Genomic DNA, 72,089 nt, shown 5'->3' with positions numbered 1-72,089 from the left:
TATGGAAGGCTCTGGCCTTCACTCAGGTTTCTTTTACTAATATTAATGGGTGTATATTATGCAGATGAGTGACTTTATTGTTGATACCTAAGTCCAGATTGATCCATTATAGTCCATTACAAAACCTTAGTCAGGCGGAATAATGGTTAAATATTTCATTAGATGTTTTGTCCTTAACTCTAAAAGCCAATTTCATCAGTTGATACCTACTAAATATTTCCTTAAAAAATTAATATTAATCCAAACAAGTTACTCTTCCATAGTCCTAGGAGAAGCTGAAAGTTTTATGGTTCTAATGCTCTTCAATGAGATAAAATGGCATTTTAAAGAAAAAGGATGCAAGTATTCATAGTAAAGTGTCTTTAGCACACAGTTGGATAATATTAATATTAACAATGTGCCCTTTGCATATTCACCAATTAACATTTTCCAAGCAATTGATCAGCTTGAAGAATAGGGTTTTTTATTTATTATTTATTTTAAAATAAATTTTATTGTGTATATTTGAGTCTTACAACATGATGTAAGATATATATGGATAGTAAAATGAATACTATAGTAAAGCAGATTAATATCTATCTTCTCACATAGCTATTTTTGTGATAAGAGCAGCTAAAACCTCCTTAATTAACAAAAATCTCTAATACAACTTTAATTTTAATCCTCATATTGTACATTAGATCTGTAAACTTGTTCATCCTATATATCTGTGACTTTGTATTCTTTAATCTACATCTCCCCATTTCCTCTCTTCCCCCCACCTGCCCATGGTATGTACAGTTTCATTCTCTCTCTATGTGTATTTGTTCTCTTTTTAAAATACATATTCCACAGATAAATGAGATTGTGCAATATTTTTCTTCCTGTACATAGCTTATTTCACTTAGCATAATGTCCTCCTGCTTTATCCATATTGTGAAAAATGACAAGGTCTCCTTTTAAGGCAGAATGCTATTCCAAGTTATATGTATATTACATTTGCTTTTTGTGTTCATTTATCAACAGATATTTTAGGATGTTTCCATATCTTGGCTATTGTGAATAATGCTCCAATGAAATTGGGAATGTAGATATGTTTATAAGGTGGTTATTTCATCCCCTTTGAGTATATACCCAGAATAGGAATTGCTGAGTCATATGGTGATTCTATTTTTAATTTCCCTTAAAAATCTTCATACAGGTTTTCATAATGGCTGTACTAATGTACCTTCCCACCAACAATGTCCTTGGGTTCCCTTTTTTCCAGACCCTCACCAACGTTTATCATTTGTTGTCTTTGGATCATAGCCAACCTTATAGGTGTAAAGTGATGTCTCACACTCATTTTCATTTCAGTTCTGGTGCCTCAGTCTTCACAGTTGTGACTTCTCCGGGTCTGCCATAAACTACCTGAACTCAAATCTTCGTTTTAGAATCTGTTTATTGAAAAGCCCAAATTCCGACATACATCCGGCTGTTTTGGGCATTATAAATTAAATTCCCACTTCAAAAGAAAATACCTATCATTGAAATTTTCAGTCAATTAATTTTATATTAGAATTAAAAATCTGTAATTTGTTTTATTCTCTGAATAACTGCAACTTTACAAAAGTATTTATCACTAATGAGCTAATTGCTTTTAAAGATTACTTCAAGTAAGTTTCAAAAATTCTGAATTCAATAATCATTAGATATTATATGACAGTTTCTTTAAAAAAAAGTATTCTTTCTTTGTAAAATGAGTTAAATAATATCTAATGAGAGATTTGTGAAAATGAAAAAAAAATTTCTGTTGCATCCTGAACTTCTTACTTTATTTTTATGCTCATTCTACAAGTATGCAAAAAGAGCTACAATGTTCTGTAAAAACAAATGTACTCAGGCATAACTCTGGAAAAGGTATTGGTTGCTATTGAAATGGAAAAGACTGTATAAAAATTGCAATTTCTCTAGTATTTCAGGAAACATAATGTTTCTTTCACATGATTTAGCCTTTGGAAATAATTTGCTACAAACTCTGCATTTTATAGATGAATAAAATGAAGCCTAGTTTAAACAATTTTGTGACAGAAAAAGTATAAACATCTGTCTATGAATTCGTAAAAAAAAATCAGTTCCAACTTTGGCCTTATGATATTTTTTTATCATCTTTAAATAGGAAAGTTTAATAGTTTAAGTAACATAAAAGGCAGTGTCAAAAATATATAAGAAGTTCCTATAAATCAATAAAAACCTCCAAAAAAAGGAAAACACAAAATGAATGTGAACAGAAGAATCCAAATATCCAATAAATAAATCAAAATATTTTAATCCCTCTTGATAATGGGAAACCATGAATTAAAACAATTATGAGACATTGTAAAATCAGCATATATTAAAATTAAATTATATTTAGTTGACTTTGAACAAAAAACAATGTATTTTGTTACTAAAGAGGATCAGACCATGCCACCCTAAATTATGCTACTTTTTAATTGTTCTGAGAATCAACAGACACAGAAAGAAGCCTTCTTAGACCTTCCCTTATCTAACTAAACACAGAAATTTCTGAGAAAAGAGGACTGCCATAAATCCCCTCTCTTGGGGAGCTTTATGGCCACAAAGAAGACAGAAAGCGTAGATGAGTCTGCACAAACCTACCTTGTTAAAGTAATCCTTATCTTCCATTAGTTTTCCCATATATTGACTTTCCCACAATTTCTCACTCCCAAAGTCCAATTCTCCTTTCATTTGTTTGGTCAATTATCCACAATTACTCATCTTTCATTAAAATGGTATATAAGTTTCTGAGTCGAACCACTTCTGTGGGTTTTCACTTGTTTCTGTGAAGCCCTCATGTATATAAAATATATTAATAAAATATATATGACTTTTCTTCTGTTAATATTATATTAGTTTAACTCACAGGCTCCAGACACTCAGAGTGTAGTGGAAAAGTTTTTCCTTCCCCTATAATTCTATTATGTCTGGCATGGTTCTGGGGGCTTTATCCTCATCATTTTTTTCTCAATCCTTACAGCAAACTCAGGAATGAGTGTTATCATCTTCATCATACAGAGGAATAATAGGAAACTCAGAACATTTTAAAAATGTGCCAAGGAAAACACAGGTAAAAATTATAACCAGGATTCAAATATTATATTTAACTCCAAAGTCAATAATTTTTTCATTAAGACATATGTACAGCTGACCCTTGATCAACACAGGTTGGAATTGCACAAGTCCACTTATACACAGATTTTTTTCAATAAGTATAATGGAATATTTTTTAGAGATTTGCAACAATTTGAAAAAACTCACAAATGAGTCACACAGGCTAGAAATATTGAAAAAATTAAGAAAAAGCTAGATATGTGATGAACACATAAAATATATATAGATATTAGTCTATTTTATTATTTACTACCACAAAATGTATGTAAATCTATTATAAAAAGTTAAAATTATCAAAAATTACACATACAAACAAGGACTCTCCATGGTACCATTAAATGTAGATAAACATAAAGATGCAGCACTGGATAGTAGCTTTGTAAAATTAACTATAGTTGCCAGTCCTTTGGTTTTATAGTAAGAAGGCTTGGATAACATGAGCATTTTTCTGCATTTGTTCCATTGTCTATGAAGTCAGGAAGTACTCTGCCAGTAAGGGACTCCCTTTTAAGGTGTTTTTAATGTTGGACAATGACCGTGGCCATTCAGAACACCATGAATTTAACACTGAAGCTGTCAAAGTGTCTACTTGCCCCAAAACAATGCCTCTAATTCAGCCTTTAGACCAGGGCATCATAAGAACCTTTAAAGTTCATCACACAAAGTACTCTATGGAAAGGATTGCCAAAGCTATGGAAGAGAACCACAATAAAGAGAACATCATGAAAGTCTGGAAGGATTACACCATTAAAGGGTGCTTATGCAGTAGTAATATTCTTTGGGGGTAGGAGGTTTGGGGGTGGGTAAATTCCCAACTAATGGAGGCAGCGAGTGTTGTCAGGGGGGTGGGGGGAAAGGGCACATCTCAAATCATGGCTGGGATGTGGCAAAGTCATAACACGTAACCAAAATGTTTGTACCCCCATAATTTCCTGAAATTAAAATAAATAAATAAATAAATAAATAAATCATTTTTGTTATAGAAAAATATGCAAAAGCCGTCAAGCCCAAAACAATAAATTCCTGCTGGAGAAAACTGTCCAGATGTTGTGCATGACTTCACAGGATTTATGACAACCAATCAAGGAAATCAGGAAAGAGATTGTGAGATATGGCAAAAAAGGTAGGGGGTGAAGGGTTCCAAGATATGGATCCTGGAGAAATTTAAGCACTAATAGACAGCAAACCAGAGGAATTAAGAGGAGATGACTTGATGGAGATGAGTGCTTCTGAACCAGTGCCAGATTACGAAGAAAAAACGCACAAGCAGTGCCAGAAAACAAACTGGTATTAAATAATCTGCAAAATGGTCCTGGTTATTCAAGACCGCTTTTGACTTCTTGTATGATATGTATCCTCTTATGGGTTGGGCCCTGAAAGTATAACAAACAGTGGAAGAAATATCGGTATTGTAAAAAAATGTTTTTAGAGAAATGAAAAAGCAAAAATGTCAGGCAGAAATTATGACATTTTTCCATAAACTTACACAAAGTGTCTCCTACCTCCCCTTCCACTTCCTCCACCTCTTTCACCTCTGCCACCCCAGACACAAAAAGACCAACCCTTCTTCCTCCTCATCCTCCTCAGACTATTCAACATGAAGAAGACTAGGATCAAAACCTTTATGATGATCCGCTTCCATTTCATTTAATAGTAAATATATTTTCTCTTTTTTAAAATTTTAATAGCATTTTCCTTTCTCTAGCTTATTTTATTGTAAGAGTGCAGTATGTAATATGTATAACATACAGAATATGTGTTAACCAACTATTTAAGTTATTGGTAAGACTTCTGGTCAATAGTAGGTTATCAGTAGTTAAGTTTTTAAACAGTCAAAATTTACAGGTGGATTTTCAACTGTGCGGGTGATTGGCACCCCTAATCTCCATATTGTTTAAGAGTTAACTGTGTATATAGGTTTTGGCTGGATTGTATAGTACAACTTAGTGAAAAAAGAAAAATTTGAGCCCCTGTCTTGTTAACTCACAAGGATAGAGACTACGCTCTAATTATCTCTGTATCCCTAGCACCTACAAGAGAAAAAGCAAAACAGTTAAAAATGAAAGGACATCCCGCACTGAAAGACTGGTATCATGTTTTTATATTTAAAATTTTGAATATTTTGAGAACACATTATAAATTTTGGTAATAAAAGACCTGGTCATGATGAGTAGTTTAACCTGTAAAATGATTGGCTTACCGAACATATAGACAGAAACTAGTGTCCCACTCTCTGTGACAGTAGTGATAAAAACATGTTAAGACAACTATGTCAATGTAAATGGCATATTTCTTTACAATAAATTTTGACATGTCAATATTTTTATCCAAGATAGTTATGAAGCAAAACAAATCAATGTTCTATGGCAATTCTGATACAAAATAGAAACAGATCAGTGTTTCAGTCAAGTCTCCATCTTGGCCTTGGTGGAAATTGCTACCCAGAAAGCAGAAGTATAGAAAAGAGCTTTCGAATTATCAGACGCTGAATTAGCACAATACCCAAGAAGCACTGCAGGTAAACACTCTTCATGCCAAAACCCACTTACAGACAATGAAGAAAACAAATGTCTGTAATATCTGTCCTAAAATTTGAAAGAAAAAAATAAATAAAATCTTAGCTTTCAAAGGAAATACTAAATAATGGGTTAATCTTTGAGGCAATACCTAGGTTAAAGTATCTAATTCATTTTCAAAGACACCAAAGATGCTTATGTAGAATAATAATTATAACAACAGTAAGGGCTAGTCCAATTTACTGTCACATTCTTATTTAGTAGAAGTGTCTACTCATTAATTTGTGAGCCTAGTCCTTGACGGTAATAATAAGTTTATTATTATAATAAGTTGATTTAGTCAAGGTTCCTAAGCAAATGGATGTCACACTCAAAGTGATTAGGTTAAGGAGATTTTAGTAAAAGGAAATTATTTTAAAATGTGGGAAGAATTTAAGAAAACCAACAGGAAATAGTTCAGTACACCAGGGCTAACAAAATAGGAGAGTTGTCACCAAACATAGGTGGGAAGGGAAAAAAGAAAGGAGCTTTTGGAGAGGCTCATAGACAGCCCACAGCAACCTAGAAAGGATGAAGTGTGAGTTCCTGAAAATTACCTTGGGTAAAGAATCAAAACCTTATAAACCACTGCAGGTCTGGATATTACTACTTTCCCCACCGTGTGGTCACCCTGGTAAACAGCATCGGGTCACTTGGGGGAATTTTCACATGTATATCTGATGTCATGTCTCAAGATTTTTTCTCAGAAAAGACCCAGATTGCCTGAGGTCACGTCACTCTAAGTCTGTGAATTGGTTTATGCCTAAGAACAGAGTATGAGGCCAGGAATCCTGACTACAGTGAGTTGAGTTAGGTGTCTGCCCGCTTGTGGTAGATGTATTTTTGCTAATAAATGTCAAGCAGCATATTAGTAGCTGATGGTGTATTTTGTTTCTAGCAATACTGTGTTGAATTAGACAACACCACAGATACTTGTCTGCACAAACACAGGCTACCTCTTCCTGTATGTGGCTTATTGTGATAATTCCTCCCACCTGACCTCCGGTGGTTAAGTGCTGTCACTTGCCTCTGCTGTTTATTATCCCCTATTCCTACTGAGATCAGAAAACTCAGTTTCATTATAGCATCCCCACAGTACTCTCTGGCTCACAGAAGACAACCACAATTGAACATTTCAAGGGTGCTTATAAACCCTCTTACCAAAGCAGTTTTTAAAATCTTCCAGGTGGTGTCATCTGACTGCTTCTGTTGGAATGACAAGGGGATGCCTTAACACATTTCCTGTAACAAAATTCTGGCGTTTCCAACTCATCGACTGTAGTCCATTAAAGATTCCAGGCTTCATGTAGCAATTGAATAGAGTACTGATGCCACATCCAAGTTCACAAGATAATACATTAAATCTTGAATTTGAAGTCTGTGAAACCATGTCAATACATTTAACCCAATGCAGCATTATATTTTATTCTCCTTGACTCAATACCCTCAAATACACTCCTATACATGTTTCCCCAGCCTGGCTGATAGAAATTAGGAATCTTCTTCAATTTTTTTGGCCCATGGCCTCCAAGAACAAACCACTTAATTGTAATTGCATGCCACAGATTACCAGTGTTCCCTGGCAAGGAAGCTATGTGCATATTCTTCAAATATAAGAGCAATCCAACCCCAGAATTTCATATTAAAGCTCTGTTCCCTGGGGTCACTCCTAGGCACCAATTGTATCACTCGTTATCTTAGCAGGAAGCAGTTAGATTAGGTAATTGTGGATAATTGTGGATAAGTTTAATAAAGGAAATATTACAGACGCATAAGCAGAATTTATAAAAATCAAAAGAATACATACAGTACTCCAGAACTAATATGGTAGTTTTCATATTGAAAAGATAGTCATACTCAATTTCTGCAGTTCCACGTGTACCTGCTCCCCCTCCTGTTGAGATGCAGTGTGTTTTCTCGTCCCTTGATTCTGAGCCAGTTTACAACTTGCTTTTTTTTTTTTTGAGATGGAGTCCCGATTTGTCACACTGGCTACAGTGCCATGGCATCAGCCTAGCTCACAGCAACCTCAAACTCCTGGGCTCAAGCAATCCTCCTGCCTCAGCCTCCCAAGTAGCTGGGACTACAGGCATGCACCACCATGCCCGGCTAAGTTTTTCTATATATTTTTAGTTGTCCAGCTAATATCTTTCTATTTTTTAGTAGAGACAGGGTCTTGCTCTTGCTCAGGTTGGTCTCGAATTCCTGAGCTCAAACAATCCACCCGCCTCGGCCTCCCAGAGTGCTAGGATTAAAAGGCATGAGCCACTGCTCCCGGCCACGACTTGCTTTGATCAAGAGGAGAATGCTTGTCAGAGTGATGCTGAATCATTTTTCAGACCTATTCTGAAGGGTCTGACAGCTTCTACTTTCACTCTCTTGGAGCCTTCAGCCACCATATAAGAAGTCTGACTACACTCCTGTGGAGAGATTCATTCAGGTCTCATCCTTTCCTGCCACCTAAGCTAAAATCCCAGCTGGATTAGGCTGCATGTGGTACCCTAACACACACCACATGGAACAAAGATAATTTGGCCTCCAAAATCCCTGACACAGTTGAAGGATCATGAGCAAGTGAATGATTGTTTTTGTGTTAAATTATAAAGTTTGGGGGCTGTTTGTTATGCATCAATAGATAACTGAAATAGCTAGTAACAGCGAGGCACTATATCACCCTCAGATCTGAAGGGTATGCATCATGTATACCTTTCTAGGCTGAGCATAAATTCCAGTTTTCCTTGACATTCCATGCAGAAGTAATCTGTGAAATCTCTGGACCTCTAAATTATATATTGACACCACCTTTATATCTCATATAACCAATAGCTTACATTGTAACCTTTTAAATGACTTTTCTCCCCAATTATATTGTTAATTTATGGTATTGGATATCACTTTTATTTGACTCCTGATATTGCTTAGAAAATGTTTCCCTAAAATAGAGTAGGCATTAAGATAGAGAAGACTTTACACAGGAATACATGACAAGGATGTTTATCAATTGTGGCAAAATATTAAGTTAAACATGACTTTAAATTGCCTCAATAGAATAGTCATTAAACCAACTTAGTACATTTATATATTCAATAGTCATTAACAGATAGAGTAACTATGTATTCATAAAAAACAATTTTTAAAAATTTCTACTATTTAGCAATTGCAATCTTTCATCCCCAGAAAGTGATATGCCTGTTATTTACATCACTATGAAAATTCTAATACATTTATATAGAATGCATAGCTTTTACTGAATCACTATTAGCCATCAGTAATATGCATCAAATTGTAATGGAACACAGTATTCATAACTGTAAATTTGATCCTTAGCATGATAGCAGCTTTAATATAATGAATAAATATCAAGTTTGGCAGAATAAATATGTCAATAATTGCTAAAATCTGAATAGTACTTCCTACGCACCATGAACTTTTCTAAGAGCTTACCTACGTTAATTCATTTTATCATCATAGCAATCCTATGAGTAAAATTATTATTATCTCCATTTTTCTAGTAAGGACACTAAGGCACAAAGAGATTATGTAAAATTTCTACATATGTTAATTGGCTACAGAGCCAATAAAAAGGAAGAAGACATTGTTTTCTTATAAGGTTCCAACAGCTATGTAGACACACCTGCATGTATGAGGTTTATCTCTCCATTTTTTTAAATTATTACCTTGGAGTTACTCTAAAGGCAAGCTACCAAGGACACTTAGTGTTTTTTCTCCCCTTTTCTATCTTTTGTTTTTAATTTCTTCCATTCCACCCAAGAATATTCTATCTACTTTCACAGAGGGTAGAAAGACAGCATAGCTCAAGTCTCATAAAATTTTCTGTAAACAGTTTATCTAACTTTAATTTGATATACACAGACTTGTTTACAGCTCTGGCAAAAAGATTAAACCAGTTCATACTTCTTTGTTATTACTGAAATAGTACGTTAAATTAAAGAGAATCATGATCAGTAAATACAAATAATCTTCCAGGAGCAAAACAAACCAAGAAAGCTATCCAGTGTGTTTACCTGGGTGAAAAAAATTGTGCTGGGGAGCAATGTTCTCATTTAAAAGTCTATGGCTGCCCCTATTTCCAATAAGGAGCAATACATTTAGCCATTTAGGAATTAATTTTCTTGTTAATTAAAGCAAAATTCAGTGCAAAATATCACAGTGACATAAAATAATTTAAAATGTCCTATTTATCTTTCTAAAACAATTTGAGTCATGTAACAGTAGTTTTTACTTTTCTATTGCAAGAGTGTTCATAGAATCTTGGGGCAGGGATGGTTTTGTATTATCTGTAAATTCTGCTAAGTACCACTTGCTACTTTTAAAAAACAATTTTATTGAGGTAAAATATACATATATAATTTACCACCTGTACGATTTTGAAATGTACAGGTCAGTGGTAATGAATACATTTATATTCTGTTTTTTCCCCCTTTATCCCCTGTCCTCCCTCCCCTTCCTGGACACTGGTAACCACCTCATTTGTTACTTTCAGGCAAAGATAGAAAGAGAACACTCTGATTCCAGTGCATTAAAAATATGTTTTATATAAGTTAACTTTGTATATGTTAATGATTTAATGTTTTTACCAGGCAAGCAGGTGATGGCCCCCTAGTAAAGTTAGCGCACTCCATTTGAATGAATGGAGATGGTAAGTCTAACTGTGGTGCACTGAAATGATTTTTGTTTGGAGGCAAGGTTGTCAATGAAAAGTAGCAATTTTTTTTATTTTTGAAAAATATAAAAAAACTTTTAAAATTGTGTCCAAATTTGTTATATATGTTATATGTATATGGGAATGCTTAATGTGAGCTCTTGATTGGCTCTTGTTCCCAAGTCACTCTGACACTCCAGTATGGGCTCACTGAAGGGTGGCTATAGGTCTGATTCTAATGAGGAATTTCAGGCCAATGTTGGTTTTAGGCAGGTAGACAATCCAATCCAACACCAAATTGGTTGTTCTTCAAATTGTGTTCTATTGAACAAACCCCACTGCTACCTGGTCCCCCAATTTCCTTATGACTAAAATCCTCACTGTGTATTTTATTTCTCTGATATCAACAGACTTAATTCAACACCCATTAAATGGATTCCCACCCATGGCTAAGTCACATGCTGGGAAAAATATACTACTGATAGGATTACAAAAATCAATGTAAAAATACTATATTGATTCCTATGTAGTAGATCTTATCTTTCGCTCAAATAAACATAAATTTTTTTCTATACTCATGACAGCACATTGGCCAGAATGGAGCTAAACAGTGAAATTAGGCAAGAGAATCTACTGCTGAGAAACTGATTAGGACTTACATGTAGTAGACCTAAAATACATGAATAAAATAGAAAGAATCCACACACATTAATATAACAAGTGAAAATAGTGTAGAAATATAGCAAGGTGGATAAAGTATAAATCATAGATATCCTTCTTACTGGTTTATGTGCTCTTATACTAGTGAATTATATTCTCCAAAATTGGTTTTCTTCTTTCTAAAATGTGTAAAACAATGCTTAGGTGATTATTATATAATGATATACGTAATATCTGTCTTTAAATAAATCTATATTAGAGCCTATATAGGGTAAACATTCAATTAATTAGTATTATTATCATCATCACTATTTTAAAAGTAAATAATAATACTAATATTACCTAATTTGTTATTTCAGATACCTTTAGAAACATTTAATTTATAAAAATCTACCTATTAATTAATTTTATCAATACTTATTGCATATCTACAATATATAGGCATCATTTTAAGTCTTGAATTATATAGTAGAAATGGTCTCAATACCATGGAGCTTCATTCTAGTAAAGGTAACTATAAATAAATTGTAATAAAATGAATAAATAAAAAGTAAATACATATGAAAATATTGGAAACCAGTATGAGTGATGGTAGCTACTTAAGTTGGGTGGTTAGGAAAATTCTCCACAAAGAAGTGGCAATGTGAGCTAAAGCTTGCATGATGAAAAGACCAAGTTAAGCAAATATCTTGACACTGAGAATATATTAATAATTCATTATCATATTTCCCATTTTGTATAGATATATTTTTGCAAAATATATAATTAACTCAGAATTATTAATAGTAATATGTAATGAACTTACTTTCATTAATGATTCAAGATTTACCTATAATATGCATTCATTCCTTCATTCTGTAAATATATATGAAGCATTTATTGCACATTCAATTTATGTGTTGAATGTGTTAACTGTCATCAAGGGAAGCAATACAGTGGCTAGGAATTTCAGGATGAGAGCTGACTTCTTAGGCTTATTACATTCTCTTTCACAGAGTCCTGTGATTTTGATACATTATTTAAAATGTTTCTGTATATTCTCATCATTAAATAATAATAATGGTATATTCATGGTAGTCTTTTGAAGATTATATGAAACAAAGCCCATAATCTAATACAGCACCTGGCATATGACAATGGTTTAGTTTTAAATAATATGATTTAAGAAGATGAGAGAAACGAGTTATGTCATTAATTTTTGTCCGGAGTGAGAGATACTGTGATAAAGGCACATGTACATCGAGGAATGGAAACACATAGGACACTTACTTGTTGTTGAAAGGTCAAAGGAAAATTCTAGAGAAGATTTCAGATGTCAATGAATGAGAATGTTATTTACACCACCTACGTTTATGGTGTTCAGAAGTCTATCGCAAAGCTGATGCCACTCACCAAAGTGAACCATGAGGCTTGGTCAAGGCCCTTTTCTGCTCAGATGAATCATACCTAACCTGTTTAAAACTAGTGGCCATTAAAGTTGGGAAGAATTAATAAAACATGAACACAACATATGCGGTTTACTTTAATGTTTCCTTCTGCACAGGAAAATTTGGAAAAGCCATTATATTCTCTAACAAAGGAAGATAATAATATGGGACAACTCTAATCCATGCTATTATAGAGATCAAATTCTTATTTGTATCACTTCTAAATAAAGGTTAAAGCAATGTATTGAAAGACATGGTCTTCAAGAAGAGGTATTTTAAGGTATAATATATCTGTATTTAGTGTTTTGAATAAAAATATTCTCTTGTTCTTTGGGATAAATCATGGAATCAAAATCCATATGGAAGCCTACTGAGTATCTTCTTGAATCAAATGGGACATCCAGAAAATCAAGACAGTGTGTCCATCTTGCCAGGAAAAAAAAAAGATACGAGGTCTCATTTAAAGAAGATATCATAGATCCTCTTTAGATTTAATTAAAATAGCGTATGTCCATCATTCTACCTCTAGAACTGATGCATAATTAATGGAAACATGTCTAGTCTACTAAATGTGTTTCCTTATAGTTTTAAATTCTGAAATCAGTTCTCAACCTAAGCAAGGACACCCAATGCATTTATTAAGACAGTCTTGAAGTTCATCCCATATTGATTCTTCTGATTTTGATAACCTAGACTCCAGTTACATTGGATTCTTATTGTATAAACTCTCTCTTCTGTTGCATGAAAAACTTATCTGAGAGCTTGAATGTCCTGTGATTAAAGCTCTGCTATCAAACCAAATACTAGTAACAGTTGCTTCACAAATCACTTATTCTCTTTGTCTTCTTGAACAAAATTATGGATCTTATTCTTGGTTTGGACCACTGGCTAATTATATACTCAGTTTTATGGGACGAATGCCTACAATGTTCTACATACTATAATACCATGTCTTTCCTATCCTTTTCCTGTTTGGCATGACATTTCTTTCTTAAACCTACGTTGAGTCCCAAAACATTTATCTCATCATTAGAATAATCATCCCAGGGTTTACCTTTTAGAGAAGTCAGTAATCTCTTAGTTGGGGGAACATATGCAAACCATCTATAATCAAGTCTCATAATTCAAAGCATAGTATTTGATTTATACCACAATAATCATATTTTATCCCACATTTTTATATGAAGGGAATGTTTAAATCTGTTTCATATTTTCCAAGTGCTCCTCTGGTTCCTTTTAATCTCAGCCACTGAGTTGATAGGGCTCAAAGGAAAACAAAATAGATTTATCCGTCACTGAACATAATCAATTGTATATTGGCTTCTTTAGGAATGGAGTTAGATAGAATTAATTAATCATTATTTTCAAGGGTAAATTATAAATAATTAACCACTATGACTATGACTCCTATAAAAGAAAGTGAAATTAAGCACAGCCAAACTAATAACAATCAGATAAGAAAATTACTTATGAGGAATATTCTATTTTTATAACTAAAATTTTGCCCCATATATCAATACCTACTTGTTAAGGCTAATGCTTTTAATATGGAAATATATATAGTAAGACTAGAATTTAAGTTTAGATATATAGCTGTATAAATAACTAAATACTTTTAAAATACCTCTATGATTTAATATTACTTCCACTTTTCATTATTTCATATGTCAGCAAACTTAAAAATGAATGTGAAGCCCTATATTATATCAAATCCTTGAAACTGAAGTAGTCTTTATGTTCAGAATTACTTGTGGTAAGGCTTTGTCAAATATAACTATTCATTTGTTTTAGACATGTTCAAAACTTTAAGGATGTTTTATACAGTGAAACATTTAAACAAAACAAATAAACCATACAATTAAGAGTTTGCTAGGACTGCCATAACAAAATTCCACAGTCTAAGTGTCTTAAGCAACAGATATCTATTTTCTTACAGTTGTAGAGGCTGGAAGTCCAAGAACAAGCTGCCAGACTGTTGTTCTCTTCTGAGGCCTGTCTCCTGGGCTTGCTGAGGGCTGTCTTCTTGCTACCACTTTATGTAGTTGTTCCTATGTGCAGGCATGCCCCTAAAGTCTTTTTTCTTCTTATAAGGACATCAGTAACAGTACATTAGGGCCCCACCCTAATGGCCTCATGTTAACTTCATTACCTCTGTAAAGACCTTATCTCCAGATATGGTTATATTCTGAGGTACTAGGGATTGAGACTTCAACATATAAATTCTAGGGGGCATAATTCAGCCTACAGCACACAAAAGTTTCTCCTTAAATCCTTCAATTTTCACTTCAATTTCTTTAATCTCATTAGAAAACTACATTTCCCAGAATCCCTGGTCACTAGCTTTCTAAATATTACTTGCATGGTGCTACTCAGGTGAGATCTGGAAGGTAGAGTGTGGTGGTGGTGGTCCCTTTCCTGCAGGCTTTGATTGTTTTCCTTGCAAGAAAGTTCATATGTATGATGGGTCTTCTTGGGGCATTTCTTCTTCTAAAAAGAGAATATATTTATTATATGCTTCTGGTGTTAAGAGCCTTACCATCCATTCTCCAATCTCCTGACAGTTGCAGTGAGTGGCAGAGACTTATTGTTCTGGCCTAGCTCTAGAACTGGTTTCAAATGGAGAAGTACCCATAATCAATCAATTTGATAAGGTTCTGGAATTAATTCCAGGATACCAACCTAGAACATGTCCTTTCAACCCTTTCGATTATCTCAGAAACACTAAATTCCTGTATTAAAAATCTTCTTGCTTAAAATATCTAGAATGGTTCTTGTTTCCTGTACTGAGTTCTCATTGATGTAGATATAAAAATTCATTTCTCCATCTTTTTTCACAACTCTCTTCTGTGCCTTCTTTCTGAAACATTCTTCTTTCTACATTTAGTTTGGCCTATTTTTATTCTTTCTTCAATATTTATATCAGAGATTATTTCTTACATATAATTTTAATAACCCAACTGCAAAATTAACAGCTATAGCAGTATATCTGGGATAAATGATTCTGCTAGTGATTTTTCTGGCCTCCATTTCACCTGAAGTGCCAACACCTTATAGAATAGGATTTCAAGGTGAGTTTGAGATAAAACCTCTCCTTTAAAAGAAGAAAGTATAATGACAATGTAAGGAATTTTGGAATGAACAGAGAGAGCAGCTGCTGTGCTCTGAATCTCCAGCTGCCCTTTGGGGAAGGAAGAGGATTGTGCTACAGTCTAACTTCAAGCCTAGTGAAAGTGGCTTCCAGCAGAGTACCCCGTAAGTTTCGAAGGAGTTCCTACTGGACAGGAGACACAGAGAATGGAATATTACTTTCCTCTTTGTAAAATGGACTGTAGCTGAAGGTGTGATCCCCCCACCCCTGCCCTACTGAGACACAAAGGGCCCAACTGCATTAATGACTGTAAATAGAGAAGAGCAGGTGTTGGTGACAGACTACTTCCAGGAGCTGGAAGGTATCAGGAGATATCATTTTTTGCAGCTCCTTTCTGTCAAAGGACCATATCGATTGGGTGGACAACATTCAAACCCCAACCTCAAATTCTCACTATGTAGGCAGAATTCAGGCAGGGCATCTGGTAAAGACTGCAGTCCCTCTTCCCTGAGAAGTTCTGTGTAGTAGAAGATCTACAGTAGTAGGCTCGGCAGCTGAATGGCAGTTCATACCTCTCCTTACTTCTTTGGACAGAAAATCTATTCTAGTGGACTCAGTAGCCAGTGAACATGAGGGGATCCCATCACCTGGCTCAAAAAGTTCTGTAATAGGTATCTTATCTGTTTTCTCCTGCTATAACAGAAAAATCTAAGACTGAGTAATTTATAAAAGTAATAAATTTATTTCTCATAGTTCTGAAACTAGGAAGTCCAACAGCATAGTGCTGGCATCTGGTGAGGGTCATTCATGGCAGAAGGCGAGAGGTAGAAGCAGGCATGGAAAACAAGGTGTGAAATGGGACTGAATCCATCCTTTTATCAGGATCCCATTTAAATGATAACTAGCCAACTCCAGCAATGATAGCATCAGTCCATTCATGAGCACAGAGCCTTCATGACCTAACAGTTCTTAAAGATCCCACCTCTTAATACTGTTACAATGGCAATTAAAGTTCAACATAAGTTTTGGTGGAGGCATTCAAACCATAGCACCGGGTGTTGATAGCAGCCAGGAGTGGTGCCAGTTTTTAACCTACCTGTTCCCCTCCCTCCAAAGCATACACAGCTCCTGCTCCTAATGAGGCAGCAGATGAAGAGTTAATCATCTCCCCTACCTGTCCCCATCCCCATGGAGGGTCTGAACACATTGCAAAGACTGGTCTTTGCCCAAGGGCCTAGCTACAATCGATTAACGGAACAACTAATTTCCCAAGGAAACTAAAAAACAATAGAATAATACAGGCATCATTTGGAAATTAGTAGAAGCTATACTATCAAGAAGCTGAATGGGGAATTGAGGGAAAGTGATATGCAAACAGAGCCTGGGTAAATACAGTCATCCTAGAAGAACAGAAGACTGTGTATATATCCACGTCCTCTGAAAAATAGCAAAGGCTTTATATTGAGGGGGCAAATAGAGTTCACTGAACTAGTCCAGCCAATTCACTAAACAAACAAGCAAACAATAATAAGCTTCAGAGAAAGGAAGATCAGTGTCCACAGCTGCTGTATCATCTTTTGCAAAATGCCCAATTTTCAACAAAATTTGTGAAATAAGCAAAGAAAAAGGAAAGTATGACCCATACACAAAGGAAAAAAAAGCAGACAATTGAATTGTCTTTGAGATGGGTTGGATATTGAATATCTTTAACTAAGATGTCAAAGCAATTATTACATATATGTTAAAGATCTAAAGGAAACCATGTTTAGATAATTTAAAAAGATATAAGGACAATGTCTTATCTAATAGAGTATATCAATAAAGAAAAATTATAAAAATAGGACAAATGGAAATTCTGGAGTTAGAAAGTAAAATGCATAAAAAGAAAAATTCACTAGAGTAGCTCTACAAAAATTTTGAGTTGGCAGAAGAAATAATCAGTAACAGTGAAGATAAATTGATATTGTGCCATTTGAAAGAGAGAGAAAACAATGAAGAAAAATAGATACTGTCTATCAAAATTTCACTTGCCTTTTGGGAAGAAATTGACAAGCCATTCCTAAAATTCATCTGGAAATGCAGGGGAACCAGAATGGTCAAAGCAACATTGGAAAAAGAAATGTGTTTATGGGGACACACTTTGTGATTTCAAGACTTTAAAAAGCTACAATAATCAAGACAATATATCATTGACATGAGGCTATGTGTATGTATGAGTGTGTGTACATACATATACATATACATACATATATAAATATTACAATTCAGAAATAAACCCTTAATTTTATGGTCAGTTGATATTCACCAAGGGTGCCAAGACAATTGAATGGGAAAAAAATAGTCATTAAACAAATGATGCTGGGACAACTTGATATCTACATGCAAAAGAGTGAAGATGGACCTCTACAGCATAGCTCACACAAAATGAACTTAAGGTGGATCATAGGCCTCAATGTAAAAGCTAAAACTATAAAATCTTAGAAGAAAACTTAGGGTAAATCTATGACCTTGTGGTAGGCAGTGGTTTCTTAGAATACTGTGTTAGTCTATTCTGCATTGTTATAAAGAAATACCTTTATTTATTGCTGAGTAATTTATAAAGAAAAAAGGTTTCTTTGGCTCATAGTTCTGCAGACTGTACAAGCATAGTGCCAGCAACTCCTGGGCTTCAGGGATCTTCCCATCAAGGCAGAAGGCAAAAGGGGAGCAGGTGTGTCACATGGTGAGAGAAAGAGCAAGAGAGAGAGGAGGAGGGGCCACCTTCCTTTAAACAACCTGCTCTCATATGAATTAACAAACTGAGAATTCACTATCCTGGGGAGGGCACCAGGCCATTCATGAGAGATCCAGCCTTGTGGCTTAAACACCTTCCACCAGGCCCTATCTCCAACATGGAGGATCAAATTTCAACATGAGATTTGGAGGGGCCAAACATCCAAACCATATTAGATAGCAAAAGTGTAGTGACAGAAGAAAAACTAGATAAATTGGATTTTGTCAAAATTAAAAATGTTTGTATTTTGAAGGATACCACCAGGAAAGTGAAAAAAATCTATTAAATGGGATAACATATGTGAATTTATATATTCATAAAGGATTTGTATATAGAATACATAAAGAGTTCTTGAAACTCAATAATACAAGATAAATAACAAAATTTTAAAATAAACAAAGGATTTTGATAGACATTTTTCCAAAGAAGTTATGCAAATGACCCATAAGTACATAAAAAGATGTTCAACTTTGTCATTAAGAAAATGAAAATCAAAACCACAAGAAATAATACATCGTATTCATCAAGATGGTTATACTCAAAAACATAGACAACAAGCACTGACAAAGATGCAGCATTATTCATCACAGCCAAAACTTAGAAAACTCCAAGGTCAATAAAGATGTGAATGTATAAAATGTTTTATAGCCATACAATGAAATATTATTCAGCAATAAAAAGAAATGTAGTATATTACATATGCTATATCATGGAAACCTTGAAAAAATTATGCTAAGTGAAAGAATCCAGTCATAAAATATGGTATGAGTCCATTTGAACAAGTTTCCTAAGATAGAAAAGTCTATGGACAAAAATTAGACTAGTAGCCTAGTGGTTGTCTATGCCTGGGGGAAGGAGTGATTGAGGGGAATGGAGAGTGACTGCTAATAGGTACAGAGTTTCTTTTCGAGTATTGGAAATATTCTAAAATTAGATTATTTTGATTCTTTCACAACTCTATGAACATAATACGAAACATTGAACTGTACTCTTAAAATGAGTGTATGGTACTTTCTGTGAATGGTAACTCAATAAAGGTATTTTTTTTAATGAAAGTAAATATATAAGAAAGAAAAATTTTAATTGGTTACCAATACATTAAACCAAATTCAAAATCTTACCTCCTTCTACATCTATCTATTTAATAAGATCCTTTAGGATTTGTCCCTGCTTCCTTCTCCTTTCCATCTCTGGTTACCTATCACTCAATTTCTCTAGCTACAGTGGTCTCTGTTCATTTCTGAAAATCTGCCAAAATTTGTGTATTTTTCCCATAGTGATAGCATTGCACAGTTTATGTACTCTGTGCTCTAATATCTCAACTCTTTATACTACTGTTTCCTCAGCATTGTTAAGTCCCAGCATGAATTTATCAGCTCGGACAAGTTTTCCCTGACCATCCTTTCACAATCAGTACATCCTGACCTCCTCTATCACAACACTGTCTTCATTATACTTCAGAGGATTGTTTCATTTTTTAATGTGTTTATGGTCAGAATTCAGCCTTTATGAACATAATAATCATGTGATTTTCCTTCCCCTCTGTATATCCAGTGTCCAGTATAATACCTGATATGAAAGAGACTTCATTATTAATTGCTAAATTAATAAAAAGAAAACAGAAAACTCCATCTATTGCATTATCTACGCCTACTTAGACCCTAATATCTAATAGCAAAATAAAATGCTGGGCTGAATGTCAGAATGAATGGTATCTCCACAGTCAGCAGTGACTAGACGAGTAACATTGAAAAAGGTGGTTAAATTCCAAGACTCTCATTTTTCTCCATTCTGAACTGTTGACTCTGATATCTGGTTCACCAACAATAAAAGCTGGAAAAAAGTTTCAAATAAGATACAAAATATGACAGGCTTTTACAAATTATAAAATGATGCTCAAATAAGAATAATGTTGCAACGATATACTGAGACACTACAAAGCTGTGCTAATAATTCCTCCCTGCTATCATCAATGGATTTCTTTTCTCTCTCAGGAATTTCTTAGTCATAGATAACAATCTGGAGCTCTTCCCTATTACTCTACTTCAAAACTAAGGTTAGCATTTGCTTTGCCATTGATTTTCTTTTAAGAGCACGATTAACTTTTCAATAGATTATTATCTCTATCCGCCTATCTATTCACCATCAGAATTGAGTTAAGTCTTTTGGAAAATTCATGAGTATAGAACAATTTGATGTTAACAGTTATTTAGACCAGGCAGTTTTCTTTCACAATTTTTATGACATCTTTTTTCCTTTAAACCTATAATTTAAAATGACTGAATGGCAATGGCAATGCTATGCCTTTGTCACTATTTGTAGTTACACAAAGAATGATTTACAGAGCACTTTCACATATATTTTGATACATGATTAACAACTTTCATTCTCGCTTTACGGATGATGAAATTGAGGGTCAGGAGTTTTAATACCTTTGCCTGGGTTTACAAATAGAGTTAAGTAGCACGCACAGGATTTAAACTCCAAATTTATTAGATCACCAACTCCTATCAAAGAATTAAAAGAGTGCAATTTTCCTAGCTTTATCTCCTGCCTCCTTTCCTTCTTTTTTCTTTTCTCTCTCTTCTCTTTCCTGTTTTTTTTTCTCCTTCTTATCTCCTTCCTTGAAACTTAATGGACGTTAGACAGTTAATAGAAAATCTACAAGTCTTACAAAGATAGTTCTCAAAATAACTGCTCTAACAGCTCGCAAAATAAGATCATACCAAAGATCTCCAACAAGAGATGAAAAACAATCTCCCAACTATACCGACCACAAGTTTTGCAGCAGTTAAGGAAAATAGCACCCTGAGGAAGACCCCAGATCACATAATCCTCTCTTTGCTCACACTATAAAACTCGAATCCTGCTGAGTTCTGGGAGTTACCTGGATTTATAATGTTCCCTGCTGTGCATGAGCTGATTAAACCCTTCAGCCTCATTAGAATGATTTTTACTCTTTGTCTCTTTACCTTGACACTCCTTGAAGGCAGAAAATATACGTTATTTATTTTTGCATATTGCTCACACTCCCTCAGACCTATTCAAACTTCCTTGCTCATAGTAGGCTCTCAATAAGGCAGATATAATATTATGATGAAATTACATAACTTATGTAAAAGTCCCCGATAACCTGTGTAAAACTCTAGGTTATCATATAGATCACACAAAATGTGATTTGGAATCATTTTTTTAAAAAGCTTCATAAAATAAGGTTGGGAACTTGAGGTCAATAGATTATAAGAAAGGAATATGCAGAGGGAGAGGGAAAAGGACCTGAAACCAGTAGATATTTATACTTTTATCCAATCCTGGTTTTGTGTAGTAAAATTTAAGAATGTTTGTCAAGGCTGAAAACTGAACCCTGCAAACATTCTGGTACTTAAAATTTATGTTCTACTACAAAATGCAGTCATTTGAAGAATATAGTTGATATGGAAGAATTTTTATATTTAGGTATAAATATTTCTGAAGAATATAGAAAGGCTATATATTAGAAGGCTTAGCCTAATTAGTAATAAGAAATAATCCTCCAAAGAAACCAGATTCCAGATTGTCAAAGACATTATTTTCAAAATTATGATGAATGTTTGAAACTTAGACTGTGCTCATTAAAATTGAGCAAACTATTTTATACTAGAGACAAATCTTTCTATTCAGTTGAATTTAGGTAACATTCTTTTGTACTGTGAATATACAAAAAAGATTTATTTAAATGGAAAAGTTTATTTTCAATATAAAAATATTTTCTGAAGCAAAATCTTTTACAAACAAGTTATAAAAGTTTTTAAATCTTATTTAAAATACAAACACATTTTTAATATTTACACACATATATATTTATGAAATTTAAATAAATGACTAAAAAGTTTAAACATATAACTTATTATTTTCATAAGCATAGTTTATAGAGTAAACACTACTTAAAATACACCACTAGTTCTAGTGCCCACATAAAACAAAATCAGTATTAACAAGCTACAGTTTTGACATGATGGAAACAAATGTTATGCATTATGCTGCATCTGGTATCTCCGTGAGCCTCAGAAAGTCACTTTTGCTGTGGAATCTTCAGTTTCTTCATCTCTAAAAATAATACTTCTATTAATGATGATAAAAATAATTATTATTTTGTAAACATTTTCTAGGGCTCATTGCGCAGGGCTGTGTTCTATGTACTTTACAAATACTATTTCCCACAATCCTGGATAACTTAGTGACATGGGAATATTATTACTCCCATTTTTACAAATGAAAAAACAATCTACAGAATCTAAATAAACTATCAAGATCAAATAGATAATATGTAAAGCTTGGATATAAAAATAATATTATTACCTAACTCACAAGGAGGCTATGAAAATTAAATGAGAGAGTAGACACAAATTCACTTGATAAAATTAAATCAATACATACAAAAAGTGTAATAGTGGTAAAAGACTATAATTTTTCAAATAATTTTCAATGAGATGTAAGATATGTTCAAAATATATGCATTGCCACACACATTTCAGGCTGGTAGACATTTGAAGATATACGAGTCAACACTCAGATTTTTCCAAAGTAAACACAACTGAGAAAAAAAATGCTTGAAATTATATTTCTTCAATTAAAAAATTGGAACTTTATTTAATCTTGCTCTTTTATACTTAATTACCTGGCTTTTGTATTCACCTATTTTATATATACAGGTTGCATATATCCATATCAGTGATTTTTTACAAATTCATATAATTGTACAACCATCACTATAGTCCAATTTTTAAAATATTTTCATTACCTTAAAATACTCCTTTTGCCCCTTTGAATTCAATTCCTGGTTTCTTCCCAAATTCTTCTACTTCATGTCTTTAGATTTGCCATTTCTTGACATTTCATATAAATAGAATCATACATTACATACTCTTTTGGAAGCCCAACCATGTTGTAGAATGTATTGGTAATTTGTTTCTGTTTATTGCTGAATAAAATGTCAATGTATGGATACACCACATCTTGTTTATCTATTCATCAGGTAATGGACATTTGGATTATTTATAATTTTTAGCTAATTTTACTAATGCTGCTATGAAAATTTGTTTTTTGGTTTTGGTGTGAACATATGCCTCATGACTCTTAGGTAGATACGTAGGAATGGAATTGCTGGGTTCCATGGTAGATTTAACTTTAACTTTTTAAGAAACTGTCAAAGAGATTTCCAAAGTGATGTCAATCATTTTTTAAAACACATATTAGTCTTTTTTGGAAAATCTTTTCTCCATTTTTCACTGGTTTTTTTTTGTTTTCTGATTATAGAGTTGTAAGAGTTCTTATATGTTGTAGATATAGGAGTCTTTTTCCAGATGTAGGCATTTCAAATATTTTATCCAAGTTTACTGCTTCTCTTTTTTATTTTCTTAACAGGGTCTTTTGAAGAACAAACATTTTTAATTTTGATGAAGTCAAATTCATCCTTTTAATATTTTTGCAAATCATTCTTTTATGCCATATTTAAAACCTTTTTATTAACCCAAGTTCACAGAACTTTCTCCTATGCACATGACTTGGATTTGGAACTATTATACATCACAAGAGACGGTTTGAGTATGTATTTGCTACTGTGCTAGGCAACGCTCATGGAGTCCTTTGTGACCTTCAGCAGAGGTAGTTGCTTTCTGATCTGTCAGACAGCTGCTTGGCACAGTGGCTTACTGAAAGTGCCAGAGTGAGTGTGGTTCTGGAGCTGGCAGCCCATATGTCCTTTTCAGATTCCTCAGGTTACTTGAGATAATAACTTCCTTGATGGCCTCGTTCTGTCTCATGGTTCTGTTTGTTAAGCCTCCCAGTGATTATCAAATCACTTTTGGCTTAAATTAGCCAGAGTAAACTTTATTGACTGCTACTAAGGACCTTAGTAGTATATACACGTAAAGAAATTAATCACAAAGCTCTGGTATTTCAATTTGGGACAAAAGGAGACAGTAAAAAATATTTTATAAACAACACAAGGTACCTACTATATACTATATACTAGAACTCCTCCTAACACCGTTTAATGAGTCCAAATTTATGAACATCGATGATCTCTATGGTACTGGATATGTAGCCTTGAAAGCTACAGAGCATATACCTATAACTAAATTATATAAAATTTGAGACACGTATTTTCTTCTATTTTTCTCTTTGTATTTATTTTTACATAAAAATGGAGATCAAAGATATGCTTCTCTGATATTTCACATTATTTTGATATGTGAATGCTCATTAAAATTCATATAGGAAATATGGGATTTTCTGCAATGAGGATGCAGGATTCATTATTCCACAGGCAGTTAAAGGGTTCACTTTTAGCTTATAGTTTGACAGTCTGACTGACTAGAAATTTAGTTAAGTTGCACACAAAAAATCAGATTGCAGAGAAGGGAAATCTATACAATACAAAGAATAATGCTTTTACCCAAAGACTAAATTTTTCTTTAGAGAAAGAATAAAAATCAAGCATAGTTTTCTAAAAATAAGATATGAAAATAGTGTTTTTCTTAACACAAAGACAAAAGAATATGTATAAATTAAAATATATGTTTATATATGTATAGATATATTTATAACTTTGCATATATATATTAAGGATTTTTTTTTGTCTGGAAAGGCATGTGAAAAGAAAGAGCCTGTTATTATGACTATCCAGGAGAGAAGTATTTATGTTTCTTTTTAGGTTATTTGATGTATTCTTCTTGACAATTCTTGAGGTTTCAGCGAGGTTTATCCTTATTAAGTATGTGAGTCACAGTGAGAATGCTGGACCCTTCTCACAAAATTGAAAAGGATGCAGACGACAAATTCTCCAAAATTAATGATAAATCTAACCTACTTTCCTTGCTCTTCTGATCATGATTATTTCTATACAATCGGTAAATTACTGAATTACTCTAACATGCACTCCATTCATTTATTAAAAACTCACATTTAGTGAACTACTTTCAATATTATTTTTTTAGCTGGTGAAATGGTAGCTAAAAGAATAAAAGCAGCTGTATGCACTGTGTGATACAATCCACAACAATCCATAATCTGCTTTGCTTGTTTGTTTGTTTTTTTCTTTTATAGAGATGAAGTTTTCACTATGTTGCCCAGGCTGCCCTCAAACCCCTGGGCTCAAGTGATCCTCTGTGTCAGCCTCCTGAATAGCTGAGACTATAGGTGCACATCACCACACCTGGCCTCACGTCTTGTATTTTTTAATTACATAATTTGTTCATTAAAATTAGAAATTTTATAAAACTACCTGTCAAATTTGTCTTCTTTTTTTTTTTTTTTTTGATCAAATTTCTCTTTTTTCTACAAAAAGAGATATGTAGGACACTGGTAAATTCTTTAAACCTAAGATACCGAAGATCTGGTTTGCTCTGTCTTAGGAAAGTAACATCTTTTCTGGTTGTCAGTTTCCTTGTGTAGAAAATAAGGAGAGCAAGATCTCTAAGATGCATTTTTTATAATTTTCTATAACATTATGAATTCTAGTATTGTAATTTTAAACTTCAGAACCAACTTAATATTGACTTATATGTTAAATATCTAATGATAATGAGTTTTACATTTTAAAAACAATACGAGGAAGGAGCATAGGGGTCAAATTGATGCGTGATCAATGAAAGTTGTTACTATGCCTGTCTCTTTCCATTTTTCCCCATAACTTTTCAATTTTGGCCTTGAATTCGGATATTCCTAATGTTGTATACTTTTTTCCTAATATTCTTGCTCATATAATTTACCTTATACCCTTTCCAGTGCTGTATTTTTATCTTTGGCATTATGTCACCTGAGAAAATGTTAACTTCCAAAACGGAAACTAAAGATTTTACACGTTTTGGAATTTTTTTATTCACCACAACAAAAAGTCGAACATTAAATTTTTAAATGAATGTAACAATCAATATAACAACCAAAAACTATGAACACGTGTTATAGACCTGCAGTACCCAAGCTCCAGCCAGCAGACCACCAGTCACTGGCCTGTTAGGAACCTGGCCGCACAGCACGAGGTGAGCAGCAGGTGAGCTAGCCAAGCTTTATCTGTGTTCAGAGCTATTTACAGCCGCTCCTCATCTCTTGCATCACCGCCTGAGCTCTGCCCCTTGTCAGCTCAGCAGCGGCATTAGATTCTCATAGGAGCAGGACCCCTGCTGTAAAATGTGCATGCAAAGGATCTAGGTTTCGAGCTCCTTATGAGAATCTAATGGCTGATGATCTGAGGCGGAGCTGAGACGGTGATGCTAGTGCTGGGGAGTGGCTGCAGGTACAGATTATCATTAGCAGAGAGGTTTGATTGCACAGAGACCATAATAAATCAATTGCTTGCAGACTCATATCAAAACCCTATCAATATGTGGCAAGTGACAATGTAGTAATAATAGAAATAAAGTGCACAATAAACGTAGTGCACTTGAATCATTCTGAAACCAACCCTCCCTCCAGCCCCCGCCCTCCCACCTCCGTCCCTGGAAAAATTGTCTTCCATGAAACCAGTCCCTGGTGCCAAAAAGTTAGGGACCACTTCATAGACTACTTGAAGTATTTTTTCCTAATTTGCATTAATTACCGATTCAGATAAATTAACTAAATTGCCTAAAACCACAGTGCTAGTAAGTACCTGAATGAGGATTCCGGAACTGGGTTTTCACTTCCAGAGTCTGAGTGCTACTGTAAGGAAGAATTTTGGTTTCCATTTGAAAGGGAGAAAAAAAATAAATATGAGGTTTAAAAATTATATAAATATATATATATATTTAGTCTCAATTGTTTTAATGATTTGAGCACAGGGAGAGGGAGAGGGAGGAGGAGGGGGAGAGAAAGAGGAAGACAAGGGAGCAGACACTTGGGGCCTAGGGCTTCAACATGGGACTGAGGCGTGCAACTGAGTTCACAGCAAAGCTCATACTGACTTTTTCACCACCATATAATTTCTAAAATAATTCTGTCTGGGAGCCAGAGAAATTCCTTGAATACATATGTATTATCTCACAATAATAATTTTAGATCTTCCTTTCTTCTTACCAGAAAATGAAACAAGACAAAGTTTGTTATTTTTAGATAAAATTGACCTTTCTGTGCAAAATGAATTGGCACTCAATGGTCTCTTATGTAAAGCAACAGCTAATAAGAGGGAAAATGAAGTGATTAAGGAACACTTCAGAATTAGGACTTGGACCAAAATTATCCACAAGTTAAGACCAAAACTATGAATAACAAATATCATATAAGAGAGGTTAGAGATAATACTGGAGGGAAATGTTGTCTGAGTTAATTAACAGTACCAAGATAAAGACTTTTTGCTAAGAGAAAGATATGAATTTCATATTAACTGTATATATTTCCTTAATTTATTAAATAATAGCTTTCTTGGCCAGAATATAAATTTGGCATTGTTTCATGAATTGATTCTTGCCTGTAAGCTATGGCTTTTGATTCAAGATCATATGTCCCATTGACATTTGGCCTTTACCAGTGCTATTGAAATTTCTGCTTTCTTGTCATTCTCAAATAAACCTGTGAAGCTTCCCGCTTGAATTTATAACATGTGTGGCATTTATGTTCTCATGCATTCTCATGCCACTCTCAGTTTCCCTAAGTGAATAAAATAGTGATCAGTTCATTGATTTCTAGCATGTTTTATAAACTAGAAATTCTCACTGAAATGGAAGGTAGCATGAGCCACAAAACCTGGCTTCCTCTCCATTTTCTGTGCATACACAAAATAAGACCCTGAAAGAAATAACTTCTGAATGGTAAAATACATGTTCTCCATTATATGAGGTAAACTTCTTGGGACATAATTGTAGATATTCTCATTTAAATTATATCAGAACCACTCATCTAGTTTTAGAGTGAACTTTAAGCTTCATATTTTATGGTGAAACAATTTAAAAAGAGAAACGTGTCTATCATTTAATTTATGGAATTTCAATACCATTTGGAACATTGACAATAAATTAATTAAACCACACAAACGAAAAACTAGAACTGAGAAAATAAAGGATCACTTTTCTAAAATAGTTCCAATCTGGTTTAAATAAAATGCCATTAGATAGTTTATTTCCCAATAACAATTCAACCAGAACTGATGTAATATTATGCTTTCACATTAATAGACCATCAACTTTATTATTTTAAATTTTCATAAGTACTCAGGTTATCCCCACCAAATGAAATAGAAAAGTACATGCAAATAAAGTAAGTTTCTGTTTAATGCAAGTGGTAAAACAAACTTTATAGTCAATTATTTGAGTAAAACAGGTAAAAATGTGGTTGAGGCTATTTGGTAAGGTACTGCTATCATTTATCCCTTTAACTGTTAACAATAAACATAGGCTTAATATTGATGTTGAGTATAAAAATGGTATAATTTTTAGAAAAATCATTTATTTTCATACTGAAATATTTATTAGCAATTATACCTTACTGAAGTCAAGCTTTGAATTTTGAAATTCACCCACATTAAAATTTCTGTGGCCTATGGACTTAAATGAGAACATATACTTCCTCCAGTTTCCTAATTGGAAAGTTCTGAGTGGCACTAATTTATGGTTTTGGAAACTAATCACCTCCAGCCTAGAACAAGGAACGGAAAACACTTACTGTAATTTAAATTTTAAGAAAAAAAAAAAAACAAGCAATTTAAAATAAGACTGGGATAAATTTTTTTCTGTTGAAAACTCCTAGACTATGCTTTATAATCAATTTGTTGCAAATATTCATTCAAAGGTTAGTTTGGGGCACTAACTTTACTGCAGATATATGTAGAGTAATACCCAAGCTTTAGTAATAACTCAACTGTTATTTTTAGTAATAATCTATCATTTTTAAAAGATTCTCAGTGAAAAGATAATAAATAAAATATAGTAATTTATCTATTGTATTTTACGTATCATAAGCCTTAAACTATTTCTCTAAAGAAGTATTTCCTGGGAAAGCTATAGCCATTACATTGAAATATCTTCCAAAATTCAAGAACGTGCTATTGATACAGGAAAGTAGACCCCAAACTGGGATCTGTTTGAAGGCCAAGTGGGTTCTTGGCTTCACTCAGGAAAGAATTCAAGAGCAAATTTACAGAGCAAAGCAAAAGCAGGTTATTAAAGTAATAAAAGTAAAGAAAAAGGAGGCTGCCACATAGACAGGGCAGTGGCTATCTCTCAGTGCAACAGAAAGTAGCCCCTTGTGAGTTTCCAGGGTCTTATTTTCTACCTTGTATTTAATTTTATCTTAAGCAGAGGGAGGATTATTCCTAAAATTTCTGAGAAAGGGGTGGGGAGTTTCTGGAATTGAGGATTCCTCTTCTTTTAAACCATATAGGGTAACCTCCAGGAGTTGCCATGGCATGTATAAACTGTCAAGGCATTGGTGGGAGTTTCTTTTAGCATGCTCATACATTATAAGCAGTGCCTAATGAGCAGTGAGGGTAACCTGAGGTCATTTTCATGGCCATCTGTGTTCTAGCTGATTTGGGCCTATTTTTTTGCTGTCTCTTGTTTTATCAGAGCTCTTGGTTGGAGGCTTGTGACTCTATTGAATAGCACCTGCCAGTTCCCTATCTCACTATGAAATCCAGTATACAGATACATAAGAGAAAACTAGAAAGAAAGACCAAGAGAGACAGTTCTTCAATTATTCTACTACCTTACCTTTGCTTTGTACTTGAATTTCTAATTATAGCCCCTAACATCTCTGGTCCTGAATTAGCTGGAGTTTAGATAAGGTTCTATTTTCCAAAGGCAAATAATCAATTTAAAATATGCAATCTCTATACTAAACTTCATTTGTTTAGATAGTAATAATTATGTATTTTAATTGAAAGTAAAGGGTATTTGTAGGTTGAGCATTTCGGTATAGGAAACATCTAACACACATACATAAAGTGGAAAATTATAAATTAACAAAATCGGGTTTTCACAGTGCCTCTCGTCCAAAAGGCCATTTCAGATCATTTAGTCAAGTTAGAGATTTTTGTATTTCATTTCATTGTTTTTTTTTTCAGTAATTGAATTGAAAAGTTAGAATGCTTTAATTTCTGTATTACTGAAGAAATATATTAAATTACTATAAATATTTAGTCAAGTAAGATACATTTCTTACCAGGGTTCTTTTCTGTGTATCAAGCAATATCTTTGGCTTTTTAACTTAAACATAGTTTTGCTTACAGTAGCTTATACATTCATTAACTTATAATTTATTCAGTCTTATTTTTTTAAAAAGTGAAGGGAAGGTGGAGAATTGGAATTACCAGTGATACAAAAAAAAATGGAGTAATTCAACTCTACTGAGTTAGAACGTGTAAAGTTGGAAGGAGGTCTAAAATTTGTTTTAGTGGTCTTTTCAATCTATGAATTTATTTCCCATGAGAATATGGAAGCATCACTATAACTTTATATGTCAGTTTCCAGTATCTAATGAATAGCTCTGTGAAATAAAATTCAATATAACTGTACTATGTAAGAAAAGCTTATATTTTATACAGTCCACTAAAAACATGATTGAGAAATATTTTCAACAAACTTGAAACAACTGTTGTGCAGTATTATCTATTAACTGTGCACATAAAAATAAAATAGAAAATATTACCAGTATCAGAAAAAAACATTTAATGTAATTTTTCAATGACAACCCAGTCTAGAACCCAGAAAGGCTACAGATGTGGCATGTATCAGACTGGAAATTCCAAATTTAATTTGCATTCAAAAATTTGAAATACTATTTCATAGTAACATGTGATGACATATTTGCCAAAATGCCTCTCAATCTGTTTTAACAGATGTTGAAAAATAGCTGCTTCCAATTTTATAACCACCAAAATATGTGACAAAAAATTATTGAAATAATTTTATTACCATGGGGTGAAAAAAAGGAAAAATAGAACAGATACTGTACAGATGTGGCACCATATTATTCTCAGATATTCACTGAACTTATAAAAGGTGCCAGTGTTGTGATTAACACAGAAAAATAGATATTCTAAAAAATCAGCTATGTCTGGCTGTGAATGATATATTCATTGAGCATCTCTGTATTTTATGATGCCTCTAAGCAAACTATGTGATGATATTAGAAAAACTCCACTTTCCTGTATTTTAAAATAAGATATGTTTCTAAATATCTTTACTTATCCTTGGAACAGAAGACATTTATAAGGAAAGCATCAAAAAAATTGATATGCCAAACTGTATCTTTCAAGAAAGACTCTTAATGGCACTGTGATAATTAGTAATAATAATAATAAATGTTAGAAGACACAGTCAATGTTGGAAAATATTCCTGCCTAACCAGGAACATAGTCCTAAAAGTCAAGTCACTCAACTTGTGATAAGAAGAAAAATCCTTTGATGAACTATTTAATTGGGTTTAACAAGGCCATTTATAGCTAATCCTAAATGCACTAATAGGAAACTAAAGGCCTATATTCAGTGTTAGTCTTGCTCCCTTTAGATCTTGATTATAATTACAGTTTGCTCGTTAATTATTCTGCCTCTCATTTTCAATTTATGATTAAGACCAATAGCATGCCCTGGAGACCAAAAGTACTGAGGTGGACAAGAATATAACAGAGGACGCAATTCTTTTAGTCTATTGGCTCATGTGGCCAAAATGGATTCTTATTTTGTTCTGTTTTATTTTCAAGCTAATTGTTCCAGAGTACATACAAAGAGAATACTGTTCAAGAAAAACAGTGCCTATCTTCTCAAATGCAGGCCAGAACAATATTTCCATAGCCTTTTTAACACATTTCATCATGTCACTGGTAGTGACTAAACCCACGGATCCTGGGCCCATAATGAGGTCTATCTAATGCCAACTCTGCAATTTACTGGCTTCATGATCTTGGAAAATGCTCTTAAGCTGTTCGTGTTTCAAACACCACGTGTTTAAGGATGATAGAATAGTGCACCAATCACAAGAGTTGTTTTGTTGATTTTTCTCAATTAACATGTACAAATCATTTTGAACAATGTCTGGTACATCATAAGCCCTCGAATTTATGTAAGATAGTGTCATTAATATTGACCAAAATATTTTTTGGTGATAATTATGTTTTGCTAATTCTAAATTGAAAGTAGTTTGGTTGGCTTTAACATCTTCTTCTAAACAGATAGAATATAGAATTATGTCATCAAATATTTTCAGCTCAAAACTGAGAAGTTTATAGACAATATAAAATAAGGTTTATGACTTTTAACTATTTTGATTCTTATAACATATTATGTTAATTCAAAGGGCTACTTAAATTCATGGCACGCATTATGAGCTGCCTTCCCATTCTAAACTAGAAACATCTTTCTAAACTGCCTCAAACATCAGTTAATTATAACAAAAGAGAATAGGAAAAAGAATGAACAAAAGTATTAAAATGTAATTAGATGCTAAGAGTAGCACATATGTTTGACCCTTTAGTAATATGAATAATGGAATAGGTTTAAGAGATTAAGAGGACCAGTACAAAGTAGTGAGCATAAAGGCAGAATCCACTGAACAGATGATGTTTTTTAATATCAATCAGGGCAAATAAATAGCCAGGACATGACATAGGGACATTTATTGATTCATTTGTTCTATCATGTGGTCTATAGGAATAAAATGTTAGACGTTAGTTACTCCACATAAAAGAGTTTATTCTTGCAGACTTTTTGATGTCCTAAATTGTGTCCCTCATCAGATTTGTAAGCTTTTTCTTAAGTCCTTTAAATGTTCAGATCAATTTGATGTGTGAATTATGTATCTTTCTAATCCCTGATTAAATAATCTAGTCATTCTGTCTTTCCTGATGTCCTAATGCCTAGATGGAATTAATTGTTCCCTTATCTAAATTCTTATTATATCCATGAATCTTTCAATTCTTTTCATTACTGTACTCTGGAAATATATGTAAAAATGTTTATAACCAGAATGCCACTGGTCCTCATAACCTTTGTTAGGAATGAGACATGATGAACTAAGGTAACTCAGATTTATTAATAAATGACATGTTACCCCATCCTGAACACTGTTGGGCTTCAACTTTCCTTCAGACAACCCCAAAGAGCTTTTGCAGTTCTCAGCCTTGAGTCCCTGTGGTGCCAAAGTGACACAGCTGTTTATGACTTTCTTCTTTTTATCACAAATTGTAGAAAGGGCAGTCAATATCTAATCATATTTCCTAATGTATCAGAAAACTTAGTAACTTTTGTTGCTTAAAATTTTACTGATAGCCACCTCACTCTCACAGTCTCTGCTACTATTAACTGTTAATATTTATTGAGAACTTACTATTCCACTATGTGCCAAATACTGTTCTATGTTCTTTCCATCAGTTATTTTGTTTACTCCAAATCCAAATACTTGGAGGTAGGCACTACTGTTTTTGCTCCCTGCCCCCTTTTATAAATGGAGAAAGTGAGTCTCTGAAAGGTGAAGCAGTTTGCCTCAGGTCACATTCTTTTAAAGTGGCAATGCCAGGATTTGAACCCCGGTGGTCTGACTCCTCAGCCGGCAGTCCTTTCTACTGAAAGGAAAGAAGGAGGGGGCTGAACAGGGGCAGACTGGAGTGTCAGCCACTGCCCGACTCAGAATCGCTCTACTGACTGAGTGTTACTGGTTCTATCTTCAAGGTCAGTTTTCTTCTATTGGATACTATACTATGTTCTCAGAAACTCCAAATAAGGGTATCACTAATGATAGGCCATGTTTTGTTCAGGCCTCCAAAATGTATGATTCTTTCAGACTGTAAATCAGAGTGGGAAAAAATTACGTGAATAGTCATGTGGTAAATATTTTAGGATTTGCAGGCCATACAGTCTCTGTGAAAATGACTCATCTGTACAGTTATAGAGTAAATGTAACCAGACAGTATGCAAAAGCAGGGCTTGGGCTAGAGTGAGGTGTGAGTGCCTAGGGCACAAAACTTAAAGAGGCATTCGTTTTCAGGGTCATTCCAATGCAAGAGCCTGAGACTGAATACATTTTTCAATTTTGTGCCTTGCGGCCTTTCTTGCCTTATCCTAGTCCCTCCTCTGAGTAAACAAATGGGTGTAGCTCTATTTCAATAAAATGTCATTTACAAGAAGAAATGGCTAAGATCAGACATGGGTTTTGGATGGTGGTTTGTATACCACTGCATTACATGCCTATGATTTCTTATAGTCTTTGAGAGTCTGCTCGTTACTGAACATGTGATTCATATCTGAGTCACCTTTCTATACCTTAGACTACTTAGAAGAGCATCTTAAACGTTGTATGACATGAATCAGGGCAAATAAAAGAGTGTATCTTTACAAAGATATAACTCATTATAGCCTTTGAGTTTGAACAGCTCTTAATAACTCACTAAAATAGAAGTAACTGAGTTGGAGATCTAAGTTGAAGATATAAATTTTGAGTGAGAAATAGGCTGTGTGGCTTCCTTAAATCTTACAGAGTTGTGAGCCTATTTCTTGCTTGGAGAATATTGAAGAAGGATGAGAAACAATTTAGCATTTTGGCTTCAGAAGAAAAGTAGAAAGAATAGAGAACATGGATTTCAAAGAGAAGTCAATTGGCAGAGAATGCAGCAACAATTTTAGGCAAAACAAAGTCAGGAATTATAATCAGAACTCCAGGCAGCCAGAGTTGGAGATTTCTCACCATTATCACCACTTCACATTTAGCCAGTGCTTCAAACTTGAACCTGCACTTGTTTTACCCCGGGACTGAGACATTGCCCAATATGTTTGACAGATTTAGATGCAGTCTCACAAAGAATTCATGAAATATTTCCTTCTACTGCAGTGAGAACACACAATAAATAAAATACATTGAGGTAGTTCACATTTAAAGGTGATATACATTACTGCTGGTGCCCATAATGAGTAGTTAAAGGAGAGTGGAAATGAGGCATCTTCCACAAAGCTTCTCAAGTGATACTACATGAGGAGAGACAAAACAGGATCTGTAGGTACTGGTACATGATGTGAAGTATTGGACACAAAGTATATGTTATCACACATGAGGGAGACCCTCAGAGGTTCCCAGAATAAGTAGGGAGATGGATCAGCAGAGGACTTATATTTTCCATGAACATCTGAGAACAAGAATAGTTTTCATGATGATTACCAATATATCAGTCAAAACTCCTTATGTGTACCTACTATATGTCAAATGTTTAAAAAGAGTTAAAAACTCCTTCTTTGAAGCTTCATATAGTAAAATATAAAAAATGACAGACCAAAGTATGTTAAGTATTATTTTCAATACACTTTACTTCTTCCCCATCCTCCACTCAGAAGTGGCATCTGTGCATACTTGAGATTTGTGCATTCTTTTAGTGACTTGATTTTTAAGGACACGAGAGAAATACTCAGAAATAAGAGGGCTATAGAAAGTTTTGCAGTCTTATACACTGGGTCCTGCCTAACTTATGATACCTTAGGAAAGAGGGTAAAAAAGAAAGCAAAGTTAGCAAAAGAAATCCTCAGAAAGTCTTTATAGTTTGAACAAGCATACAAATGAAATTTCATTTGCTATTGTTAACAAATTAGTTTTAAAAACTATTCTACTAGGCACTGTCTATTTTAAATTCTCAATTGCACAGCAAATTCTAAGGGAAAATAATAAGAAGAAACATCTAGAGTATAACTGGGATGTATCTTATTATACTAATTAATTCTAATAAGGAAACATATGATTTTTCTTTTCAGTGCATCTGCTCAATTGATTCTTACAACCATGATAAATTCAGATATTGGAATCACTAGATTCTCTTTATTTTGAATTCTTAGAAGACAGTAAGATAGATTTTTTCAATGTCATTTGGCAATTAGAAAATATTTTAATACATTTGAAATAAATATGTGAGGCTTGAGAATAGTCTTACTCGTGTGTACGTTTGAATTTCTGCTAATCAACCCATGTTAGAGTCTCGTTTTCCTGGGGTTATCTTATCTAGAGCTTTAGTTAGACCCAGTTGGTAACTTTAATTGAACCATGTGAACAGTTCATTTGATTCCCATTAGCTGAGCCCAGCTGATATTATGCTGACTTTGGAAAACATCTTTCATTGTACTTTGTCAGAAATAGGACAAAAAGAGCAATCAAGAAGCCAAAAAATTAAAAATGCCACATAAACTAAGAGAAAGAAAAGTAAGGTGAATTTTGGTGTGTCCTAAAATTTAGTTTTCATTTTCTTTCTGCCTTAGAGCTTCTTCCTTCATCCTCAGAAAATACATCTCTTCATTCAAATTACAGTTTGCGTTATCTGTCATTTCAGCGGTTGATTAAGTTTCATGTCACTCCTGAACAGGCTAAGAGAAGGTTAGAAATTTGTTCATCACCTGCCCGACATACACTGTGCTTTCTTTCTTTTTTTAATTTAGAATTGTTTATATATTATAAGGAGACCCACGTGGCTTTATGCTGAAAAAAATGAACATTTATTAAATCAAAGAAAAATTTCTGTTCGCATAGTTAAGAGATTTTGGAAAGTTTATTGCAAGTTATACACCTGTGTTTTCTAATAGACTTAAAGTAATTGGTCCCATTTACAATTCTCCTTTTTGCCCTTACTTTACTCACTTAACTGAGAATAAGAGAATTGCTAAATGTGCCCTTCCTTGAGATGGGATGTTAGCACAATACAATACAATCTCTTTTTCCCTCTTCTTTTGTCACCTTATGTATTATAAATTGCAACAAAAAGTATGATACATATTATATTTACCTATGTATGTTTTTAAAATCTGTTAATACAGTTGAAACACAGTTATGTAACTTTTACAAGTGCAAAATTAAAACAAGTTCTAGAGGCTTCTGTAGAGAAGATAGAGTAGGAGGTACCAGAAATCTGTCTCCCCACCTAAACAACAATTGCCTTCACAGAAGCTGCTTGATGGGACTATTTTGAAACTCTGGAGTCTATTGAAGGCTAGCAACTTCCAAGATAAGGCATAGAGGTTAAATTGCAGTTAATTTCAGCCAATTTTAACTCATAGCACAGTAGCAGCTACACATCCTTCTCCTCAGCTCTGTGGCAGACAACTGGGCATACATTTCAGGAACATCTTGCACACAGTTGGATGGAACCAAGGTGGGCAAAAAGCACCCTGTCCTCCCAGTATCAAGAATCTGTGATCTTATTGCTGTTTATGATCACAGAGGTGTAAGCAAAAAGGCAGATGGCCATTGTTGTTGAACCTTGCCCCATTGTTGCAATCCCCTCTCCCTCTGGTTGACTGGTAGGATATTTAAAGGGCTGGCACTTTTCCCTTTACTCTTTTTCTTTTCTTCTTTGGGTAGATAGACATTAAAGACTAGGACATTCAATAGTACATGAATATATGGAGAAAACTAGAAAGTGGTTGTCCAAGCCCAGGGAAAGGCATAGGCTCAGAAAAGACTAAGACCTTAAGGTTACACTTCAGGCTGATCATTGGCAAAGAGACAGCCCACATGATGCTAATAATAATAACAACAACAACAACAACAACAATAGTAATAATAAAACACAAACAACAAACAAAAACACTAACAAAAAACAGTAAGCACTAGGGAAAAGGAAGAACGTGATTTATAGAGTTACCACATTATTAGACTGAAATGCTCAGTTTTCAACAAAAAAATCACAAGGCATTAAAAGAAAAATATGGCCCATTCAAAGGAAAAGGAAATCAACAGAAACTGTATCTGAAAAAGACAGATGACATGTCCTGTAGACAAATAGTTTAAAACAATTACCTTAAAGATGCTCAAAGAAATAAAAGTAGATGTGGAGAGTGTAAAAAAATTATAGGGGAACAAAATATAAATATCAATCAAGATAAAAAACTAAAAAGAAAACAAAAAGGAACTTTGGAGCTAAAACATACAATCACTAAAATGAAAAATTTACTAGAGGGATTTAAAGGCAGATTTGAGGTGTCTGAGAAAGAAGCAGTAAACTTGAAGACGGAACAATGAAAATTATTGAGTTTGGGTGGGGGGGGCAGAAAGAAAAAAAAGATTGAATAAAAGTGTACAGAGACCAAGAAAACTGCAGAACACCATCATGCAGACCAACATATGCATTGTGGGAGTCCTAGAAGAGGAAGACAAAAGAGAGGAAAAAATTAAAGGAATAATGGCTGAAAACTTCTCAAGTTTGATGAAAGACATGAATATGAACATTCAAGAAGTTCAAAGAACCCCCAATGAACTCAAAGAGACCCACACTGAGACACATTATAATCAAAGTTTCAAAAGCCAGAGACAAAGAGGGAATCATAAAAGTTGCAAGAGAAAAGCACTTTATCACGTATGAGGGATGTTCAATAAAATTATCAGAATATTTCTTATCAGAAACTTCGGAGGGCCGAATGCTGTGGGCCAATATATTTAAACTGTTAAAGAAAAAATAATTCTTCAAAATGAGGGATAAATTAAGACATTCTCAGATAAACAAAAGCAAGAAATTTGTTACCAATGGACCTGCCTGCAAAAAAATGCTCAAGAGAATCCTACAGGGTGAAAATAAAAGGACATTAGACAGTACCTTGAAGATTTATAAAGAAATTAAACAAAAAAATCTCAATGAAGTTTTAGTTAAAATTTGAAGAGAAAGACTGATTCCAGTTTCTTTGGACTTTGCCATTCTGAACTCCCAAATTATGCACAGTGGAGAAATGGCACACTGGTCTCAAACTAATGAATGGCAGAGAAAACCTTTCGCATCCTCATCTTTGCATATCCTGCACAGACTACTTCAACCAGATGTGAACTGATGCTAAGATACTAAGAGACAAGTGAAGATGGGAAGGCTTCTGCATCAGTCAGAAGAGTAAAGCAGGAGCTCTCCCTGATAGTACAATGTTTTATTGTGCCTTCACCTTAGAGACCAAGATGACAGGTCCCAGAAACTGGGCCTCTCTGTCCTTCCAAGTATCCAGAAAATTATCCTGGAAAGAAAGAGGTCAACGTAATGGGTGTGACAAAAGAAGTCATAATAGGCAGGCCTGATAAAGAGCAGATAGTTGAGGCTGAGTTCCTTCAAAATCAGACACTGAGACAAGGATTTGAGAATAGTTTAGATAGGAAATGATAAGGAAAGGAAGGGAGGCATTGCCGTGGGCCTTGCCCTCCCCTATCCGCTGGCCTGGTTGACAGGACCTTGAATCCTCACCCCAAGACTATTCTTGGATCCTGCTCCAAAAAAATATTACCCATCTACCTTTTAATATCACCTGCTGAATATCCCATCTGCTCATATTACCCCAACATAGTCCCACTTGCATAGGACCCAAAAGATACGGTACAACAGATGACTGGATTTAGTACAAGGATAATTAACAAGGATCCACAAAAGTTCCTACACTTGGGTCCCAAACCAAGTGCATAAAGGCAGGATGTGAGAACAATAAGAAATGGCTTAAGGCTTGGCAAAGACAGAGATGACAACATAGTAAGCAGAGTAAGGAAACTGGCAGACATAGCCCAGTGTTGATGACACATAACCAGGCTCTGTCCATTCATAGAAAGCCAGGGGGAACAAGAGCAGCCTGGCAGGTTGAGACTGTCCAAAGCCCTCCAGAAACCAGAACTGGGCCATGGGAATCTGCCCTCAACTAGCCATTGTAAGGGTGAGACTCCAAGTGGTCAAAGGTTTTGAGACTCTGGTGACAATACCAGGTGCACCTTCTTGGGCCATCTCAAAGGGGCTGGAAAAGGGAGGTCTGGCATGAGCATCTAAGCACCTTCACCCTTACCCTTCAGTCTTACTGATAAAGCCCCCAACTATATAAAGCCAACAGGTTCTGTTTCTGGTGCACCAGGTCCCATGAGCTCCTTCACAGCACTAGACTCTGCCTCTAGTCTCCCTTGAGTCACATCTGACAAGGTTGAACTCTGTACTTGGCACACTGACCACCTCTGCTCTGCCTCCCATGTAGTTCTTAGCCCTTAGCTTGCCTGGATTTGGGCTTCCCCAGGATTGGTCCTCTCCTTAGGGTTTATTGGCAACCAAATAGAAGCTCTTCCCAGGACCAGGGTGGCAGGGAGGTAGAGAGGCAAGGTTGGGAACCATTGGAGAATATTGCATCCATTTTAATGGTCCTTCTTCTACTCGAATTTTAGAGTAAATGTTTGATAATGGTAGTTTTTCTTTGAAAATGCCTTTACATTTGCTGGGATGTGAAAGTGGACTGAAATTAGTTGCAAAGCTGACTGTTAGGGAAATACGAAAAGTGACGTATTCTCTTAGGCGCACATTGCCAATGAGAAGTAGTGCCCATACCCACTGCATTCAGCAACTTTATTAAGGATCTGCTTGAAGGAACAGTGTGCTTCACTATCTTTTTTTAACTTTTAAAACTTTTCACAAATAATTTTATTATCATAAAAAAGGCAGATAGGTCAAAGAAAAACTAAGAATAATCACTCTTCATCCCACTAGTCTAAAATAACCACTCTTTTTTTGATGTTTTTTTGCAAACTTGCCACACCTAAATGCACATATATAAATGAATGTCCATCTGAGGACAATCATACAAAACAAAACCATGAATTCTAGCAATGATTTCATTAAATATCATTGCTTATAGGCATCAACTCTGATTAACTCAACTCAGTTGCCATTTCTGTTAGGAAGTCAGTTGACGGCTACACAACATCAGTGGTAGAACCACATACCTTGCCCTGGGGTCTGCAATTCTATCCAAACAGGCACCATTAATCTGGAAGGGATTTGTAGTATATTAAAAAGGAGGCAGTTAAATTGATTGCAGATCTGCAATTGACTCTGTATCTACCAGGATTTGAGGTATCAATAGGCTTATCATATTCCAGTTTGCTTTACCTTGAAATAAAAATTAACTTGAGGAGTCAGGGAGTCAAAATATTTTGTGGGAATTCAATGTGCAAGAGAATGTGTACAGGAATAAATAGAAGCATAACCACAAAGAAAAGAATGGTACTACTTTTTAAGTTGTTGACTTATGTCTGCTCATGTAAGTCAATGCATTTTAGCTTTTTCTCTATGGCAAATTGGATCCCAGGTCTACCTGGAGTTGATTCATTCATTCAGTGTGTATCTGTTGAGCACCTGTTTTCAAACAACTCAACATTCAGCTATGAACAAAAGCAACAGTTACTGCTCATGCTTTGGAACCTCATGTCCTTAAACAAATAAAATATTAACCAAACAAGCAAAGGAAATGAAATGTGGCAAGTGCTGTTAGGAATTTTTAAAATATACCCTGTGCTGTGAGATCATCTAATGACAGTTTCACCTAATTGAGGAATAAAGGAACACTTGGTAGTGAAGGTGACATTAGAATTGCAACCTAAAGGACAGATGTATTGGGTATGGAGGAATAAAACATCTGGGCAGAGGGAACAACATGTAGCAAGAAAGAGCAAGGTACATTCAAGAAAGTGAAGGAAGTCCTGGTGTAGATGTCAAATAAGGAATGGGCATGTGGTGCAAGATGAGAGTTGAAAGGCAGGTAGGAATCACACATCTAAGTACTTTGGCCCAAGTTTATATCTTCCTTTTTTCACCAAAAGTGATAAAAAGACAATGAGTGTGATGAGTGTTGTAAGTATGATGGGTATATGGCAGGAGGTGCTAGACGTGAAGATTATGTTTAGAAATTATCATTATGGCCACAAAAATAATGGTCTAATTTTGTGGAGGAGGGTGTTAGGAGATCATTACTGCAGTCCAGACAAAAGATATTTTTTGTCTGGACTAGCATGAAGGAAAGTGTGAGCTAGGCAATTGTATAGTTCTAAAAACTAGTCAGGATACAAAATAGATGGAACTTGATGATAGACTCAGGTAGTTGGAAAAGGGAAACATGGTTTCAAGTCTTCTGGTTTGAAAAAATGGTTTCATGTCAATGCTATTCTTTTAATCTAGGAAATTCTGGGATAGGACAGTATTGAGATGTGTGACTGTGTTAAGAGAAAAAGAAAAGGCGACAAGAAGACAAAAGGAGACTTTGGGAAACATGTGATGCTACAAAGCATTTTATAGCATTTCCCAAAATTCTTAAACATATATCCTACATGAAATGTTTTATTATCGCTGTCTTTTATTAAAAAATAAGACTAAGAAAAATTTACAGAGTCAAGTTTAGAAACTAGAAATTATGACCCTAGATTTAAGTTTTTTTTAATTTTATTTTTAATTGACAATAATAGAATACACTTATGGGGTTTAATGTTATTTTTTATGTATATTTAAAATGTGGGATGATTAAATCAGGCTAATTAACAAATCCATTACCTCAAATACTTTGTGATGAAAAAATTTAAAATCTACTCTTTTAGCAACTTAAAAATATACATTGCATTATTATTTATTATGGTCACCATTCTGTGCAATGGATGACTAAAGCTTATCCCTCTTTTCTGACTAAAAATTTGTATCCTTTGATCAACATCTCTCCTCTCCCCATGGCACAGGAAGACAAATACCACATGATCTCTTACATGTAGAAACTATATTTCAGCTTTTAATAATAGGTAGCTGCCTCTAGATTTTAAGGAGAGGATACTTAAAAAGTATGAATAATAGATTCAGGTCACACTGATGCTTTCTTATATATTTGTACAGAATGATCTGATCCCTAGATTCACTTAACATATATGCCTCCTGAGTAAGGAAACCTGAGAATGATTTCACTAGCTCTTCTGAGAATAAACCAATGGAATATCTCAGAACCATTAAGCCTTTAAGTACTCTATTTAATTATCCATTTTTGCTAGCATCCAAAGTCTAGGCATCATATCTCTCTTCCAGAATACTACACCTATTTCCTAACCAGTCTCTCCCATTCAATCATGCCTCTTTCCAACCCATTCTCCTCTGCACTGGAAGTTATCCTTTGAAAATCCGAATCTCTCACCTAATTAAAACTCTTCAGGGACCCCATTCCTCTTAAAATACTAATGCAAACCCTTCACTGGACAATTTTGCCCGTGGTTTTGATATAATTATTAATAGCTCTTCCTTTACCTCTTAAAAATGCAGCCATAAATATATATTTCCCACCTACCTTTAAGTTCTTGCAGGATTTGGCCTCTACCTACATTACCATCTTTGTATCTTATCCTTTTCACTTTTATTTCATCAACTCACTGGATTTTATGTTTCTCACGTGCTCTTTCCTTTTTCAGAATGCTTGAACATGCTTTGTCTTCTATGTGCCCTCTGTTGCCTTGTACCTGTCTCTGATGGCTCATGATTGTAGAATTAAACACTATACAGACTTTGAATATTAATTCAACCACAGATTTTTAAATAAATCAAAACAAAACAAACTTTCTTGACCAGTGGTGACATCCTTCCTATATATGATAAAAAAAAAATATGTCCCTAGAGTAAATTAGATGCACCTGCCATGAGTTCCCATAGTTTTTGATCTGAAACCTATATTTAAATAATGAATTACAAAACTAGTCCTTTAATGAGTTTTTCTCTGACAGAATATAAACCCTTTGAAATCAGAACTAAGTCTGCCTCCTTTAATCCTTATCTTCTCTATTATAATATAAACATCTTTAGGACAAAGGTGGTTATCTCTTCTTTACTACAGTTTCTTCAAAGCTCTGAGACTGTTCTTGGCAGATTGAAGTCTTTCAGTGAATATTTGCTAAAAGAAAGAATGAAAATAGATTTAAAGAGAGAATGAGACACTCTATACTATGTGTCTCAAATCGGGAAATGTGAGTTTCATTCTGAGTTGGGAAAAATTGTTGATCCCATTTTCCATTTAGGAAAAAGAATGGGATCGTTGGATAGGCAGCTTCCAGAGTATAACACATAATGTTTCAAAAAGGGACTAGTTTCTCTGATGTAACTTGCAAGAGAAAATTAAATACAGGCAGTGTTTACGTTCAACAAAATGGTGCTGAGCTACTACTGTTCAGGTAAACAACATTTGAAAAAAGGGATAACCATCAGATAAGGGAAACCAATACTATCAGCAGACATTATTTTCTGAAAGAAATTGATAAAGTAGCCTGGGAGCATGGGCTCAAACATGATATAGGCAAATTAAATATTTGTGGTTAGAAGAAATGAGCTTATAAAGCTATATACACACACACACACACACGCACACACATACATATACACACATCAGATAGATGAAATGGTCCTTTGTAGTGCCTTTAAATTATATTCTTTTTAAAAAATAATGATTCTAAAAGACAGAATATATTATTTTATTTCAAATGTAAGCATTCCCTGCTGCTTTGACAAAAGTCATATTTTTATGATAGATATATGATTATTGAAAGATATGAATATATTTAACCTTCCAGGGATGAAGTGAACAGTAAAAAATAAAATGTGAGCAAGACAAGAAGCATTATAATTCTTATCTTTGATAAAACTCAGATCTTTGAAAAAAACTTTTTTAAAATCATGAATGTTTATATTCACCAAGATTCAACCTTTGGCCAGTTTTTCCTTCTCTAAATAATTTTAAAAACTTGTCTATTTTATTGGCTTCAAATTTACTTCTGTATATGCATAATATTAAAATGTATTGTTCTACCCTGAAGTATTTTCTTGTCATTATCTCTAGATGCTGGCTAATGAGTCTCACTATGATGTCCTTACCGTCATCTCAAATGTAACATATCTTAATCATCATCATCCTCCCATTCTGAGTTTTCTATTCCTGTTGAAAATAATAGTCAATTAAGTCAAAATCCTACTTTTTTAAGTCCTCTCTTTCCCCATACCTAATATGTCTGCAACATTAGATGTTCTCTAGTTAAATACCCTTTGAAGCAAAGCAAGTTACAAATAAGTAAATAAGTAAACAAATTTATCAATAGATGAAAAAAAATCTAGTATTGTATCTTAGTAAACAAGTATATAAACTTTTTAGAATATATTCTCCTGATTAGTCTTTCATAGTGAATTGAATTCATCACTTTCATCCTGGCTATACTTGCTTCACTTAATTTAGAGCATCACACCTAAAACACTCAAGAAAAATTCTCATCTCCCTTCCAAACTACCACTGATATGTTCTTCTTACCACAACATGGATCTAAGAAATCAAAAAAACAAATAATCAAATAAACAAAAAAGAAAAAAAAACAATTAAACAAACAGAAAAAAATCCAACAGCAATGAAAACAGAAATTTTTATTATTTTGGCCCCTATAAAAGTGATCAGCAACTTAATATCTGCTGACTCAAACTCTAAATTCTAATTTTCATTTTTTTTTTTTTGGTCTTTATACAACAGTAGCACTTGCAGTTCTACATCTAACTGCACTCTTACTTACTTGCTTTTGGGTCTTCGTACCTACTGTTCATTCAGCCAGGAAGCACCCCTCTCTCCCTCTCTTAACTACAATTCTTACTAAATAATACTCATCCTTCAATTCTCAAGTTAGAGGTTTACTTCCTTCACATCTTTTTAAAATCAGTTACTGATTCAATTCAGTACCACTCCATATCTCATTATGGTTAGTTTGTCATTTTTTTCCTCTTATACATTCTATGTTAAACTAATTGAGAATGCTGATTAAGGTTTTTTTCTCACCATTGAATTATGCATAACAGTATTCTCCCTAATCCACAGTTTTGCTTTTAGTGGTTTCAGTTACTCATAGTTAACTGTGGTCTAAATATATTAAATAGAAAATTTCAGAAATAAACACATATGTAAATCAATAAACATGATTCACCACATAAATGGAAGCAGAAACAAAAACTATATAATCATCTCAATAGATGCAGAAAAGGGACAAAATTCATCATACTTTCATGATAAAAACCCTCAACACATCACATATAGAAGAAACATATATCAAAATTTAAAAGCCATATATGACAAACGCACAGCCAACATCATACTAAATGGAGAAAAGTTGAAAGCATTTCCATGAAGAACTGGAACAAGACAAGGATCCCTACTGTCACCAATTCTACTCAATATAGTACTTGAAGTCCTTGCCAGAATCATCAAGCAAAAGAAAGAACTAAGGGGTATCCAAATCAGGAAAGAGGAGGTCAAACCATCACTTTTTGCTGATGATATGATCTTATAACAAGAAAATCCCAAAGATTCCAACAAGAAACTCCCAGAATTGATATATAAATTCAGAACAGTTTTAGGTTACAAAATCAATGTATACAAATCAGTAGCATTCCTATAAACAAACAACAGTCGAGCTGAGAGTCAAATCAAAGACTCAATATCATTCACAATAGCTCCAAAGAAAATACAATACCTAGGAATATACTTAGTCAAGGAGGTGAAAGATCTCTATAAGGAGAACTGCAAAACACTGAGAAAAGAAATCAGTGATGACACAAACAAATGGAAAAGCATATCATGCTCATTGATCAGTTGAGTCAACGTTGTTAAAATGTTCATACTACCCAAAGTGATTTACAGATTCAATCAAATCCCCATCAAAATACCAATGTCATGATTCATAGACCTAGTAAAAATAATTCTATGGGTTTTTTGGAACCTGAAAAAAGCCTGAATGTCCACAGGGATCTTAACCAAAAAAAAAAAAAAATCTAGAGGCTTCACATTACCAGACTTCAAACTATACCACAAGGTTATAATAACCAAAACATCATGGTATTGGCACAAAAATAGAGACATAGACCAGTGGAACAGAACAGAGAACCCAAATATGAAACCATCCACTTATAGCCAACTGATTTTTAACAAAACAGACAAAAATATACACTGGGGAAAAGAATCCCTATTCATTAAATGGTGCTGGGAAAGTTGGATAGCCACATGCAGAAGAATGAAACAGGATCCATATCTCTCACCACTCACAAAAATCAACTAAAAATGGATAAAATAATTAAATATAAGGCATGAAACCATAAGAATTATACAGGAAAATGTAGGGAATACTCTTCTACACATCAGCCTAGGCAAAGAATTTATGAAGACCTCAATGGCAATCATGGCAACAAAAAAATTAATAAATGTGATTTGATTAAACTAAAAGTCTTCTTCACATCTAAGGAAATAATCAATAGAGCAAATTGACAACCTACAGAAGGGAAGAAAATATTTGTACCTATACATCATTAAGGTATATACATCTGTTAAAAGGCTAATCAGTACTTATCCATCAGTAAGCTATCCATCTATTAAAGGGCCAATAAAAAGAATCTACAAAGGACTCCAGCAAATCATCAGGGAAAAAAACAAACAACCTCATTTAAAATTTGGGTGAAAGACATGAACAGAAGCTTTTCAAAAGAAGGTAGCTTAATGGCCAATAAACATTAAAAAATGCTCAACATTAATAATCATCAGGGAAATATGAATTAAAAGCACAATGAGAAATCACCTTGCTCCAGTTAGAAAGGCATTTATTAAAAAGTCCCAAAACAATATATGCTGTTATGGATTCAGAGAGAAGGGAACACTTATACACAGTTGGTGGGACTGCAAATAAGTACAACCTCTATGGAAAATCATATGTACATTCTTCAGAGAACTAAAAGTAGATCTTCCATTCAATCCAGTAATTCCACTAGTGGGTATTTACTCAAAGGAAAAGAAGTAATTTTATCAAAAAGGCATCTGCACATTAATGTTTATTGTAGCACAATTCACAATTGCTAAGACATGGAATCAACCCAAGTGCCCATCAGTTTAAGAGTGAATTAACAAATGTGGTATATGCATACTAAAGAATACTAAGCAATCATGATGAAGGATGAATTAATGCCTTTCGCAACAATTTGTATGGAACTGGAGACCATTACCCTAAGTGAATTATCTAAAGAATGGAGAAACAAACACCACCTGTACTTGCTATTAAATTGGTACTAAGGAATGAGCATTCATGTGCACAGAGGGAGGTAAACTCAGTGGAAATCAAGCAGGGGGGAGGCAGGAGAAAGGGGGTGGATGAAAATCTACCTAATGAGTACAATGAACACTGCCTGGGTGATGGGCACACTTGTAACTTTGTCTTAAGCATAACAAAATCGATACATGTAACCAAAAACATTTATACTCCTGTAATATTTTAAATAAAAAAGGGAAAGTAAAAAAAAAAAGAAACTTTTAGTTTGCTAGGAGATATGATCACATAAAACATATATTTCCAGATTGAAATTAAATGTTAAATGTGTGTTTAGAAAAGCATGTGTGGTCACTTTGTAGCCAGATATCCTGGTGTCAATTCCCAGTTTAACCACCTGTTAGCCTTTGGAGAAGTGAAAGATTCCATTGAGCTTCTGTGTCTCATCTGTGTAACTGCGATGACAAAATTCATTACAAAATAAAATGTTGAAAGTTAATGTGGTTTGCACAGAGATTGGGATATAGAAAGCAAAAATCAGTACCTATTTTTGGAAGAAAGAATCACTGAAATGAATCTTGAAAGATGAGGACAATTTAGAAGGTAAAAAGAGTATTATAGGCAGAGGAAGTCCCAGGGGCAAAGGCCTGCAGGAGTGAGAGCTCAAGTTGCATTGAGAAATAGGACACATAAAATTATCAGAAAACTGTGATGAGAGCATTCATGCATCTAACATAGATGTATCATTCTGAAACAGTGCACGTATATAAAGTTTTCACCACCATGGTCTGCAACTCAGGCAAGTTATATGAGAACATAGAATAATTATCTCTTACAATATTAGCTTAATGTATTAACTCAAAATATCACTGGAATGGTTCATTTGAAAAACAAAATTTGTAAAGAAATATTATCCAAATCATGAGATGCTTTGATATTCTTCAAGAAATCTTGAACATATTCATGACATCATGTTTGACATGAATATTGTGTGTCTTGATATATGTTCATCACATAATTACCTTTCAGGATTAGGATGAGCTGTGTAATCTTCAGTGATGCATATTTGAAAAAAATGAATTTAATTTACCCATAAAATAAGTATTAATGTATTTACTACTCTAAGGTAAAAATTATTGTAATAATCACCATTTCATGTGATTTCTATGTAATTTCATTTAATGATATACAGTTATATATATTTATACATATGTGTGTTTGTCTGTATGTGTGTATGTGAATGACAGTCATAAGTCACAATGAAAATAACCTGGTATATATTTAACTTTCAATATCGACACTGGGTTTATGTTCTGCGACTTCAACTACTCTTTTAATTTTGTTCATGGATCTTTCTTTATTGCCCAAAACAGACCCCAGACTTTTGCAAGTGCCAAGAAATATATGCTGAATGAACAACTCAATTATGTAAAGAGAACTTACCCCTTAATTTACCATGAGTCTGATCCAGGATGACAATTCCCATGTCCCTAGCAATGCAGAATTAATTTGCAAATGGTACCCCATGTTCAGTTTAACTTCCTACTGCTGCATTTGGGAAATCAGCAGAAGATAAACTTTTCTGCAATAAATTCATATGCATCACATAAAGTATTATCAATTTTAGGTGCTAACCCAGAAATTATTTCTGGGCCCACAGGATTCACTTTTTTAAAAATATTTAAATACGATGCTATCCACTGGATTTGACACTTTCTCATGTAAGTAAAAGTAAATTTGAGAAAGAAGAAATAAATTGAATACTGCAGGTCAAAGGAGGCAATGTGACTAAATTAAAAAAAATAATTATGTGTAGAGCTCTGTGTTGTACAATACCCTAGTCCTATATAAGAAATGAACTGTTGATTTTTCTAACTAAAGTGGTATTCCTTTAGTGAATAACTAAGCTACACGTAATTTATTTTGCACTGATTTCTACTGACTCCTGCAGAATTTTTTATTATAATTATTACAACACAGAATTGCAAATTCAGTGAACTTATATTTCCAGCATAGGGCCTGAATGTTTTTCTTTTCTTCTTATGTTTATTATCAGACCAAAGTGCTGACAAAAGGAAATTCCCATGAGTTGGTTAGAGAGAACTATTCTGAAACAAATGGGAAAATGAAAAAAAAAAAAAGGGAAAATGTTCTTTCTTATTCTATTTTAGACATGTGCACACAAGAAACTCATGCAAAAATATGTTTTCAGATATTAAATAATTTCCCCATCTTGTTATATAATTCTAATTTCATACATCAGGAATAAAATAGGAGAAATTCACTTAACAACTAAAATAGCTTACTAATATTACAAACTATTCTTTCAGAGAAAAGAAGAACCTAGACTTTTCATTTGAACTGGGATTGCAGGAACCATGAGTGGCTGCTAAAATGTGCCAGGGTGGGGTTTGACTGTATCAAGGTGAGCAGCACCCCTAGCAAGTGCACAGTTAAGAACCAAGGGACAATACTCTAAAGAGTCAAATGTGATGATTTGTGAGTGGGGACAGTAAAAGGTACGGATTTATTCTAGACTGAAATCTCTCCAAATGAGAACACTAAAGAGTAGTAAACAGATTCAGAAGGGCAAGCAGGAGATAAAAATCAAGAAAGGCTTGCTTGAGGTGGTGGTATGCAGTAGGAAAACACATTTTTCACAGAGTACTGTGACTTTGCCCATGTTCTATCAAATGATACTGAAGTTACATGAAATCTTTCAGGAAAAAAATAAAATGTGTCAATAAATGAAAGAAAATATTATCTTCCCAAACTCAATGAGGTAAAAGAGGAATCATTTCATCTATGGGAAGAAGTGGAAATGAAAAATGCTTAATACGCAACACCACCTTTTCAATGGCACACTAAATGAAGTCGTTGTTTGACTTTCATTCAGACACCACAATCATTATATTCTGTGGTCTCTGTTAGGTTGGCTGTCTTGCATATTAACTCAGAAGGAGGCACTGGTTTGGCACGTGAAATTGAGATATTCTTTTGCTAATCATTAAGATGTCAGGTAGTGTGAACACAGAAATAGCTAAAGAGGACTATTTTAAATTTTTCAGGTAAGAATAGGATATTTCAAGATCTCATACTTAAGATAATAAATATCTACAGCTAAAACATCGATTGGTCATGTTATACGATATGCAATTGTCCCTTGGTATACATGGAGGATTGATTCCAGGACCCCCTGCTTATACCAAAATCTGTACATATTCAAGTTCCACCATCAGGTCTGCGGAAGCCTCCTATACCAAAACTGGCCTACTGTATACAGGGGTTTTGCATCCGACAGATACTGTAGTTTAGATCTGCATTTTGCTGCAAATGTAGAATCCACAAATACATTTATGGAAAAAACATCTGCCTATAAATGGACCCATGCAATTCAAATCCATGTTGTTTGGGGGTCAACTGTATTTTTTTTCATGGCACCCAGAATAACTAATAATAGGAAAACACCAACTTAATCAATCTCTTTCTGTTTTTGTTGAGGAAGCAAAACCAACCAGCCAAACAAACAAAATACCTTTGTCCTTTTGGGGGGAGGAACCAGTAGCTGTCATACAAACCTGAATGAATGCCACTCTGAACTTCAGTGGAGGAGGCTAAAGTATAGTAGAAGATTCTGAGTATCCATTTGTTTAACAGCCATTGTTTTGACTTCGTATATAAAAAACTATTAAGGAACATAAACTATAATATTGCTTTCAAATTCATTTATAAAATTCCTGCACCACTGAGTTCTGGAACTGATCACTGAGCTGTGAAAGACTCTAGGCCTCACAGAGCAATGATGTCGAATCCATAATTGACACTACCACTCTCTCATCTTATGTTTACCCTAATGTTTGAGGAAAGCTTGATCTACTTGTCTAGAACAATAGTAAGATTAAACCAGAAGTAAAGGAGATCTAAAATCTGTAATCCTTTATCAGACAATACAAATATGGGGATAAGCTAGAAAGTAAAATGTATGGTGTATGTGAGTACTATAAAAATATAATTCATAAACCTGTTTCAATGCTAGTTTAAGACAATGCATACCTTGTTTAATGTCTCTGCATTTTACTCCAGATATATTTAATTTTTGGCATTGGGTTTATACAATAATTCAGACTCTAAAGTAGAGACAACTTTTGCTTATTCACACTTAGTTCTCAGTTCATATTATTTACTATTACAGCTCTAAGTTTCCTTTGACTGCTGATGATTTTCCAAAGCTACATTCATAGCCTAGACTTCTCCACTTAAATTAAAATACATATATTTATTTCCATTTAATGAATAATAGTCTTAAAGTGGAAGTATTGATTTTACTCACCAAATCAGTTTTTCTCCAAGTGTTCTTCATCTCAATTGACGGTAACCTTATTCATTCTTTACTCAGCTAAAAGTTTTTGTGTTATTTTTCACTATGTGCTCTGTTATGCAATCTAAAATATTTTGTCACTCTTTTCACCACATTTATCCTGAACTAGACACTTTAAAGCACTTATTACTACTGGTGTAATTCTGTATTTATTACTCTATTTGTTTATTTTACTATATTCCCTAAAATATAAACTCTTACACAAAGGATATTTGTTTTCTTTTTGACTATTTCACAAATGCCTAAAATATTATAGAGGTTGAGTATTTTCTGAATTGATTGAATGAATTTACTCTAGAGGTATATGAAGTTTTTACTTTGCCATATACCAATGCACTTCATATTTTGAGAGACTCTACCATTAAAGGAATCTTGGTAGGAGGCAGAACCTGTAATGAAACCATGGAAACTTAAGTGTCTAGATTCTTCTTAACTCGTGGTTCAAGATGCCCAATCAGTTTTTATCCCAGAGATTTGAAATAAAAGGAAATTATGAACAATCAGAGGCTATTTGAGAAATCATTAACTCTACAGAGAAATTATTAATTGTGCACAATCATATTAGTGGCCTCTCAGGTCTGGCAGGGTCATCAGTGGTAAGTGGCACCAGCCATGGCCGCACACGGAGAGGATCCTGCTGCCTCACCACAATGGGCTGCGGTGCATTTTCTACAACTGGTTCTTATTACTCCCAAAGCCTGCTGCTTATTTAATTAAAGCTCATCTGTCACTTAGAATTGGGAACTCTGATTGTTATTCACGCTCTTTAGGAATATTGATATTGTGACTATTAAAAAGGCCTCAACTCATACTTATCAAGTCAGAATTACCATTCACTTTATATAATTCTTTTTATGATTTGATCAAATAATTTTCAAAATAAGTATCTGGTCTGTGATTCTGCTTTCATACGAATATATCATTATTGTTCCTATTTATTACAAGTTTAAGTGACTTGCTTAAAGTTGTGTAGACAGACAATGGAAGAAAGGCACTGATATTTATCCAGGACATAAATGTGCAAAAGTGCTTTGCTACCAACAACTTTGTGAAGAAGATATTATTATTTTCATGTTATCATAATTATAGAAGCTGAGGCTCAGAGAGATTTGAGGAAGTTGCCTTAGCTTACAGAGTAGGTTGTAGCACCTTCATTTGATCTAAGGTCTTTCTGACCTAAGCCCACACACTCAAGAGAACAAGGCTGATTACCTCTACCCACGCCCTTCCCAACAATCCCCAGCCCTGTACTAAACAACACAACCATCTAACGAAATATCTGACTTAAATCTTCAACTCCTGGCATATACGATATTTTAAAATATCACTGGATTTTTTTCCCTAATTTTAAAAATTGAAACAGACTTAGGCTTATACTTGTTGAGTGTGAATTCAACAGCTTATTATTTCTTTGCGGCTATGTTCTTCCTAAAATTCCTGTCATTGTGGGAACTGAGGATTCTCACAAAATGCTGACATTAGACAAAGGGAGCCAATTTCCAAGGAGAACTAGTTAAGTATTCTGGAGTTGCATTTTCCTATCAGTTAAAGTCTACAAGTTATTTTCAATTCATAGAGTTTAATTAGAAGGAAAGAAATGTTCAGTACTTAATACTAAGGGCAAAATCAAATGAAAACATAAAAATTATGAATAAGATAAATTAAACCTACTACATTTTCTTCTATTAACATCAAAATTATTATTTCTGCTTTTATTGTTTTTCTTTTCCTTTTAAACACTTTGTTTCTGTGGTTAAAGTGATATTACATTTAACATAGTTGACACAGTACCCAGCATATAGGAAATTATTAAAAAATATTAGTTATTATTATTGTATTAGCCCTCAATGAAGTATATATTATTTTTGCTGAAAGCCCACTTCCTTGAAGTTTTATGATTAATAGTATATTGGTATAATAATAGTGGTGCCAAAATAACTAACTAGAAAACATAACGGGATAAAATAAAACTTGAAATAAGCCAAAGATAGTCTGAAGCTGTTTATATGAACAACATTGTGTATCATTATGAACTAGAATCACTTTCATTTATGGGTCAGGCCTATTAAATATTAATATGCAATTAGTTTCCTGTAATTTGGTTCATTAATCCACAAACTGGCTATGGTATTTTTAGATTGACATTGTCTTAAAATAAATCCATAATGCTCTCTGGAAAGGGAGAAAGAAATGAAGGAAGGAAGGAAGTGAAGAATGGAGGGAGGAAGTTCCTCCCACCCCAAAATGCTTCATTGGGCACCCCGCATGCTTTCCTAGGCTGGTTTTGTCTGCAATAGTTTTGTCTTAATTTTGTATGTTTCTAGTCTTCTGAAGATTTGGATCAGTAGCTATAGACTTAAATTCTATATGTACTATTTGTCTACCTCAACTCACCCAGAATTCCTCCACAGAAATATCAATGAATGAAAATTTAAAATTGTTATAATATGGAATAATTTTGATGGTGTGCATCATAGTCTTGGATCCACCAAAGAAAGCCACATATTAAAGTGCTAATAGATATATTTCAAAAGTGATTAGAAGCAGTTAGGATAGCTATTTGAAGCCCAGCTAGTGCTATACCTTTTTAAATGAAAGGGTTTAGTTAAGGTTTGCTTCCATACTGCTTTAATTTCCCTTCATGATTTTAATTTTGAGGGGAATTTAGCTATAGTTAACCTGTGTCAACCTCCACAGTTTCAGGAAATTTGAAATGTAAACAAAGATCACTGATTACACAATAGAAATAATTTAAATTACAAGTAAAAGCAAATCCAGACAATATTTATTTATAGATACATAATGGCTACAAACATAAAAAATTGCAAAATATTGCTTGAATGTTTTACAAAAATGGATAAAGGAAAAAAATCTGTTAGTTGGAAATATGAACTATCGCTGTCTGTTCCTACTGCTTCCCTCCTCCCTAGTTAGTTAGCATGGCTTCAAATATGAATTTACCCTGTCCTTGAGGAATTTCTTCTACTTGTCTTGCTTACAAAAAGTCATTATGGAGCACTTTGGAATAATCCCAAGTTTTTAGACATAATGAGAGAGAACAGGTGCACAGAGAATGAGAAGAATTTATTATATACATTATTGGATTTTTTTGATAGGGTGAGTGTAATTCCTTAGATCCATCAAAATAAAGCCTAGCATCATGTTAAAGGACTTATTTCTACATATTTAAAAAGGTGAAAGAAAGAGTCTGGATGAGCAAGTGGAGCAGTGGTCTGGAAGTATAACATCTGTGAAAGTATTACCTTTGTATTTACTAACTGGTCTTGTAACTTTGGAATGTGATTTAATATTCCTGCCTCAATTTCTTTTGATGTGCTCAATAGAAAGAAAGGATATGTGATAGATTAAAATGAGTTAAAAAAGCCACACATTCAACATACTAATTTTAATTTAAAAAAAGATGATCAAATAAACAATGACAAAGTAGTTTTTCCCATGTGGAGGTATATTTCTCTAAATTGTGCATATATAGGTAAACTGAAGAATTTCGGTTTCTTTCATAATCCCAACTAGTACATTAAGTGGTGTGAATATGTATACCACAGAAAAACAAATTTTCAATGCAATATGTCAAAGACAAAAAGATATTTGAGCATTTGTAACTTAATTATGTATTTACCTTATTTAGTAATCTAAAACTATAAAACTATTTCATGTATAAAAAGAGAGATATGCAGAATTGCTCAAATTACTAAGAAAATATTCAGAATTCATTATTATCTCCCTTGAAGGTACACATATAAGTTTTATTAAAATTGCTTTTGATTTCCCAAAGATGATATTTTAAAGTAGAAAATTCCTTCCATTAAAAAATTAATATTAATGAGTTTATGTTGAAAATGCTTAAATATTTAAATAAGATATTAAGTACACTTTTAGATATAATTTTTAGAAAAAAGTTTGTGAAAAGCGATGTCCTTGAATGTATATATTTTTGCACATTGTTTTGATTATTAATTATTATTATAATTTTGTCCTCTCATGCATAAAGCCTAAGCAAAAATACAAAAATTAATTTTTCCTTTAAATTAGTACTTCATCTACCCTTTAAAAAATCTTGATACACAGGAAGAAGCATAGCGGCAAAAGCTGGACATCTGTAGCTTATCAACTGGTCCAAGTCTTGGCTCTGTCACATATTATCTGTATGATTTTGGGCCTCTTACATAAACTCTCTATGCATAATTTTTTTCTCCAATATAAAAACATTATAGAAAAATGTAATATTGATAATACTTTTCTCATAGGATTATAATAAGTGCTAAATAATATAATCCATAAGATTTGAATGCAGTGCTTGGGATGTGATAATCATTCAACAAATATTCGTTATTAGTATTAACCATGACATTTTACATACTCTCATTCTTATATTATTTGCTTAATGTTTTTTTAAATAAATAGTATTTCCTAGTTTTCTATAAAATTATTGAACACCAACGAATTTGAATGACTTGCTTGAGAAAAATAAAATAAAGTTCCATAACTGAGTCCAGGAATTCAGATTGAATATTTAAGAAATTTTCTAATCATCATTATTTTATTTATTCATCCATCCATCCATCTGCTCATTCATTTTTTTCAAAAATATTCATTGAGCAAATAATACTTCATTCTGGGCACTCCGACAAGCCCTGAGAATCCAATGGTGAATAAAATGGGCACGATCTTTACTTAGAACCAACGTAAGGCGGGAGGGAGGAAGACATTAAACTCATAATGTAAATGGGAAAGTAAGCAGGGACAGAAAAAGAAAAAAGGGTCTCAATAGGGTTAACTAACCAAATCTAAGGGGTAAGAAAAGCAATGCCAGAAACAAAATTTAAGCTGTGGCATTGTAGCTTTATTAGCATTATTAGTATTATTAGCAATAATACTACTATCAAAATGAAGTTTTTGAAGATTTCTCACATTCCAGTCTCTATGCTAATAAGAATTTGAACCATAAACCACATTTTTAGTAGTGTTCATCAATCAAAGAAAGGCAGAAGTAGAACAGAGAACCCTGTGAGTAGTAGGCAGGGATAACAACATGTGAGAGATTAGGAAGCGGCTAATTTATGTGATACCCTCTGAACCAGGTTAAGAAGTTTGAATTCTAGACTAAGTAATACAGAAAAACAAAGTAGAATTTAAAGTGGAGGAATAATGGTCAGCTTTGCCATTTTGGAAGGTCACACAGAGTAGAAGAAAGAGACGGGAGGTAGATCACACACAATTTGAGGTGAAATATGATAGGGGAACACATGCAGAGACTGAGATGAGATAGACTATGGCAATGGGAGTAGAATTGGTGAATATTAGTATTCCACAAAGAAACATAGAAACAACAGGATTTTGTGAATGAATGATTGTGAGGAGTCAAGGAAAGGATGGATCCAGTGGAGATTCCTGGCTTAGACTTAGGTAGTAACAGCATGGTGCTTGAGAAAAATCCAGTGAGATGAAGAATTTAATTTTGTGTATATTTAGTTAAATATATATTTAAGTTATTTAGGTAGAGGATTTGCTATTATGTTCTTTATGTGTATGACGTTGATGGTGACATTTATTTGAGGCTATCTGTATCAGGAACTGTGGTTTATATGCAATATATCATCTTGATATTCCATTGAGTAAAATAAGCATATTATAACATTTATAGCAGATAGAATTCATGATAAAGTAATTAGTGAATCAGCAAATGTTCAATATCTTGACAGTAAAAGACAGTTCTGTGCTGGAGATGAAAGAGGGTAAAAGCTTAAACTAGAAGATTAAAGTTACACAAGGGGAAACAAACAAACAAACAAACAAACAAACAAAAACCATGTAGCAGAAGCCAAGACCATGACTATTTATGTGAAGAACATAGAAAGGAGACTGAGGGCATGAGATTGAGAAGATGCTGGGGCCAAAGAGTGTTTTGAAAATAAGTGAATAATCAATACTGTCAAATGTGTTTAAATATTAAGGTTTAAAATTTTTTTGTTGAATGTAACAACAAACAGGTATTTTCTAAAGACTTTCGGGGTGGAAGTAAGATTGTATTTGGGATAGAAATAGAATAAAAGTAAGTTTATACAAAGTTTAACTTTGAAGAGAAAATGATAAATCAGAGTTAGGAAAGAATACATAAAAATGATGGGTTGACAGTGTTTGGTTTTAGAGGAGAGAAAATTGGGCATATTTACATGCCACTGGAAAGAAGCCGAGGAAAAGGAGCAGATACCAGACAGCTGTTAACTTATAAGACAAGATCTCTGAATTGCGTTGGGGGGAGTGGCATTTGTTAGGGCTGTGGTTCTCAACGGAAAGTGGTTTTTCCCCTATGTCTGGAAACACAGCTGGTTGTCACAACTAAGGGTAGAGGGTTGCTACTGGTAATTGGTGGACAGAGGCCAGGGTTGCTGCTAAGCAACCTAAAATGAACCCATAACAAAATGCCAATAGCAACAAGGTGGAGAACTCATGCAGAAAAGGCACAGGTGGAGAAAATGGCCTTGGAAAAGAGGAGGAGCTAGTCCCCTAGGAGAGGGAAGATGAGATGCAGCACGGTTTGAAGATGAGGGAGTTGTCAAGGACATCTGATGTCATTAATGGTAAAGGACTATAGAATGCAGACAATGGCAAAGAGATTTTAAAGAGAGTATAAAAGTAGATGGTTAATGAAGTATATGAAAATTAGAAGGTGATACTGAATGCCAATTAGAGTTGTTAATCTGATATTTACTAGCAGTGATCTTAAAGTTCATATATATACATAAATATATACACACATACACATGTATATTTCAAAAATATTCAGCAATCCTGATGCATGATTTAGAAGGCTGGTGGATAGGTTTCAAGTTGGGTATTTTATAGAGGCGTGAAATAGAAGGTTAAGAGAGTGAGAGAAAGAGTAGTCATATTATAAAAGGTAAGCCACAAAGATAGTGAATTCAGATGTGGGAATAGAGGAAAGTTGGAAATAAAGTCAAGTCACTGAATGTTATTGAACTGGTGTATTGAAATTAATTGGTTACTGTTATTATTTAAAGGTTATTATTAGATTATTCATAACTACTCATCAGATTGTTATATAAAGCCAAGTGAATTTTTAATTAAATGATTTATCAATGATTCGACTCATTTTAACTCATTTATATAATTTTCTGACTCATGAAAAGTACAGAATTACTTTTCTGTAACAACACATAAATAAATGTAATCAAGTTTGAAAAATATAGTTTTTAGCATGCATATCTATAAAAATATTCAAATACATTTTTAATTCTTATATTACATAATTGATGCCTGTCAAAAACAGTTAAACAATGAAAAGAGAAAAATAAAATGAAATTCAAAGAACAGGGGAGTTTCATTTTGCTTTAATTACAATTTAAATGACAAATAAAATTTAAACAAAACATTCCTGAGATTATCAGGTAGGGGTAGGATGTTGAAGTAAGGTAAGCATTGACAATGATCAAGTGTTCTGTTAGTGTGTCCTTCAAAGTCTTTCTTTTCTTTTTTTTACTTTCTTTTGAAGGTCGAATATCACTTACATTTTCTTTTTTTTTTTTTTTTTGAGACAGAGTCTCACTTTGTTGCCCGGGCTAGAGTGAGTGACGTGGCGTCAGCCTAGCTCACAGCAACCTCAGACTCCTGGGCTTAAGCGATCCTACTGCCTCAGCCTCCCGAGTAGCTGGGACTACAGGCATGAGCCACCATGCCCGGCTAATTTTTTTGTATATATATTTTTAGTTGGCCAGATAATTTCTTTCTATTTTTAGTAGAGACGGGGGTCTCACTCTTGCTCAGGCTGGTCTCGAACTCCTGACCTCGAGCGATCCACCTGCCTCGGCCTCCCAGAGCTAGGATTACAGGCGTGAGCCACCGCGCCCGGCCTACATTTTCATAATTTTATTCCAGAAATACTTATTTACCTACTGGCTCCTTGAGATACATCAGTGAAACAGAGAAAGTAAGCCACTGCCCCCTCCAGCGGATATTACATTCTAGCCAGGGCAACATACAATGAATAGATATGCAAATGGATTTATAATATGATATTAAATATGATCTATACCATGAAGGAAAATAAAGCAAGTTAAGGAGATAGAATGTAACAGAGCGGGACCTGCCATTTTAACATGGGTGGTCAAAGAAGGACTTTCTTGATAAAGTAACAACTGAGAAGGAACTTGATTCCTACATGTTGAAGTTGGGAACTAAGAAACTGTCCGTAGGTTCACATGTCTCTTTTAGCTTTTTGTCTGTAAATTTAAAGTTTTTCTGCTTATCTAAAACCACAATTTGACAGTATCTTTTTTAATCTTAAAATACTACAACTTTAACAGTAAACAAGAGATATGCTATTATTTAATGGTTATCATTTGTTTTTGAAATTTAGATTAAGATAGTGGAATATACTAAAAAATGCATTTAAATAAATATTATAAAATAGGAGATTTGAGGCAGCATAAATCTGATAAGACATTCTTTTTTTAGTGTTTATAATTTCTTACTCATAATAGGAATCACAAAGTGTGTGTGTGTGTGTGTGTGAGAGAGAGAGAGAGAGAGTGTGTGTGTGTGTGTGTGTGTGTGTGTGTGTGTGTGTGTGTGTCTATGTTCTGGTTTTTCTTTTTAGCATTCAAAACTTTTCTCTGGAAATTCTAAAAACCGTACTTAATTTTTAACACCTAGTAAAAGTGTTTGAGAAGTGATACCCATTAGAGAAAGAATGATAATCTGCTGATGGTGCTAGCAGTCGGTGCCATAAATGAATTCCCCTGCGGAAGAGTACATCCTTAACGATCGTTTGTCCTTGCAGTTCCATGATACCATGAGAAGTCAGAGAAATCATCTATGGAAAATAGAAATGGCTGTTAAATAATTATTAATCTCCAGAAATGGCATCTGTATTTGAAAATATTAAATAAACAATAAGAATAAATAAATAAATTTTAAAAGCTTCTTATATACATTTTCAAAATAATTGTCTATGTGTAATCAAAACATTTTCCCCTTCTCAGTAAAGTTTGTAGCCAAACAGCACTTTTTTTTTTTCTGTAACAGAATGAAATGAGAATGACTAAGAGAATGCACAGAAGACTGTACAGTGAAATACTACCAGAGCGTTCTCTCTGCCAGTGTGGAATTAAGTATGTGTGTGAGGTAATACCAAAATAGTAATGCTGTTTATTTGTGAAACAAAATATAGACTATCTATTATGTGCAGAGCAGTGTGATAGTTACTACTATGCTGGGATATGGTTCCTGTCTTCATAAAGTTTCACATATTTCTAAGTGAAAAAGAAAGATATGAAGATAATTTAAACAGATATATGAAGAATTTCAATCTATGTTTAAAACATCATGCTAGCCCCTTATCTAAATGTTGAATTGATATGTGTGTGTGTTTAGATTCCTGGGAGCTGGATATAAGATGATTAATGCAAACTAGAAATTTTGGTACCCTAGACTTATACAGTAGCTCTAGAAATGGGAGAAAGTACATGAGTTGCAGAGATATTTTTGAAGATTTGTTCATGGAGTTAATGAAATTTAGAAATAATGAGGAGACAGGAATGAGTTCTAGGTTTCAGGTTTGAAAATATGGTGTATAGTTATGTTTTTTATTAAATAGGGAAGATAGAAGGAAACTGGTGGATATTTCGGATGAGGACAGGTTTCATTTTAGTTTTGAAATACTGTATGCTTATATGTAGTGACAGAAGAAAAAAATGAACCTAAGGACATGGAGTTGGATCTACGGGAGAGGAACTATACAGGTGCAAGGGCTGGAGACTGAAAAGATCTTTGCCGATGTGTGACTGAATTTTAACCGTTTTATTTCCAGGGTCATATGTGCCATCTTTCAAGGGAAAAATGCTCACTCCTAGGGACCAACCAAACCAAAATCAACAAGCCTGTCAAGGCTACTAACAAAAGTGTGTTAATTGGGGATAGGAAAGGCTCTTAAGCACTTAACCCCCATGGAACTAACTATGAGCTGTGCTGCTGTGAACGACGTTTTTAAAGAGTCTGCTGCTAAAAAATACAAAAATAAATTTAAAAATCTTCCAAAATAATGAAATCAGACCCATAGTGATGTGAATAGTAAAACTTTGACTTCAGACCTGTCACTTCACATGTTGCTACTCTCCAGCGGGTTCCAGCTTCAGTAGTTCATTCAGAATGCACTTTTATGAAAATAATCAAATTTATTTGTGAAATACTTAAAGTTAGAACACAAATAGTTTAAAAGAGTTTATTTTTCTCCTCTTGTTTTCCATGTGTTTCAGTTTTAACCTGTATGGATTGCTCATAAAACAAGTGACTTTTATGAATACACACATAAGCACAGATCATCCCTGTTCTTGCCACGGCAAAAATTCAGCCTCTGTAGGCTCCCAAAGGCTGTATCAAAAATTGAACTTCCACTTTAAATATCCTTATGGTTTTATCCATTAAGTTATATTTTCTTATCTCAAAACTCTCTCCCAGGGAGTCTTTCTTGTTCCTGTGGGCAAAAGAGAAAGATCATATAATTTTCAAAGACCACCATCCTTCATCTTTCTGAATTGTCTATTTCACCAGAATAGGATTTTAGACGATAATATGACCTACTTCCACAAAATATGATCTCAAAATGCTAAGTAGACCTTTAAAAGTAAAGAAAATTCCCAAATTACAACTAAATGATTAAACAGAAAGATAATATGATAATTTTATTTCTTCTTCAATACAATTTTACACAGCCAAACAATTAGTAGGACAATGATTCTAATCCCAGCGAGGATTTATAGCTAGATTCCACTATTGACATGAAGTAAATATAAAATTAAATTATTCCTATTTTCTTCTTCCATAAAACAGTAATCCATTAAAAAATCTCATTTATGTTATGTGCTCTCCAAATATGTTCTCCATTTTAGCTGTAAGATTATCCATTTCCTACCTAAAGAAACAGATTCCAATCAACCTGCAAAGGGCCTGAAAAATCTATTCACTCCATAGTTTAGAGTAACACCAGGCAAACTTAATTGCTGGGCTTGTTACAAAAAACATTGCTTTAATTTGCTTGATTGACAATATAACTACTAAGTTGGAAGACATGAAGGAAATCCTGCTAAACAAGAAAAAAAATGATACTAATTAATGGATTTTTTACTTCTACTTTGTAAAATTATAAGCCTCTTGCATTTTATTTCTGTTTTATTTGTGACAGTTAGCATATTATAGGAATTTGACCAGTATTAGGGATAATAATGAGACTTCCTTCCAGTTATTAATAATAAATACTTGAGTATTTAAATACTTGAGGTGGAGTAACACAAATTTGATAAGTGTGATATTGAAATAAAGACTGAAAAGAAAATCTATCCTAAATTATTTATAAGGTATCTATTTTATTTTTGCAAATATATCCTATTTTTAAATAAACATGATCACTTCAATTTGGAAATATATTGAATCATTAAAAATTTAGGTCTTTACACTTATAAATATGAGAGATTCTCAGATGTCTATGTAATTTTTTGTTGATAATGAATTATTTGGAAAAGACAATTAAAATTATTTGGGCAACACATCTTGGCCAAATACACTATTTTATTTCTCAAATAATTGCCAATAGTTAAATTGTGCCATATAGGACTGACATTAGGCCTATAGGATAAAGTAATATTCATCTCAATTAAAATACTTCTGAACTAAGTATGTTATAATGATGTGAAAGATGATCCTATTTGGCAAAGGAATATTTGTAAGAATATTGTTTCAATCCCAACAGCTCTACAAAAGTCTGCTCATTTCAATTCTGAAAGTTTCAAAGTTGAGTTTTAAAAAAAGACCTACTTGGCAGCTGTTGCTATCACTCTGTCAAATAACTCACCCATTGTCTAGATCTCGGCGGGGGAGATGCGGGAGGTCCCACAGCTTCTTTCCAGCTGTTACTTAGTCTGGGATAATGTTTATGGTTCTATACAACTCCCAGCATGCAGTCTGCTCCTGACAGCCTCAATAAAATTCCATTTAAGCAAAATGAATTAAAAGTTGGTGTAAACAAAGTTTAGGGGGAAAGAAAACAATTAAGAACTCTTTCTGAACTGCCTTATGATTGTATATTTTAAAAAGTTTCATCTTGAATAAACCTGTCACCTTGCAGGATAAAATATCATAGGCAGCTTTGCAGTAGCCTTATCCTACCTTTTGCTTTTCTGAACAAACTCTTAAAAGAGTTAGAAGAGCTTCTACTGAAATATCTGGAGCTTAAGAGCTGGCAGCATCTGTTCAGTATGATAACGGTAGCAGTCTACTTGGCGGCAGTCTAAACCCTAAAATCCCCAAATATACCACAGACCTAGAATCAGAGAAAAAAAAAAAAGATTGCATTAAACCATCATTTTTCAACTCTTCCAAAGGGAATTGCATCTGAAAGAGAGCTCTCTCTCTCTCTCTCTCTTTCTCATACATGCACACACACAGAAATAAAGCTAGCACACACAGTAGAGAGAGAAAATTAGATGGTATAAATAGTCAAATGTGAAATGAAATCTAAAAGTGTAGAGCATGTTTTTGGCAACTGACTTAAGGGAAAATAATGGTTGCTTACTGAATTAATCAGTGAGGATGACTTGTGGATACTCCAACATTGGATCAGTAACATGCTTATAAATATATATAACATAGAAACCTTAATTTTCAGCAGCCTTTGTCCATGCCTATATTCATCTACCTAATTTATATTCTCCCACACCTGTGCTCCTAATTATACAGCCGGATAACCTAGCTCTGAGTCTCATCTGTGTCACTTGTTTTCTGCCCCAGTGCCTCAATTTCTTCACCTGTAAAATGAAAATAATTATAACACCTATCTCCTATGTTAAAATAGTGCTAGGCACATAATAATAAAGATATGAGTGCTTATTGTTATTATTCCTCTATCTTTTTTCCTAATAATTTCTGTTGTTCACTGACATCTTATACTTAGATGAAAACATCAACAAATGAGCTGCAACTGGTAAAGTACATACACATCTTTTCTCTCTAAAATGATACCTTTGTTCAAATAAATTAATGGACCTATTAAAATGGAAATAAATTTAAATCTTCCCCAAAATATTACTATTGTCTTTTGGATGTTCCACATACATTAAGTGTTGACAAGAAACATAGCTTTATTTCCTTTATTTTTATTACAGCATTCATAAGTGATGTATCTGTGATTGTATATCCAAAAAAGAACAATGTAAAATAGGGGAACATCTTAAAATTTATCAACCTCTAAGTATTAATACCAGTATGTCACTGATTTCAAAGAGAAAAAGTGACCTTTAAGGATAAGTGGTTAAATATTACTTCAAGGTCAATACATATGGGATACCCAAAAAATAATTCACTATTCATGGCTTTGAGCTATTTTAACAGATTTCCTGGATTTCTTCCATTTTTTGAATCCATTGGACTATTTACAAACTGTATGATGACTAAGAAAACGCCAGTATCTTGAAAAGTTAACATACTTGAGGATTTCTTTTTCTTTTAAAATATTTTTCTACAGATAGGATCTCCCTCTGTGGCTCAGGCTGGAGTACAGTGGCATGATCTTAATTATTATCTTGAATTCCTGGGCTTAAGTGATCTTTATGTCTCAGCCTCCCATGTAGCTAGGACTACAGGCACATACCACTGTGCCAGACTAATTTTTTTTTTTTTTAAATTTTTTTGTAGAGATGGGTTCTTGCTGTATTGGCTAGGCTGATCTTGAACTCCTGGCCTCAAGATATGTTCCTGCCTTGGCTCAAACTGCTGGGATTATAAGTGTGAGCTACCATGCTGGCTGATTTAATAAATATTTTAGTTGTTCATACTTGACTGTATTTTTCAAATTCCTTTGTTACACTAAAAATTGATATAGAAAGACTATAGAATAATTACTAATAAGGAAATAGACATAGCAAAATTTTATTTCAAGTAGTTTCTAAAAACTAAGTACATAAATAACATAAATACATGAAAAATGCCTGATACTAAAATGGTCTCTTTTGGTTATCTCTAATTTGTTTAAATATTATGCAATTTAGATTTGGAAATGTGAGAAGAGGATAATGGCTGTAACTTATGTCATTGTTGCTGTACTAAAGTAGTAGTATTTATTATTATTTTGAATGGTTCAGTAAAGACACTAATCCGAGCCTATGGAAGGGAGGAGGGTGTCCTCCTCTGTGCTCCCCAGCCTGCAGGATGTAAAACAAGCCAGTAGGAGCAGTTCTTGGCTTCCAGCATCCATACAAAATTTTGTGGAGCGTCCGGTGGTCCATCAGAATCTGCCCTCTCCTGGCCTCCTCAGCTGCAGTTCTCATGTCCCCAAAAGAACATTTCCTGAGATTTCAGTTCCGATGTCATTTTTCACAGATTTAGAAAAAAACAATTCTAAACTTTATATGGAGCCCAAAATATCCCAAATGCCTAAATCAATCTTAAGCAAAAAAGAATAAATCTGGAGGCATCATATTACATGACTTCAAATTATACTACAAAGCTTTAGTAACAAAAACATCATAGTATTAGTATAAAGATAGACCCATAGAATAAATGAAACAGAATAGAGAATGCAGAAAGAAAACAATATAGCTATGACCAACTGATTTTCAAAAAAGCAGAAAAAAACATACACTGGGGAAAGGACCACTTGGTCAATAAATGGTTCTGGGAAAACAGGATAGCAACATGCAGAAGAATGAAAGTGGATCCCTATCTCTCACCTTATACAAAACAAGATAGATTAAAGCCATAAATCTAAGATCTGAAGCCACAAAAATTCTAGAAGAAAACATAGAAAAAAATGCTTCTAGATATTGGCCTACACAAAGAATTTATGAGTAAGACCCCAAGAGTAAATATGGAAAAAATAAAAATAAATAAATGGAATTTGATTAAATTAAAAATTTTCTGCACAACAGAAGAAAAAAGAGTACACAGACATACAAAATGGGAGAAAATGTTCACAAACTATACATCCAATAAAGGGCTAATATCCAGAATCTACAAAGAACTCAAACAAATCAGCAAGAAAAAAAACAAATAACTTCACCAAAAAGTGGGCAAAGACATGAATGGAGTTTTCTCAAAAGAAAATAGATAAGTGGCCAACAAACATGAAAAAATGTTCAACATCACTAATCATCAGGGAAATGCAAATTAAAACCAAAATAAGATACCATCTTTCCCCTTTCAGAATCACCATTATTAAAAAGTCAAAAGACAATAGATGCTTGGGAGGAGGGAAGAAAAAGGAGCACTTATACACTGTTGGTGGGAATGTAAACTAGCACCACCTTTATGGAAAGTAGTATAGAGATTCCTCAGAGAACTAAAAGTAGACCTATCATTCAGTCCAGCAATCCCATTGCTGGCTATATATCCAAAAGAAAAGAAGTCATTTTATAAAAAAGACACCTGCATCTGAATGTTTACTGTAGCACAATTCACAATTGCAAAGATATGGAACCCACCTAAGTGCCTGTCAATTCATAAGTGGATAAAGAAGGTGCGGTACTACTCAGCCATTAAAAAAAGAATAAAATAATTTCTTTTGCAGAAACTTGGATGGAACTGGAGACCATTACCCCAAGTGAAGTATCTCAGGAATGGAGAAACAAATATCACATGTCCTCACTTATAAGTGGGAAGCAAATGAGGGATATATATATAGTCATAAAGTGGTATAATGGACATTGGAAACTAAGAATGGGTGAGGGTGGGAAGGCAGTGAGGGAAGAAAATCTACTTATCAGGTACAATCTACACTATTCTGGCTACAGGTACACTGAAAGCCCTGATTTCAGCATGATACAATAGCTCCATGTAACAAAAAATACTCATAACCAAGCATTTTTTGAAAAAAAAAAAAAGAGAGATACACATACGTGGAGGATATTGCATTTCTCACATGCTAAATAAAGCTGAGATAATGGGAAAAAAAAGATATTTTGAAAGAGAAAGAGCATATTTATGTAATTTTTATTACAGTATACTGTTAAATTGTTCTATTTTATTATGTTATTGCTATTAATCTCTAACTGTGCATAATTTATAAATTATACTTTATCATAGATATGTATGTATTGGAAGAAACATAATATTTAGAGTATATAAGATTTAAGCATCCACTGGGGTCTTGGATTCCTTGAAAATAAGAGATATGAAAAGAAAAACTCTAGACAAATTAAATTTAGCAGAATATATTTGAGCAAAGAATTCTTCATGATTTGGGCAGCACCCTGGACTAGTAAAGGTTCAGAGAGTTCTACCCAGCAGCCTGGGCAGGCAGTATTTATAGACAGAAGAAGCCAGTGACAGACGGAAATAGTCTGATGGTTTACAGCTCTATGTTTACCTTATTTGGACATGTCTGACCAATTTGCAGCCTGTGATTGACTGAACATTCAACTGTTATGATTGGCCAAATCTAGGTTACTTGTTACAAGAATATACTCTCAGATTAGGTTGTAGTTTGTTTAACATTAAGTCAGGTTACAGTTTACCATGTTCAGAGGCAGCTTCAGGCCAAATTTAATTTAAATTAGTAGTAGGAATTACTGTACATAGTTAAATGCTTAAATCAGGCTAATTAGCATACCCATCACCTTGTATACTTATTTTTTTTTGTAATGAGAACATTTAAGATCTATGGACCTCTTTTGTTCTCAGATATTTTGCATTATGTAAGTAGTTCTCACCTTTTTTTTTTACTTTAAATTTTCAATTTATTTTACATTTATCAAATTTAGACCTCAATTTCAAGTTTTGTTTCTATTCACTCATTTAATTCTAACACTTTGCTCTCTAGATAGGTACAAGGGGGAGGGAAAACGTATGCTATGTAAAGGTCAATTGAAAAGCCATGGATGATTTTGAATAGCTTATTTCTACAAGGAAATTATTGGTAGAAAAGAAATGTACCACTTTAGACTTCATCTGGACAGATGCCATAGGGCACCCCAAAATGCACTCCTAAATTCTCATACAGAAATTACAATATCTTTCCACTTATTTATACACTTATAAAAGTCTATTATTCCCTATTTTCTATCAAATTAGGTATAGATTTTAAATTCAGGCATATAATGAGTTTCAGCATATTATCTTTAAAAACAAGAATGCTTATAAATGAGATATTAGGTCCTACAATAATGATTTGCTCATTTCTACAACTAGAACTTCTGTCCAAGTAAGTAACCAGTATAGTCCAACATTTGCTATATCCTACTTTATACACATGTCCTTTATTTTCTGGGTTCTATGTCTCTTTTTAAAGTAAAGTCTGCTTCGAGAATGCCACCATATCACACTTTTAGTTATTGGTAAAAAGATATTTATCAATCATTGCCTATTTTAATATCTATTATCTCCAATCTGCTCTTCTTGAGACCACAGAAAATCAGATTTTTGATTACTCTGTCCATATATAACAATTTTCTGAAAATATTTCAGGTTTCCCTTTGGAAATATTCTTAAATCCTTTGAGAGCAAGGACCATGACTTACTAACCTTTGCTGTCTCTGCAGTATGTAGAATGTATAGTACATAGAAACTAGTGCAATGTAAATGGTAAATTTTAGATATTTGTTGAATTAAATTAAAATTTTTTTACAGAAAACATATAATTTTAGGTGAAACGTTTTGAAAGGAACTTTACATTGTGTATAAAAGTGTTACGCTTGATTTATAGATCACTGTAAGCAATAGCTGCATACTACGTTGTATGTATTTATCTCTACATTTTTCTGTTAATTTTTTTGTAATTTTATATGATTATAATGTCTCAGAGTTATTTCTTTGTATTCATTCTTTATTTTTACTATTCTGTTGTGAACTTCATTCTTGGTTTTCAGGTCAAACACATGGATTCCAAATATATACTTCTCCCTTTAGAAAAAATGGTTACCTATGTTAAGAGACATAATCCAAGAAAACACCTATGTAAAATAGGGAAATCACCATATTTTTCCCCATACTTCTGAAATACTGTTATCTTTTTTGAAGGCACAAGAAATTAAACAAGAATAACAAGACAATTGTAATTGAGACCTTTATAGTAAGCACTTTTTTGAATAGATATTTTAGTGCAGTAGTTAACAAAACACAATGTTCATATATCTTCACTTTTACACTTTATATTCTAAAATACCATCTGCATTAAAATTATTTCATGGAATAAAAAGTCCTGGGTTAATGATCATTTAGCAAATGCTTCTTTCTTAAAGTGGTTGATTCTTAATACCTTCAAGTGTCTCCCTTAGGCCTCATCTACCTCTATCTCTCCTTGTCTATTTATTTATTCCACGTGGGGTGAGAAAGAAAACAATTGTTTTTCTTAGAAAATTGAATGTGAATTCTATAGCTTTCAAAGTGTGTTTTTAAATGTGTTGTGGATAATGTATCATAAATGTCTTCAAAACTTTATTGGTTCAGGAAAATTGTGTAGCACCAAATTTATCCTGGCACCTATAATGAATTTTTGATGTACCAAATGTTCTTTTGAGGACTCATCCCATCTCTTGCATGAAACATTTCCATTTTCCTCTGAGAGTTTGAAGAAGAGGAAGTGAAGTCACGAAACAGTTTTCCTGAAGTTAAATTTGCTCCCTTACAAAAATAAGACTAATTACTGCTTGAATACAAAATGTACAGAACAAAAAACTTAGTATGAGTACTCCAATTTTTTAAGTATAAAATATTCAAAGTATTATTGTCAAGATTTCATAATTAGAATCCCCTAAACTGAATAATTACCCTTTACATAAATGAGTATTACTTAAGCATGCAAAATTTTTCTCCTAGTTTAAATATTATGGTCATAGAGCACACACTTATCTGCAGGCTAGTAAATGAAATTTTACATTAGTTCTGGTAAAGATTAAAAAGAAAAAAAGATTGAGGATGGTAACCTTAAAGTTAATTTAAAAAAAAAATATCTACCAATTCTTTTTCTTAAGATTTTCTGATAAACATTGGCAATGCAAATTAATATCATACATATTATATGTGCATGTATATAAGCATATATAATAGAGATCATATCATTAAATATTAAAGTGATATTTTTCTATTCCTGCAGCAAAATAGATTCCTCTAAAGCAGCGGGCCCCAACCATTTTGGCACGAGGGACTGGTTTCATCGAAGACAATTCTTTGAAAATTGGTCAAACAATTTTCTTTAATCACAGATGATTCTTTGAAAATTGTCTTCCGTGAAACCAGTGGGGGAGTGTTTGGCAGGCGGAGGGGTAGGCGGAGCTCAGGCAGTGATGCAAGTGATGGGGAGCAGCTGTAAATACAGATGAAGCTTCTGTTGCTCGCCCTCCACTCACCTCCTGCTGTGTAACACCCCCGCCCCACCACATAGACACACACCCCCGTTTCCTAAGTTTCATGGAAGACAATTTTCCACAGACGGGGGCCAGCTGGGGGAAGCTCTGCAGACCACTACTGGGGGTTGGGGACTGCAGCTCTAAAGTGATTCAAATTGTATAGCTACAGTAGCAATTGAGGGCAAAATTTACTTCATGAAAAGAGTAGAAATAACATAAATGGAACTCCCACCCACTTAGAAGGAAACAATTTCTGTGTAAGAGACAAATACAGAAG

Source organism: Lemur catta, chromosome 4 (assembly GCF_020740605.2).
Source record: "Lemur catta isolate mLemCat1 chromosome 4, mLemCat1.pri, whole genome shotgun sequence".
NCBI lineage: Eukaryota > Metazoa > Chordata > Mammalia > Primates > Lemuridae > Lemur > Lemur catta.
Note: the sequence above shows the minus strand (reverse complement) of the source record.